This window comes from Miscanthus floridulus, chromosome 4 (assembly GCF_019320115.1).
Source record: "Miscanthus floridulus cultivar M001 chromosome 4, ASM1932011v1, whole genome shotgun sequence".
In the NCBI taxonomy this organism is placed as follows: Eukaryota; Viridiplantae; Streptophyta; class Magnoliopsida; order Poales; family Poaceae; genus Miscanthus; species Miscanthus floridulus.
This window is the reverse complement of record NC_089583.1, coordinates 83178806-83250293: the sequence shown is the minus strand read 5'-3', so window position 1 is coordinate 83250293 and position 71488 is coordinate 83178806. Positions and strand designations below refer to the sequence as shown.

Below are 71488 nucleotides of genomic sequence, written 5' to 3'. Positions count from 1 at the left end.
ATGATAAAGAACACGATTGAGCCTATAATTGTGGGCTCAATCCCAGAGTGTGACACTATCACCGAGTACCTCGAAAGAATAAAGAGTTAGTTCACTGGCTCTTCAAAGACATATGCTACCCAGCTGATAAAGCAGCTGGTGACAGAGAGGTACTCTAGAACTAGTGGTATAAGAGAGCACATACTAAGGATGAGCAATTTGGCATCCAAGCTAAAACCAATAGATCTAGCTCTCAAGGAAGAGTTCCTTATCCATATGATTTTTGCTTCTTTGCCAAAGGAGTTTGACACTTTTGTTGTCAACTACAACATATAGCCCGAGAAATGGGACATGGATAGGCTCATGGCTATGTGTGTGCAAGAGGAGGAGAGAATGAAAGCTGCCAATGATGGCACTATCAATTATCTGAAAGACAATAAGAAAAAGAATAATAATAATAATACTAACTTCTCCTCAAAGTCAAAGGGAAAGGCTCCCATGTTGCATCAGCCTTAGCAGAACAAGTTCACAGTAGAGAAAGACCAGTGTCTCTATTGTAAGAAGACGGGACATTATAAGAAAGATTGTCCCGATTACTTAAAGATGATCATGGCAAAGAAAGGTGAGAACATTATTGCATTCATAAATGAATCCCTATATGTACAGTATTCAAAATCTACTTGGTGGATTAACTCAGGTGCAACTGTTCATGTTGCCAATTCTTTACATGGATTCCGTTCGATGAGGACTACGCAAAGAAGCGAAAGACATGTTAAAGTTGCAAATGGAGTCTGAGCAGATGTTGAAGCCATTGGCGATCTTTCTCTAGAGCTTGCTGATTGCTTCACACTTAAACTTAGAGATGTTCTTTATGTTCCCTCATTACAAAGAAACTTGATTAGTGTTTCATGCTTGGACAATGATGGATATGATTGCCATTTTGGAAATGGCAAATTTAAGATAACATTTAATAATGCATGTGTTGGTCTTGCTATCTTACAAAATAAGCTTTATTTGTTATCACTACGTGATGATGTAAATATTGTATGCGATGATGGAAACATTGCATGCTCCATCATCGCATACAACAATGTGAATGAATCCTCGTCTACGGATGTAAACAGAAAACGAAAGAGAGCTCACGATGCGATGTCAAAATTATGGCACTGTCGTTTAGGCCATATTTTGAGGGGGAGAATAGAAAGACTAGTTAAGAATGGTATTCTTCCTCCATTAGAGCTCTTAGATTTAGAACAATGCAGAGAATCCATAAAAGGAAATTATGTAAAGAAAATTAAGAAAGATGGCAAACAAAGCGTAAGAATTTTATAGATTATTCACACAGACATCTGTGGTTAGTTTCCTGTAAAGAGTGTGGATGGTTATGATTCATTCATAACATTCACAGATGATTACTCCCATTATGGCTACATTTATCCAATCAAAGAAAGAATAGAAGCATTGGATAAATTTAAGATATTTAAGGCAGAAGTTGAAAACCAACACAATTTAAAGATTAAGATAGTCAGGTCCAACCATGGGGGGGAGTAATATGGTCGGCATACCCCATATGGCCAAGTTCCTAAACCTTTTGCAAGGTTCTTATAGGAGAATGGTATAGTAGTCCAGTATTCTACACCAGGTGAACCTCAGCAGAATGGAGTAGCTGAAAGGCGCAATCGTACCCTGATAGATATGGTGCACAGTATGATAAGTTACTCCACCTTACCGATGAGCCTATGGATGGAGGCGTTAAAACCCGTCATTCATATTCTCAATAGAGTACCAAGTAAGTCGGTGCACAAAACACCGTATGAGTTGTGGACAGGAAGAGTACCCTCACTAAATCACTTACGTGTGTGGGGGAGTCCTGCTGAGGCTAAAGTATTTAACCCAAACATTGCGAAGCTAGATCCCAAAATAGTGAGTTGCCATTTCATTGGTTACCCAGAAAAGTCAAAAGGTTTTTGTTTCTACTGTCTAGACAGACATACAAAGTTTGTGGAAACGAGATACGCTGTCTTCCTAGAGGATAAAATGATGAGGGGGAGCATGGTAGCTCGAGAAATTTACCTTGAAGATAAGCGGGTGTATGCGCCCACTCCAATGATTCATGAGCCATTTTTCTCAATACCTACTATCGCTGCACCAATAGTACAAGATACTGTGGTGCCAGCACCTGTTGTTATTTTGCCTGTGGCAACAATGAATGATGATGAGGAACCTATTCTTCAGGCTCCTATAGAACCTATTACCACACATGAGGGGGAGCAACAACATCCTCAAACAGAAGATGTGCCAAATGTGGAGGCCCCTATAAGATCTCAAAGAGTTAGAAAATCAGCTATTCCTGCTGATTATGAAGTATACAACACTGAGAAATTTCAAATGGAGGATGATCCCACCTCATTTGAAGAAGCCATGAGAAGTGATCATTCATCAAAGTGGCTTGAGGCCATGGAAGATGAAATGAAATCAATGAATGCCAATAAAGTTTGGGACTTGGAAATAATTCCTAAAGGAGCCAAAACAGTAGGTTGTAAATGGGTCTACAAAACAAAACTTGACTCTCAAGGGAATATAGAGAGATATAAAGCTCGACTTGTGGCAAAAGGCTTTATGCAAAAAGAAGGGATTGATTACAATGAGACCTTTTCTCCAGTCTCATGTAAGGATTCCTTCAGAATCATAATGGCATTAGTGGCACATTAGAATTACATCAGATGGATGTAAAGACGACATTTCTCAATGGAGACTTGGAGGAAAATGTTTACATGGCACAACCAAAAGGTTTTGTCATGGAAGGAAAAGAACGAATGGTATGCCGCCTAAAGAAATCCATTTATGGATTAAAACAAGCTTCAAGACAGTGGTGCTTGAAGTTTAATCAGACAATAAGGAATTTTGGGTTTAAAGAGAATGTTGAGGACAATTGTGTCTATGCAAAGTTTAAGAATGGGAAGTTTATCTTTCTTGTCCTGTATGTGGACGACATCTTACTTGCTAGTTGTGATGTCAGTCTACTACTGGAGACAAAAAAGTTTTTGTCCTCAAAATTTGATATGAAAGATCTTGGTGAAGCTTCATTCGTTCTATGGATCGAGATTCACCGAGATAGAAGTAAAGGGGTATTAGGACTGTCACAAAAGACATACATAGAAAAAATCTTAAAGAAATTCAGTATGCACAAATGTAGTCCCTCACCTGCTTCTATAGTCAAGGGCGACAGATATGGGGATTTTTAATGCCCCAGGAACCAATATGAGATCGATCAAATGAAAGCGATTCCATATGCTTTAGCTGTCGGAAGCTTGCAATATGCTCAAGTATGTACGCGCCCTGACTTGGCATTTGTCACCGGGTTACTTGACAGATTCCAGAGCAATCCTATAACAGAACACTGGAAATTAGTAAAGAAAGTCTTGCGTTATTTACAAGGAACGAAAGGCCTCATGATGACGTATAGAAGATCTTATTCACTCCATATAGTGGGATATTCAGATTCTGATTATGCAGGAGATGATAGAAAATCCACGTCAGGATATGTATTCACTCTCGTAGGGAGAGCTATTTCATGGAAAAGCTCAAAGCAAACCGTCACTACATCGTCCACAATGTATGCCGAGTTTGTAGCGTGTTATGAGGCAACGGGGCAGGTAAACTGGCTAAAGAAGTTCATACCCGGTTTGAAGGTGATTGACGACATCTATAGACCACTTAAGTTATACTGCGATAATAATCCGGCAGTACAGTATGCTCACAACAATAAGTCAAGTGGTGCTGCCAAACACATTGACATAAAGTATTATGTTGTGAAAGATAAAGTCCGGGATCATGTCATAAGTCTTGAGCATATAAGTACCAAAAAGATGCTTGCGGATCCGCTTACAAAAGGCTTACCACCCAACGAGTTCAGAGAACATGTAGCCGGCATGGGTTTAAGGAAAAACTTATAATTTCTGGACAAAAGAATGCCCAAAGATAAGTATCTATTTCAGAACAGAGTGGTGTGTTGTAGCTGTTAAATCTATCGGCAATTGACCGTGACGATGAAACATGCTCTATGCGTTAATCTGTAATGGAATGAACAAAAGTAAATGATAAGAAATTGAAAGACGGTAGGAGATCAAGGGGGAGATTGTTAGATTGATCTCAATCCCAAACTGGGCCCAACGGCCTAGTTGGGCCTTTGATCCGCGACCTGATCGGGGACGCCCAGCCCACTATGGCTAGAGGGCCCCTGTCACAATGCGCAATAAATAGAGGTCAGGGCCGACAGCTCAAGTTACGAGGTTTGCCTGAGCCGAGCTCCTCACTGACACCTAAACCCTAACCCGACCTAGAGAGGGGCGCAGCCAGTGACGGGAAGCCACCAGCCGCGCCGCCCGCTCCATCGACGTCGACGTCGACATCTTCACCGCCCTCTTCACTGGCCGTCGCTGTCCGTGTGCAGACTACACCGACGAATGTGATGGCATCCTCTGAACCCTCCCCCTCTGTAGTGTCAGGTTCAACACCTTCTCCCTTCTCTCTCTGTCTCTCTAGTTATACATGTATTAGGATGTACTGCGTCTTTTATCCCGAATAGAATCACTCTACCGGCCTATGATCCTAGTGATCCTATAAGTCTAACATCAGCCAGCCGAACAGGGCCGATCACTGGGACGTGGGATGAGGAGTTGATCAAGGACCTGTTCTGGACAGTGGATGCAAACAGGATTCTACAGATCCCACTTGTGCAAGGAAGAGAGGATGTAGTAGCCTGGAACCATAACCGAATCGGGTATTTCTCAGTCGGATCAGCGTACCATATCCAGTGGTTACATAAGTTTGGTGCAAATAGGGTGAATCAGCAAGCGAGTGGCGTGGGTGATGAGAAAGTGTGATCAAAACTATGGAAATTAGATGTCCCTGCGAAGATCAAAATTTTCGTCTGGAGGGTGTTGCATGGCCTCCTACCTTGTCGTGGCATTCTGGCAAATCGCCATATTGGAAATTTGGGCAGTTGTCCGGCCTGCCAAGAGGGATGTGAAGATATAAAACATGTTCTTTTCACCTGTAACCGAGCAAAGGAAATTTGGCGATTGCTTGGAGTGACAAAGGATATTCAAAATTTGTTGCAGGTTGATCGGTCAGGATCAGTAGTGGTGGCGGAGATGATCAAAGCATCAAAACACCTAGATGCGTTGAATCATGTAGGATTGGCAGAACTAATCCTAACTGGTGGCTGGTATTTGTGGTGGGAACGCAGGAAGCTTGTCCATGGTGATACTGTTCAAAATCCGACAAGATCGGCAATGGCAATTGCAACGCTGACGACCAACTATCAAAGAGCAGTAAAGAAGACGGCTAAAAAAAGGAGTGCTGGAAGAAACCACGGGAAGGCAACTTATTGCTAAATGTGGATGCAAGCTACAATCAGGACCGGGGCACCGGTAGTACAGGCGCTGTGATCAGGGATGCCAGTGGTTCTTTCATAGCTGCTGCTGCACGATTCATTGAACATGTGCTAGATGCACCGATGGCAGAGGCAATGGCACTCAAGGAGGGGCTGTTACTAGCACAACAGATAGGATGCAACCGGCTCATGATTGAGTCAGATTGCTTGGAGGTGGTCGAAACGATGAAGCAGGATGGCATCTCTGCAACAGCTAGTGCTCCGGTATATGATGAATGCGCCCAACTGTGGCAAGATTTTGTATCTAGTTCTATTGAACATTGTAATCGGGAAGCCAACAAAGCAGCCCACGAAGTAGCTAGAGTAGCAATGGTATCGAAGTTATCTTGTAATTGGGTCGATGAACCCCTAGTTTTATCCTAGAAGCCTCGGTGAATGATATAACTCTGTTCGGAGATTAATAAAGTGCGCCAAATGGCTTCCCTCAACAACAAAAAAAGTTTTTTTTAGAACAGGTAAAAGAAAGGGTTGCGCTTGTCTTCCCCCACCTCCCCCAAACGTAACACAACAATTGTACCGTGTCGTTGAGAGAGACATGTGTGCATAATTCCTACTTTGCACACTCGCGGAAAACAAAGGCGTAACTTTCCGCGGAGAAAGGAACCCGACCCGGCCTGGGGTATGCTACCCTCCGCGTACAAACAGGGATGATTGCATCCTGATGTGCGCCTCTAGTGTTGTGCTCCCGGCTCCAAGCATCCATTCAATCCATCACGCATCACCCAACCGCAGGCCATCCTCAGCGCCATCATGGCAATGGCAAGGACGGAAGAGCAAGCGGACGACAGGCAGTCAGGGTCAGGCAGCATGCACCCCATGGTTCCCTGGCTCGGCCCGGCCTCGTCGCCCTCGGCCACACGCTGGCTGCCCCGGCCGGCCGTATGCCGCCATCATGCGGCATGATTGCGGCGAGCGAACGGCCCATCGCCTTGTCCCCATTCTATACACATCAACAGGATTGCTTCATATCACGCAGGTAGGCAAGGCAGCCTCACCATAAATGATGAGGATGGATGGATGGATGGCGGTGGATGAGGAATTGATGGCCGTAATCATGCCTGCATGCACAGAGAGAATTCTTCTCGCGCCTGTCCTAGCCCCGCACTAAACGCATGGGCATGCAGTAGTACTCTCCCTTCGGTCCTCTCAAGACTTGCTCATACCATGCACTTATACTAGGGCCTCGTTTAGATGCTGAAAAAATTTCAACTCGATGAATAGTATCATTTTCGTCTTATTTGATAAATATTGTCCAATCGTGGACCAACTAGGCTCAAAAGATTCATCTCGTGATTTCCAACTAAACTGTGTAATTAGTTATTTTTTTTACCTACATTTAATACTCCATGCAAGCGGCTAAAAATTGATGTGATGGAGAGAGAGTGAAAAAACTTGGAATTTTGGTGGCATCTAAACAGGCGTAGGATCTGGCAACCATCATGAGCTTCCAATTCCATGCAGGCCTGTCCGAGAGAGAGATGTTGTTGCTGCTGCTACCTGCTGCATGCTACTAGGAGTTTGATGACAAATGCAGCACACAGCAATTCTATTCTATACAGTACGTACTGGTACATCACATTCGATCATTATTCCACATTTCCACTTGTTCAGAAGGCTTTAATTTTCTGCCCAGCAAACCGTAGTAGTACTATACATGAAATGCATCATTAATATTTACCTATATGTATTTTAAAAATAGATGCACGCAGCTACCAGCTACTACCTACGTCATGAAAAGAATGCAACTATATGTTACATGCCACGAAAAGTGGTTCACGTTTGACCAAATTTTTAGTAAATAATATTCACAGTTATGTCTTTAAATTAATTTATTATGAAAATACATTTCATAATTAATCTGATGGTATTTATTTGGTATCATAAACATGGATACTTTTTTCTTATCTATAATCGGTCAAACTTAAGATAATAAAATGTGATACTGTGCTAGAATTGCATTCTTTTTGGGACGGATGTAGTACCTACTGCTCTTTGAACCCCAAAAACAATACAGTTCTAGCTTAGCCATAAGTCAAACTATTTTAAATTTATTAAATTTACAAAAAAAATTGATATTTATATTTGTGGTAAAAGTAAGTACCCATGAAATTTGTTATGAAATATATTTTAAAACATATCTATTTGGAGTCATAAGTGCTATTTTCTTCACTCACAAAATAATCTATCCTGTTTGGTTCTCAGGAATTTAGAGGAATTGGGAAGCAATTTAGCAATGAGACGAGAAGTATTCTCTAAATATTGATTTTAATTGATGGGATCGAAACATGCTCTACTAGTATCAGAATTCTATACTACTCCCTCCATTTCAATTTATGGCCCCGTTCGGCTTGCTGAAATTTGGTTGAATTGGCTGAAAAACACTGTTATGGCTGAATTGTTGTGAGAGAAAAATATTGTTCCGGCTAAAAAAACAAGCTGAATAGTGCGGCTTATAAGGTAAGCCGAACGTGGCCTATAAGGCTCTGTTCGGCAGAATTTATTGCTGTTGCGGCTGATTTGTAGGACTGATTTGTTGTGAGAGAAAAAACTGTTCCATGGCTGGAAAAATAGAGCTGATTCTGACTTATAAACTCAAGCTAACAAAGCATAAGTTATTCCAAGAAATTTGAAAATGACTTATACTCCGTATCAATTTCAATTTATAAATCATTTCAAAAAATTTGAAAATAACTTATATTCCGTAATTTGAAACGAAGGGAGTACTACACATCTTACACACAAACACCAGCAATTCCACCACGCACGACCCACAAATGCCAAAAAAGAAAAAGAAAAAAGAAGCAGCAGGCAGCAGCAACAGCAGCTGCTGCATGGGCAGCTTTCTTTGTAAAGATTGCGGGTGCCATAATGATTAAGCTCATTATTATCTCCTGCCATTGCCACTAGAGAAGCGAATGAGAGCCAACAGAACCTCTATTGATCTATGTGAACCAATATATATTGGAAAAAGTCTACTTAACTCCCCACCTATCATAGTTGGTCTACTTCACCCCCTCAACTATGAAACCGTCTGTTTTACCCCCTGAACTATCTAAAACCGTCTGTTTTACCCCCTGGGGTGGTTTTCAGCGGCGGTTTGCTACAGCAACAGCGGGTGTGCTACAGTGATGGTCGGTTTGCTACAGTACCCATGGTTTTGAATTTCCTTTTTTATTTATTTTCGGTGAATTTTTGAAAAATCATAGTAAATCATAGAAAAATCATAAAATGAAAAATCTAATTTTATTGGACTCCACGTGAGTAGATCTACATAGTGAATATATAATACGGTATACTTTAGTACAAAATTTTTACTGTAGCCTTAGATTAATTGGAATAATTCGTAGCTGCAGCTTCTACCGTTCCTAGAGTACACACCACGCGTGCTGTGGAGAACGTGGTGACCACGCACGCTGGCGCCTGTCCGCGCTCCTGCAGTTACCGAGTCAGTCGTCTTGGCATGTATCCTCAACACCCCCCACAGTCTGATGGATGATCGGCAGCACACAAAGACTGGAATGGAAGCTTTCGAACAACGCTGTCAGTAGACCTTTCGTCATGACGTCGACGAACTGTTCACCTGTCGGAACGTGGAGGACGCGCAGTTCGCCCAGTTGAACTCGTTCTCGGACAAAATGAATGTCGAGCTCAATGTGCTTGGTGTGCTTGTGGTGAACTGGATTCGATGACATGTATACCGCAGAGACATTATCGCAGAACACCATCGTCGCCTTCTTGATGCCACAATGGAGTTCACCGAGCAACTAGCGTAACCAGATGCATTCGGCGCCTGCATTTGCCACCGCCCGATACTCGGCCTCCGCGCTTGATCTTGACACGGCGGGCTGCCGCTTGGATGACCAGGAGACGAGGGAGTCACCGAGGTAGACGCAGAATCCCGACGTCGATCGCCGAGTCTCTGGGCAGCGCGCCCAGTCCATGTCTGAGTACGCGGTGACGCTGAGGTCGGAGGAGGCGCGAAGCTGGAGTCCATGTGACGTCGTGCCGCGGACATACCACAGAATACGCTTGAGAAGCACCATGTGCAGTGCGCGGGGATCATGCATGTAGAGGCAGGCTTGCTGGATAGCAAAGGCGATGTCAGGCCGCGTCATCGTTAAGAACTGGAGCGCGCCTGCTAGACTGCGGTATGACGTCGCGTCGTCCATGGGTGGGTCGTCGGTAGTGAGCTTGTTCTTGGCATCGATTGGTGTAGAGGCAGGTTTGCAGTTCATCATCCCGGCGTGATCGAGGATGTCTTCAACGTACCGCTCTTGAGAGAGGTAGAACTCATCCTTGGTGCGCTTGACGTCGATCCCGAGAAAGAAGCGTAGCGCCCCACGTCCTTGACGGCGAATTCGGCATGGAGGCAGTCGACAATGTGCTGGAGCAAGGCCGAGATGGACCCAGTGAGCACAATGTCATCGACGTAGAGGAGGAGATATGCAATGTCCGTGCCACGACGAAGGACGAAAAGAGATGAGTCAGATCGGGTTGCCTTGAAGTCGATCTTGGTGACAAACCCGACGAACCGAGTGAACCACGCCCTCGGTGCCTGACGGAGTCCATATAAGGACTTGTCGAGTAGACAGACAGCGTCAGGGCGATCAGCATCGACGAAGCCCATGGGCTGCTGACAGAGAACATGCTCATTGAGATGACCATGAAGGAACACATTAGAGACATCGAGTTGCTTCGTTGGCCACTGGTTAGATGCCACGATGGCGAGGACAGTACGAATAGTGGCTGGTTTGACGACAGGCGAGAAGGTTTCACTAAAATCAATCCCTGCTTGTTGGGTGAATCCGCGAACCACCCACCTCGCTTTGTAACGCTCTAGTAAGCCATCAGGATTGAGCTTATGACAGAACACCCATTTGCCACTGACAACGTTGGCACCCGGTGGACGATCAACAAGGCGCCAAGTTCTGTTGTGTTGTAGCGCATCAAACTCAAGTGCCATGGCTGCCCTCCAGTTAGGATCTTTGAGAGCTATCCGAGCTATAGAAGGAAGTGGAGAGATCGCAGGCATGGAGGATGAGGCCCCAGCGTGCAGAGCGTACCATGGGTTTGGTTTGAAGATGCATGCCTTGGAACGAGTCTGCATTTGGTGATAGTGGGCTGACGCTGTGTGTACGACGTGGGGAGCAGGACTGTTGGATAGTGATGGTGCGAGAGCTGAAGCACCAGAGGATGGTGTGGAAGGTGTGGCACCAGAAGCAGCAAGCGATAGAGAAGTAGGAGGAGGCGGTGGTGGGTGACGTGCGCTTTACTGAAGAATGACAGGCTTGTCAGGTACTGTAGCCAGTCTAGCTATTGTTGGCTGATGAAGATGAGATTCAGAACAAAAAGGGAACTGGGTTTCATCAAAAACTATGTGGCAAGATGTGATGACGTGACGTGTTTGTAGGTCAAGACATCGGTATCCACGGTGATCAACCGGGTAGCCAAGAAGAACACACGGTGTGGATCAAGCGTGGAGCTTATGCAGTGCTGTTGAATCTTGATTGGGATAGCATAGGCACCTGAAAACCCTAAGATGATTGTAGGATGGTGGGGCGCCAAGGAGAAGCTGAAATGGAGTTGTCTGACCACTGGCCCGACAGGGACGACGATTCAGAAGATGGGTTGCCTTGGACATCACCTCCACCCAATATGCATCAGGCAAGCCAGCATGAATGAGAAGACTATGAACGCAGTCATTCAGTGTTCTAATGATGCTCTCGGCTCTTCCATTTTGAGATGAAGTGTAAGGACAAGATAGGCGCAAGATGGCACCATGGTGTTCAAGGTGACGTCGAAAGGCTAAATTATTGAACTCTTTCCCATTGTCAGTTTGGAATGCAATGACAGGTAACCGAAACTGAGTATGAACATAAGCATGAAATGCAATGAGGCACTGAAAAATATCAGACTTGTTGCGTAATGGAAAAGTCCAGACATAGTGTGTAAGATCATCAATCAACACAAGGTAATACTTGAAGCCAGAGAAACTAGACACTAGAGAGGTCCAAACATCAGCTTGAACAATCTAAAATGGGACATAGCTAACTGAACTAGAGTCTGAAAAAGGTAAACGCACATGCTTACCAAGCTGACAAGCTTCACAATTGGTTGGCTTGGTGGAGATGAACTCAAGGCGAGGAAGAGTCTGCTACAGTGTGTGCCTTCCGGGGTGGCCTAAACACTGATGCAAGAGCTCAACAGTGGGCATGGAGGTGGTGGTCAGGGCCTCTGGAGGTGATGAGGCCAGAGGGTATAGCTCACCGTCGCTATTACAGCGAAGGATCACCGAACGAGTGGGAAGATCCTTGATAGAGAAACCAAAAGCGTCAAACTCCACAGAGACATTATTGTCACGAGTTAAGGAATGAACTGAAATCAGATTCTTAACAAGTGATGGAGAGACAAGAACATTAGGGAGGGAAAGTGGGGATCGAGCAGTGGGGATATGTGTGGAAGCACGATGAGTCACCGGCAGCGTGGCGCCGTTGCCGACGACAATAGGAGTGGAATTGTAAACTGGGGTGGAAGAGTTGAGTTTACCTACGTTGGAGGACATGTGGGAAGAAGTGTCAGTGTCCATGAACCATTCTGCCGCTTGAGGAGCAGCTGCTGTGGAATTTGCCGCGTTCAGTGCGACGAGCAAGGCCTGATGGTTCCACGGATCCATGGAGGGTGGTGGCTGAGTGACACTAGGAGGAAGCGAAGACGACCCGGCGAAGTAAGCCTAGTATGGTGTTGTGTTGGGGCGCGGGCCGAGCACGCCAACTCCTAGGGCATGGAATGGCATGGGCCATGCCTGCATCCATGCCAGTCCACGAATTGAATCCGGGTGTCCAGGCCGTTGGCGGTCTTAGGGAGGAGAAACCACCGCGGCCACGACCACACCTGTTGTCGTTGCGGGTAGGCGTGCCATGAGCAGCAGCTGGTGGCTTGGCGACAGTTGTCGGCGCAGTGGAGCCGGAGTTGCCAGCCATAATAGAGCTTGAATCGCCTTCGGTGGCGGTGGGTACGGCAGGACGAGGTCCACCAATGGTGAGCAGAGCGTGCTGTGCAACCGTCTTGGCATGCTCCTTGTCATAGCACTCTTCCAAAAGAAGGTATGAGCGCGCGCGAGAGGAAGGTGTGCGGCGGCTGCTTGGCGGTGATGGCGGGGATGGCGTGGTGATACTTGGAGCTGAGGCCGCGCAGCATGTTCAGTACTTGGCTCGTCTCCCGCACTGGCTGGCCGACGTCGCGGAGCGCATCGGCGAGCTGCTTGAGTCGTCCGGTGTACTGGGTGATGTCCATATCGCCCTAGACCATGTTCTAGAACTCTGACTCCAGGTAGACAGCACGATGGAGCTCGTTGTCGCTGAATTGACCGTGGATAGCGCCCTAGACGCGGTATGCGGTCGCCTTCGGATGGCACACGATGTCGCGCATGTCCTTGGCGATGGAGTTGTATAGCCAACTCAAGATGCACTGATCAACCACACGCCAGTCGGGATCATGGCGCTGCTCGGCGATTGGCGGAGATGAGACGTGGGACGTGAGGCCGAACTTGCCGAGGAAGGCGTCGAAGAAGCATCGCCATTCATCGTAGTTCGTCGTGGCGAGCTCGAGAACAATGGGAATGTGGGATTTGATGTTGACGGTTTGAAGTATTGCGGTGGGAGGCGTGGTGGCAGGGGCATCGTCGCCGATAGAGGAGGTGAAGGAGACTTCGGAGGTGTCGTCGGAGTCGGAAGAACCGAGATAGAAGAGGGGATTGTCGTCCATGGTTGGCATGGCGACAGCCGGGGAGGAAGAAGATGGCGATGCAACAAGGGAAGAAGACGGCGATGCAGCAAGGGATCAACCCGAGCTTACTGATACCATGTAGAGAAGTGAATGAGAGCCAATAGAACCTCTGTTGATCTCTGTGAACGAATATGTATTGCATGAGGTTGCTATCTTCAGCAACCGTTCCTAGAGTACACACGACGCGTGCTGGTGGAGAACATGGTGACCACGCACGCTGGCGCCTGTCCGCGCTCCTGCAGTTACCGAGTCAGTCGTCTTGGCATGTATCCTCAACAAAGCTCTTTGCCTTTTTATGGCAAACCCCCTGAAGAGCCTCCGAATTTCATCCAACTCCCCCCACCCAGCTCTCCTTTTCCGGGTCACGTGCGGCCCCGTCAACTGGTCAAACCCGCCATTATCACTCAGGCGGAAACGCACCGAGAAGCAGGGAGGGAGCGAGGAGAGGCGTGGGCGTGGGCCGGGCCGGGCGACTCCTCCGGCTGCTGCTATGCTATAAAGCCCCGCAGGCCTGGCGCGTCCCGACGGTTCCATTGCTGGTCCCTGGCACTGGCAGGAAGGATGGAGTTGGGGCTCAGCTTGGGGGAGACAATGGCGGATGCCGGGAGGGACCTCGTGCTTGGGCTTGGGATGGGGGTCGTGGTGCGGAGGGATGAGGAGGAAGCGGAGTGGGGGAGGAGGGATAGGGACGCGAGGAGGGAGCTGGAGTTCGGGACGGGGAGGTGCGGCGGCCGGTCGTCGCCGGAGCCGCCGGCGGTGCGACTCACGCTCCTGCCCGGCCTGGTGCCCCACCTCGGCCTCCCGTGGCCGTCGCCGTCGTCCGAGACCAACCGTGAGTGATACGATACGCATGCACCGTCGTCGTCTTATTTTTGGCCTTCCTGGATTCTTTTGTTTCCCTTCCTTTTCGGCGTGCGGTGCGGCGAGATCGCTGAAATGGCGATTCGCGTTCGGCAGGGCATTTGGAGGCGTCGACGACGCGTGGCTTCGACGTGAACCGGGCGCCGTCGCTGTCCGTGGTCGGTGCCGCCGCCGCCGCGGAGGAGGACGAGGAGGAGCAGGACGAGGCGGCCGCGGCAGCGGCAGCGTCGTCGTCGCCCAACAACAGCGCGGGCTCGTTCCCGACGGATTTCTCCTCCGCGCAGGGCCAGGTGGCGCCCGGTGGGGGCGCCGACCGCGCGTGCTCCCGCGCCAGCGACGACGACGACGGCGGGTCGGCGCGCAAGAAGCTGCGCCTCTCCAAGGAGCAGTCCGCGTTCCTGGAGGAGAGCTTCAAGGAGCACGCCACGCTTAACCCGGTAAGCAACCCATCACGCAGAAATCATCAAGTCTTGTTTCCTCGGCCGATCTCGCTCGATCCTGACGTTCGTTGGTGCGTTCCGTCCGTGGTGCACAGAAGCAGAAGCTGGCGCTGGCGAAGCAGCTCAACCTCCGGCCGCGCCAGGTGGAGGTGTGGTTCCAGAACCGCAGAGCCAGGTGCGTGCGCGCATGGTTGCATCCGAGATCTTTGTTCTTTGATTAATTACCCCGGCAATCATCGATCGACTAAAATATATAATAAAACCCGGTGCCTCTGCCGGCCGTGCTGCGTGCAGGACGAAGCTGAAGCAGACGGAGGTGGACTGCGAGTACCTGAAGCGCTGCTGCGAGACGCTGACGGAGGAGAACCGGCGGTTGCAGAAGGAGCTGGCCGAGCTCCGCGCGCTCAAGACGGTGCACCCCTTCTACATGCACCTCCCGGCCACCACCCTCTCCATGTGCCCGTCCTGCGAGCGCGTCGCCTCCAACTCCGCCGCTCCCGCCGCCGCACCGGCGGCGCCCGCGTCGTCGCCCTCTCCTGCTACGACTGGCATTGCGGCGGCGGCGGCCCCGCCGGAGCAGCAGAGGCCGTCGTCGTTCGCGGCTCTGTTCTCGTCCCCGCTCAAACGCCCGCTGGCCGCCCACGCGCAACCGCAGGCGCCGACCAGCTAGTGAGGCCGGTCCTCTGCTTCGCCTCCGGCGACGCGAATGGATGGATGGAGGAGGATGAGGCACGGAGCCAGCGGTGGGGCTAGCCCCCCTCCCCCCCCCCTACCGTCCACGAGCGAGCGAAGCCCATAGAGCCGCCGTATGAAATTTCAGCTGTAGAAGAAATTTGCTGAACCTCTTTTTTTTTTATTAATTACCGTTGTTTAGTTCCCTAATTTTTTCTTAGCTTCGTCAGCTGTAAATACGCTCACCTTTTTTTTTTCTTCCTTGTTTTCACTTCATGCGGTTCTTGGGAATTTTTTGTGGATTGCCGATGATGCGGTTCTTGGGCTGCGGACGGCCGGGGGTGCAGAAACAAAGTGCTGCAATAGAGTGCATTAACCTCAGTAGCGTCGATCATGTTTGATTTCCTTGCTCCCTCTTGGCGTCAGTACAGGCCTTGAAATCCAAAGTCGCCACGTCGTTCTTCTGATGGTGAAATGGGTGGTCTCCCTTTTGACTGTTGACGAAGTAACGCTGTTGGTTCCGAGTTGGCAAACCAACGCTGTTTGGCTGATAAGCATGCTAAAAGTACCGTTGTCCAATTTAATGTCAGAGAAAAATATTATTGGTTACCTTTTATAAGCCATGCAACCTCAAACGAATAGGGCGCAAACCGGTTTGGTCTCGGGAGTTTGCACACGCAGATTTGCGAAATCATGACGCCCATCGAGTGCTGCTACTCCTATTCTCGCTGATTTCTCTTCGGCATACGACCAGCGGCTGGCTGTGAAGTGTGGTGGAAATAGCCTATCTATTCCACCAAAAAAAGGGTCTCCGTTACGGAAATAGCCTATCTGCTAGCGGTGCTGGAGCTGGACAAAGCACGTACGGAGTATGAATGATATAATGATTACACTGTCGGTTCGTTGGATGGTTTACGAGCTGATAAGCTCAGTTAATGCTGATTTATTATGAAAAAAAATATTATACCATAACTGATATAGCTCTGGTTGAAACCTGAGTGCTCGACGCTTCCCGGTTCACACTCGAGTGTGATCCGGCACTCTCGGTAGCTTTATTTCCTCCATCCTGTTTTCCGGTTGTGAAACAAATTACAACTACTGCCATCAAAACACCTTTTAACTACTTGCAAAAAATAGGTGGATGGATCTAGGTCTAGCGGTACATGGCTCCAGTGACACAGAGAGAACCGATATCTTCCGAAACGGCGTCAGGATGAAACGGGGATTTTGACCGACCTTGCAGTAGCAGTATAGTCAGTTTTCCAAACCGCGCAAGACTAGTCGTTAGTCGTGGGGAGGAGGTCATGACTCACGAATGCTGGCGCTGGGGCACCCAATTTCCCAGCGTCCATGTCGGGTCTACGAGGGCACGGACACCGCAGGCTGGGAGGGAGCGACGGAGGATCGTCGCACAACAAATCAGTCGGAACAACGTTTCAGCCGATGTGAACGGGACTTACTCCTTCCAGAGTCCGCCCTGGGTGCCCGCGCGATGGATCCGTCCGAGCTCTGACCCGGCAAATCTTTTCTCCCGGATGGCCGGATGCGCTCTCCAGTCGTCTCCACCCTGATCTGAATCTTTCTTTCCGTGTGCTCGTGACGGATCCCCTTTTGCTTTGGAGATTATTAAGGATACAGCAATGATGCGGCAGAGGTCTCCGTCCCACAGTGCCTGCTCTGTGCGCTCTGATGGTGACGGCGGCGTGGCCTTTTTGACAAATGGCAAGTAACCGTAATCCGTAAGAGTGTTACAGTCGTGTGTGTGCTGAGTGTTTACACTCGTAAGTACAGTCAGGGCAGGTAGAGGTAGATAACAGGTGAGGGCCGGGGTTCATGCTATCGGCCGGTTCCTTTTCTCTAAAATGTTCGCAAACATCACGCACCTCGCATGCTGTTGACCTCTGCAGACAACCTGCCACCACCCAAATTAGTTACCTGTTGGTGTCGTCTAAACTCGTGAGTCAAACTTCAGAACCACTTCGTTTGAAATCTATTTCCTCCGTTCTGTAATAAAGTTTATTCTAGCATTCGAAATTTTGTCCCAGAAATATAATGCATTCTAGATGACAAAACCAATTTTACATTAAATATTTTCCATTTATCAATCAATCACCATTAATCACGTTGATGAAAACGTATGATTAGGAAATAAAATGAGGGTACATGCGTCTTTTATATTTTATCTTAATTTATCTTAAAAATCTTAAAATACGCTCCGTTACTGTTAAGGAGAGAGGGAGTAGTCGGTAGTTTTCTGACGGACCATCAATATAATGTCGAAAGAAAAAGGTCAGAGCATTTACGATTAGTAGGCTAGCGTTAGGCTCGGTGCTCATATTTCTACAACTTTTTTACGGTGGTAGGCAATATGCTAGTACGCAAGACTGTCTCTAAGAAACTTATACAATCATTCAAATCTAAAATGGATAATAAGAGATTTAAAATCAGCCTTCAACGGAGTGAAAGATCTATTTTGGGTTGCCTGAGAGGCACAACCCAAATATGGACATCCTCTCTTCTGAAAACACATCTGTAGAAAGTATTCTCTTTTGGGTCTTGTTGTTGGAGAAGATACCGAATATGTATTGAACCTTTTATCTGTAGCGATACCCAAAGGACGAATGAGTCTTGTATTTTATGTGTTGTTATCGGAGATAGCCTAATAGAAAATAATATAAGACACGTAAGCCGATCTTGTCAATCTCAGTACTATTTAGTCTCCTGCATCATGTAGCCATTCAAGGTATGAGTGTATGTGTACAAGTGGTGGTATGGATACGTGCGAGCGTTTAGTAGTCGTCCAGGGACCAGAGTCAACTGAGAGATAATTTAGCAAGGACTCGTGGCGTCGCACCATGTCTCGTTTCGTACCAACGGCCAAACATATATATCATGCCAACTTCTTCACACGGACGGAGCGAAAAGGAAGAAACGTGCAGTTGTGCACCAATAATCTCGGTGCCCCAGGAAACGGGACGAGGACACGACGACATCGAGTGGCCACCGTCGATCCATCGGGAAACCATCACATAGCTAGCAAACATGTGGCCGGTTCGTTTCACTCACGAGGCCGAGCTGTGTGGGGCTGGCTGGGGCCCGGCGCCCTGGCGGCACGCACCCGTCCCCGTCCTCCCCCGGGAGGCAGGCAGGCTGATGGGGGAAGTTGCGTCGTGTCCCCTTGCATTGCCCGCCGAGGACGAGACCGGAGACCCTCCCGGTCCCGGCCCCGCTCGCCACCTCCTCCTGCCTGCTGCTGTGCTGCCCCGCCCCACTTGCCGCTGCCTGCCCCTGCCTCCCAATCTGCTGCTGGAGTGCTGGTGCTCGCCTGCCTGCCTGCCTCTTCCGGCCACCGTGAGTGGCTCATGCCCGCCCGACGTGACGTCCCTTTCGCACGTCCGTCCATGCATGCGGTGGTCGATCAAGCGGGCGATTTATCGCATCGGGCCACGATTTCTCCCTCTTTCTGCATGCGTCATAGACGATTACTGTGCATGTAGTATGTACGTATCAGCAGCCACGGCATTCGGCGCACGCACACGGGGAACAGGAGACGGCGGCCCAACCTGATAATAGATATTCAGCTGCCAAGTTAGGTTGCTTGAGATGCACCAAACTTTGCAAAGTAGCTTACTCCCTCCATCCCAAGACGAGTGTCGTTTTTTACTTTCAGACGTCTTATTTGACCATCCGTTTTATTTAAATTTTTTTATAAATATTATCTATTTTGTTATGACTTATTTTATTATTAGAGATATTTTAATAATGATTTATTTATTTTATAATTTACGCAAAAAAAATTGAATAAGACGAACGGTCAATAACGATGTCTGAAAGTAAAAAAAAAACATCGTTCTTTTTAAGACGGGTGGGGGGGGGGGGGGGGGGAGTAAAATTCACCAGCTACACACTACATAGGTGTCGCCTAGCTTAGAGTATAATTCTGGTGTCGCCTGAACTTTTCTTTCGTCTCACCACGCTCAAGTCCCATGAACTTACGAAGAAATATGCATGCATGGGGAGTCTAGAACAACAGCCGGCCAGTACCCTACCTACCTCGTTCTTAAGTCTTAACTTATTTCAACGCTTACGTACCTCTCGGTGTATATGTATATGAAAAGAGATCATTTTTTAAAGGACAAAACAGAGACCGATTAGTTTAATGATCGGCCGTGCAAATCCCGATCATTGCTTTGATCTGCCCGTGACTAATAAACAAATTAGGGAGGCGAGGACTAGTTTAAGACAAGAGAGCGTGCAGCCGTGCAATCAAGCCTCCACGCATAAACAACATGAGCTACCTGATGAGTACCTCTGTCTCACCATGTGCTATATTATTATTCCTTTTTTTTTTTTGCCCTACCTCCTCTGGACCGTACCCTTTTGCATTTTTTTTGGGTTTATTAGCCGGACTTTCACCTGTGTTGAAATAAGGGGAAATCTAGAAGGATGCTTAAACAAATTAAGTCCACACGAGGAATGTTAATCTATATCTATATCTGTTTATATCTATAATTATATATTAAATAAAGAACCAAAATGTTATCCTGTTTTTTTTTTTTTGTCTATCCCTCTCTAACTACTAGTACGGACTGTGGCAGTCGGATGCTCTTTATCTGCTAATCAACAGTAATTTCTGATTCTTTTTTACAGTCCTCTAATCCTAATCCACGGTGACTTCTTTTTCGTAATTTGTTTCCAACGGAAAGGTTTCCCGCGACTCCACGTTGGTTTCATTTTTTTCCTAATTTTTTTTCCAACGCCATAGTTTTCCACGATTTTATATTTGTTTTTTATGTTGTGAATTTTTCCACCAGCAAGTTTTCTTTTCCGATTGTATTTTTTATATTTTTTCTGTTTCTATATTTAGCTAGCACAATACAAATGTAACACGAAACCACTTTTCAAGCAGCGTGCGTCTAGGCCATGATATGGAGTTTGATTCTTGGACATATTAAAATATATGAAGTAATCGTTGCATCTACATCTATACATATAATATTTAAAGAGACAAAATTTCACTTCATCCTTTTTTTGTCCATCTCCCTCTCATAACTATCATGATAGTGGAAAGTTTCTTCAGTCACCCTTTTTTTACTTCCAAACTGCTCTCATGCCCTCTGTGTCTCGTATGTGATATGGACTAACGACCAATACTCATACGAGTTAGAATAACTCGCGTCTAGCGATGATAAATACGCAGTCTAATTCCAATATGTATTGGATCACGCCTTATGTATCTCGTATATGATCCGGACTCATCACCCATGCTGATACGAGTTAGAACAACTTGCATCTAGCGACGGCACGGAGTTCGATTCCCAGGGTCTGAGCCTGCCCTGTTCGTTGTTGTCACGTGACAACAATGATTTTCTCTGATTTCCTTTGCAAATTGTTGCTCACATGTGAAGTTAATCTGTGGTGTAGTAGAGGTGACATCAATGGAATGTTACGCTGAATCCGCTCCTGCCAATTTTGATTCCTATACGGAGTATGCATTAGGTTCCGTTGCAACGTAGGGACACGTTGGCTAGTAATTCTATACCTAATAATAATAAAAAGGCAAAATTTTCGCCCATTTTTTTGTCTATCGTCCCTTAACTAGCAGGTAATGAAGAGTTTTTTTTGTGTCCGGACTTATATGACTGGTGCTCATAAAATTGAATAGATGGCGTTTAGAGATGATATGCAGAGTCCGATTCTAATACGTATTAGATCACGTCCTACGTATCTATACCTTCCAATTTTTGAATCTGATTCCAATACATATTAGATCACGTCCTACATATCTATGCCTCCCAGAACTTTCATTTTATTACCCAAACCAAAATTTCTTTTCTACTTTTTTTGGTCCAGCCCAACAGTGACTCAGTCATCTATTCCATGTCTGATATTTTCCTGTCTCTATACCTTCCAATTTTTGAATCCGATTCCAATACGTATTAGATCACGTCCTACGTATCTATGCCTCTCAAAACTTTCATTTTATTACCTAAACCAAAATTTATTTTCTACTTTTTTTGGGTCCAGCCCAACAGTGACTCGGTCATCTCTTCCATGTCCGATTTTTTCCTGTCTCTATACCTTCCAATTTTTGAATCCGATTCCAATACGTATTAGATCACATCTTACGTATTTATGCCTCTCAAAACTTTCATTTTATTACCTAAATCAAAATTTCTTTTCTACCTTTTTTGGGTCCAGCCCAACAGTGACTCGGTCATCTATTCCATGTCCGATTTTTTCCTATCTCCTTTTTCTCCCCAGCATTTGTTTTTCCCGTGTCCTCTTTCCCTTTCCTTTTTCTTTCAGTCTTCCGTCCATTTCCCGTCGATTTTTGTTGCCTGCGTCCGTTCGTGATTGTCTCCTATTTCTCCCTGGTCTTCTTTTTTCCATTGGGTCTGTCCGTGGCTATTTTTTTTTGTTTTTTTTCCTTTTATGATGGATGATGAGTGTCTTTAACCCCATTTTTCTTATATAAAGAAAGATAAACATAAAAAACAAAAAAATACAGTTATTATGAATCTTTGAACCCTTAACCCTTCCTTATTCTTAATAAATAAATATTTTCACCATTAAATTATTGATATGATTTTGATTAGGAATAATTACTATTAGAACCTAAATCAACTGAGCAGCTTAATTATCATTCAATCTACTCAAAAATATATCTCCAAAATGTATTTGTAATCCTCGACGAGGGCTGCCATGTCAAAATCAAGAGAGGTCTAAAACCATCAACAGACAAATCAATTCTTGACACAATGACAACTACCTCCTTGCTAACTTTAGTCAAATATTACAAATACATTTATTATGGATCTTTAAAAAAAGTCACGGAACTCGATATCTAACTCTACGAGCACTCGGATAGTATGAAATTAAAGTTAATATCATTACGAGTACATTTTTTGTGCCTTACAACCAAAGAAAAAAAACTATTAAGATTGTATTTTTCATTAACATTAGATAGTTTTTTTTCTGTTGCAACGCATGGACATATTTGCTAGTGATAACTAATAAAAGAAAAATTCCCACGAGCACGAGGGCAAGGCAGTCAACCTCGGCGTTTCTAGACATCCGAAAATTGAACGTCAAGCACTCGCCGAGGGAGAGAACGGAATCACATGCGCCGTCGCTTGGACAAAACTTCGTCGCCGTTCAAATGGAACGTTCTGTTGGAAAATGTGCTCCGTCCGGCATGATGACGCCAAGTCCCCAAACGCATTTACTCCTACGTGACAGAGCAGTGGTTGATCGAGGAGCAGTGCAGCGAGATAGATGGGTCACAGAAAATGATGACGGTGATGATGCCAGTGCAAAGCATGCGAGCGTCCACTCATTGCCATGCACAGAAAAATGGCGACCTGGTTGGCCCATGCATCCACCAGTCCCCAGTACGTGCAGTGCAGCATCAGGTGCCTGTTTAGTTCCCTTCTATTTTACAAAAAATTTTAAGATTTTTTTGTCACATCGAATCTTTGAACGCATGCATGAAGTATGAAATATAAATAAAAAATAAAACTAATTACACAGTTTAGACGAAATTCACGAGACGAATCTTTTAAGCCTAATTAGACTATGATTGGACACTAATTATCAAATAACAATGAAAGTACTATAGTACCATTTCATCAAAAATTTCGTCAACTAAACGAGGTCCAGGTATTCAGGTTACTAGATTTCTAGCACAGCTTTATGGTAGGTCCAACGCATTAGCGCGACGGAAAGGCGGGCGGTGCTCAGAGATTCACGTCGCGTCAAGCAATGATCGATGCCGGCCCGCGCATGAGATCTGAAACTGTTGAAACATTTTGCTGTTGTTATGCTGTAGCCATTGGTGATTGCCTGATGGCGCAGCAGTTCTTGTTTATTTATATATCGACGCAGCTGCTCCAGCAGGTACTCACGGTCTTCTGATGAGTACTCTAGAGATGCATGCTTACTCATTGGCCCACTGCGGTGTGTGCAGGTAAGCAAGACCATAAAACTGTTTTTAAACAGTTTCAGAGTGTTTATTTTGAACTAGTACTGCCTGCAGGAGTATTTGAGATGCACGACGTATGAATCAGTTTAGCGCAGTGGGAAAGGTGCGAGGAGATTGGATCAGTCAAGTAACTGATGTCCTCTCTATCTCCTCTTGATATCTGAATACTACTACTACTACCGTTGGTGACTGCCTGATATGACGCTGCACTAAATCCATCTACTCCCTCGGTTTCAAATTGAGTCATTATGTCTTTTTTAGATACATATAATGATTATCTAGGTGCGTAGCAAAAGTTACGAACCAAGAAAGGCCAAAGCAATTTACAATTTGAAACGAAGGGAGTAACAAATAGTCCTAGCTAGACTAGACTGATGATTACTGGACGTGCACGTCAAGTGTTATGCCTTATAATGGTTCAGTGTGTTCAGTAACCATCTGAGGCAGTGATGGAATCCGGGGAAAGAGAGAGAAAAAAAAATTCCTTTGCCTAAAGCAAGCAAATATAGGAGTAGTAAACAAATGAAATAGGCACCCATATTCAAGTTGAAAATGATTCAAACCTGATGGTAAGGGTGTACACTCGCACTTGCTTAGCTATGCTCGGTTCGTTGCAGTATCAAAATTCAGAAGAGAGAATTTGATGTTTATTGGTATTCTTTGCACACAAATTGGACTAGTGGAGGTTCATGACTTTTGTTGGGAGCTCTGAGAACGAGGAATCTGGGTGTCGTACGCATGCCGACGGGGATATGACTGGAATAGGTGTTCCCCCATGATCAGGTAAGATTAAAAGCGTGCCATATATTTCTACGAATCAGTAATCATGCGTGTCCATTCAGTGTACCTAGACTGGATGATCTGATGAAAGCTGGTTTACTAGGTTGAATTATTGACGGGACCCTTTTGTAGCAGTCGCATGGAAACTGTTGAAGCTGCAATTTAGGCTCAAGATTTTCGGCAAGTTGCAGAATTGTCTACTCATTGCCTACTGTACTGGTAGTATTACCTTTCATCATAAATGGAACAGTACTGCCTGTCGGTGGCATTGTCTGACGGATTCAACTTCCAGGAAAAGCTAGTACCCCTTTTTTTTCCCCCAGTGGACTGCCCAATAATTTCGTTGCATAGCTGCTGGACTAGTCAGTCAGGTGATTCCCGCACCGCACACGCCGACCTGTCGTGGAGGGAAAAGCGTCTCCCGGCATTCCTAATTCCATGTAGGATTGACAGCAACTGAGACGTGAGACCTCCTTCCAGGAAACAGGGCAAGCAGCAGCCATGTGATGTGAGGTCAGGTCAATTCGCTCGGGCCCCGGGGGAAGGGAAAGGCGCTGCCGGTGCCCTCGCGGCGAGGGCTTGACTCTCTTGCCGGACTCCAGCCGCTCCCGTGGTTCGTTCGTCCGTGCCGCGTCGGCGACTCGCTCGATGACCTGTCGCGTCGGAGTAGTACAGTGCCTACAAGGGCTTGGTCGTTGCGGAGGGTGCTTTTCCGTGCTGGACTATCCATTTCCCCGCGGCGTCGTTGCTGCCCGTGACCAGCGTTACTGGCTGCAGAATTGCAGGTGCATATCTGATGGAGGGTTTTTCTATAAAAATACATGTGAATTTGAATTGTAAATATGATGTGCATATTTTTTTGAGCAAAAAAATATGATATGACAGAAATATAAATGCCTGGATTTTTCTGTGGAATAGATTTCTGTCTACAAATTTGAACGCAGAGGCCCAAACTAACGAGATGGACCAAGAGGCCTGCCATGAATACAAGGTCCACGCCGGCGATATAGACTTACTCAAGTAGAAATGCTGGGCCGTGCTACGAACTCGATCTGGCTGGCTACTTTATTTGTTTATGGGCCGCACTGCAGGCAGAGTCCTGTACTCCTATGTTCTTGGCCCATCTGTTCTAAAAAAAATGTTCTTGGCCCATCGAATGCCGATTTGGTCGAATAGGCAGCAGTCTCAGCGCCGAGTCACTGGCTTTATCATTAATCAAGCGGTTCAAAGACAGTTCTTGGAAAAATACAACTACCAATATAAGACTGGAATAATTAACTCAACGCAGGATTTGAGGCACGAGAGTCTAAACAGCAGGGTTCCACGACATTTACAGTCTCCGGGCCACAAAACCCCATTCGCTTGGCTTATAAATCGTACTTTTTTAGCCAATAAATAGTATTTTTCTCTCACAACAAATCAGTCAATAGTACTTTCAGCCATAGCTTATCGCCAAGCGAATAGGGCAAAGAAGCAGCGCTGCACTTGCAGGAAGCCAGGAACGGCTATTATTATCACTATCACTATTACTATTATTCAACACCAGGACTGCCCCGAACAACTACACAATGACGCTCCAACGAATGTGCAACAAATCTGGTATACGAACGGCACCATCAGAACTTGAATTCAGTTCATGACAGGCCCATGACCTTCCCGGTGGCAGTGTCGACGTCGATCTCGTAGAAGCAGGGCCTTGTGGGAAGGCCAGGCATCGTGCTCATGGTGCCGACGAGCGGGTAGATGAACCCAGCTCCGATGCTGGCCCTCACATCTCTTATTGGCAGAACAAAGCCGGTCGGGGCGCCCTTCATGGATGGGACGTGTGAGAATGAGTATTGGGTCTTCGCCATGCAGATGGGGAGGTTGGAGAACCCTTGCTTGGTGTACATCTCAATCTGCTTCTCAGCCTGTTGGGAGGTCAAGAAAAGTCAGCAGAGTGAAGCCACGTTCAATTCTTTGTGCACTGTGCATATAATCTTTCTACTAGACGCAGAAAGTATTGGGGAAAATTTTGTACAAGAGTTCTAGTTTTGTTTCAGATTATGCTTTCCTGGAATGTAACTCAGCCACTCAGGTGATCATTGACATGATTCAAATCATAAACTAGGTGTCTGCTAAGCATAGCTCGTGATTGTTTTATGTTATAGGTGATGATGATGCAATGAGGACCAAAAAGATTAAACACACACCATGGTTACAAGAAAATACCTGTTCAGAGTATTCAACACCACTTGCACCATAGAACTTGGCAATTGACTCAATCTTCTCCTTTATGCTAGATTCCAAAGGATACAAAAATTTCAGAGGTTCTGCCTGGCTTTCACATGCTCGTTGAACAGCAAGTCCAAGCTCGACCTGAAAATAAGTTAAATGGTATTAATAGGATCAGGTTAAATTATTACAATCATGTTATTCACACTATTCTTGTTCTAGCACTGAAGAAATAAATAAAGAGTTCATGTGAGAAAAAAAAAATCAAATAACATTCTAGGCAACAGTGAACTAGATGGGATAATTAAAACAAATACAGTAACATAATGATTCTCTCCGTTTCAAATTATATAAGATGTTTTGGCTTTTCTTGTCTAGAGACATTGATTTTACTATGCACCTAGACATAGTGTATATCTAAGTGCACAGCAAAAGCTATGCATATAAAAAAGCCAAAATGTCTTATAATTTGGATCGGAGGGTATCAACCCCATAACAGATTATGAGCTTAAGTTTTCCTACTAACCTATAATTGACCAAATTAAAAAACTTGATAGGAAAGAGAACTAACCGCTCCTTTACCACCATGGGCATGGTGTGTGCAGATGACAGCGTCAAAAGCACCAGCAGCCATAGCTGCACTACGCACTGCATTCATTTCTGCTTCAGTATCTGATGCAAATTTGTTGATTGCAACTACAACATTAACTCCATAACTCCCTGTGTTTGATATATGTTTAGCAAGATTTACACATCCAGCTTCAACAAGGGCCACATTTTCGCTCACATATGCATGATCCAGAGGCTTTCCAGCCACCACCTCAGGCCCCCCTCCATGCATTTTAAGAGCTCTAATTGTGGCCACAATAATAGCACACTGCGGCACCAATCCACTATACCTACATTTGATGTCCATGAACTTCTCAGTTCCAATATCAGCACCAAAACCTGCCTCAGTAACAACAAAGCCACCCTTCCCAACCAACTTCAAAGCAATCTTATCAGCAACAATTGAAGAGTTTCCATGAGCAATGTTAGCAAACGGCCCAGCATGTACTAAAACTGGTGTGCCTTCAAGAGTTTGCATGAGGGTGGGATGAATAGCATCTTTCATTAGGACAGTTAAAGCACCTCCAACACCAAGATCGTCAGCAGTTATCGGCTCACCTGACTTGCTGTTCCCTATCACCATTCTTCCAAGCCTTTCTCTCATATCAGCGAGGGAAGTTGTAAGAGCTAATACAGCCATTATCTCACTAGCTACTGATATGTCAAAGCCTGTTTCTCTCACCATACCTTTTTCTTCGGGGCCCTGTCCAATAGTGATTTTTCTCAGGAAACGATCATTGACATCCATCACCCGTCTCCATGTAATGGACTCAGGGTCGATATCAAGCCTTGCAAAACGCCTGATTTCATCTGGTGTAAGCTCATTGGGGTCTGTCTTTGAAATGCCCAGCTTTGTCAGACGTCTGAGCATTACGTCAGCAAAGTGCCTCTTGCCTTCCTTGTTTGCAGGACACAATCTGTTGAACAGTCCTTTATCTGACTGAGAATTTTCATGGAAGATCCTTGTATCAATAGCAGCAGCAAGAAGATTGTTTGCGGCCGTAATTGCATGGATATCACCTGTCAGATGAAGATTGAACTCATCCATGGGTATAACTTGGCTGTAGCCACCTCCAGCTGCACCTCCCTTGATTCCAAAGGTAGGCCCTTGTGATGGTTGACGGAGGCAAGTGACAACCTATAATAAAAACAATACATTAATACATGAAACAACTTTCGCATGGTCTGAAGCAGATACTTACAAGACAGTCTGAAGTTATTTTATCACACATATGATTGTCTTTTAATACTAGAAGTATAATGGAAACACAAAAGAAAGTTGCAGCTTATCAGTTGCATGAAATGTAAATAAAGGACTCAAAGGTTTACACAAGACAGATAATCAACCAAACAGTATTTATTATATACTTATTGCTTACTCCCTCTGTCACAAAAAGAGTGCACTCCTCGTTTTCAAAAAAGACAAACAATTTCAAGTTTGGCTAAATCTATACAAAAAAATACTAACATTTATGATACCGAATAAGTGCCATTAGATTAATCATGGAATATATTTTCATAGTAAACCTATTTGGAGACATAAGTGTTTATACTATTTTCTTTAAACTTAGTCAAACTTAAGAAAATTTGATTTAGCCCCAAACTAGAAGTGCATTCTTTTTGGGAAGGAGGGAGTACAAATGATAGATAATACAAAGAAAATGATTTTTTGAAGATACAGATTTTCTTGAAGGATTCAACACTTCGAATAGGTTCGGAGAAAGTCAGTGAATATGACTCATGCAAGCAAATACATATACATAAAGATGTAGTTATACTATATAAGCTCTGGAAATTTTTACAGCCCCATGAAGTACAGAGAACTTAGAAGAGCATTTTTAATTAATATTTTCTCCGAAAGTGCCTGTACTGATCTTGATGCAACTTGATGCCATATTCCATTGATAAATTTCAAAGAGTAACTAAATCCTATCCGGATCAAGACCAATAGATTGTTCCAATTGTTTCTACGAAGCATGCCCAATGAAATCATACGATTTGCATAACATCAATCTTACTGAATGCTACTCCATCCTGATTGCAACAGAGAAATAGGTAACCTAGTACTAGCATAACCAATGTAAAGGCAAAAATCACTACACAAGTGGCAGCAAACAAGATTGTATTCTACAATCAGTCCAGAATTGCATCAAACAGTTTCAGTTTCTTACAAGACCCACAGATCAAAACAGGTCATCAGACCTCAAGGCCGAATTTATTGACTGAGGGCGCAGGGCGGCACTGGGACAGCAATTCCAGTACTGGTTGCAAATTCGCTCCGATAATAAAATGCTAATCCTCTCATCGGTGAACGGACTGTGTCAAGCAAAATTAGCAGTAAGCATCTCACCTTTTTATCAAGGAAAGCGCCGAGAGCCTGACACAGCCCGACGGTGGTGGTTGACTTGCCCTCCCCGAGGGGCGTCGGCGTGATACCGCCCACCACGACGTAATACCCATCCTGCTGCGCCTTGAGCTCATCAAGAACCGCCAGCAAGACCTGCGAACATGAGAGGAAGGTCGCTCAAGATCAGACCGAACCGCACCTGGCCGCTAGGGACCAATCAGGACGTACCTTGGCCTTGTACTTGCCGTAGAGGTCGTAGTGCTCGGGCCGGACCCCGAGCTCCGCGGCGATATCGGCGATCGGGAGCGGCTCGACGGAGTTGGCGATGTCGATGTCCGCCGGCACCGGCGAGGCCACGTCCAGCCTCCGGATCGTCGGGCTCGGCATCTCCGGCAGCAGCGTCGGCGGCGGCAGCGTGGGCGTTGGCGGCGCGACGACGGCGCTGCTGGATCTCGCGACGACGGAGTCGCGGCCGAGTGCGGTGGGCCGCTGCAGCGAGTGGTGGTGGTGATGGTGATGGTCGTGGACTGATGAGGCTCGTGCAGGCGATGCGATTGGACGGGAGAGCCTCCGGCTGGCGCGATTGTTTATTGATGATGACTCCGGCCTCCTCGCCGCCCCCGCGTCAGGACGACGACGCCATAGGATAATGGAAGATAAAGTTTTGGGATAATTGGTTGGTGGGGCACGCAGATCCATGTCACTGCTTCCCAACCCCAATAGTGGATCAAGATTCCGCTATCTTTCTCCGCAAAATATAACTAGTTTAAGGGGGGAAAAAAGAACGCGAAAGCTTAATACCGCGCTTAATCCGAAAAAATCGGGGTTTTTTTTTTCTTCAGAAATCTCAACCCCAGAACAATCCGGTGCTGCGAGCCTGCGATGCGTAACAATGTGCAGCATCCGAAAACGTCGGGGTTTTTCAGATTTTGGTAGTAAGTGACTGTTTAGTTTATAAAAATTTTCTAAAAAATGCTACAGTAACTATCACATCGAATCTTACGATACGTGTACAGAGCATTAAATGTAGACGAAAAAAAAACTAATTACACAGTTTGGTTGGAAATTACGAGACGAACATTTTAAACCTAATTAGTCCATAATTAAACAATAATTATCAAATAAAAACGAAAGTGCTACATTAGCCAAATACTCAAAATTCGCGAACTAAACGTAGCCTAAAAGAGAGTGTTTTTGCCTTGGGCTGGTGCTCCTCTTATCGCGGGACGGGATGGATGGAAGAAGGATCGCAAATTCGCAATGTAGATAAGGTTTTCTTGCGGAGCTGTGGAAGTGATGAACTCACGATATCGTTGCATCGTGAGGGGTTTGGAACGAGCCAAGTCGGTAAGGATTCATAGGTGGCTTTTGCTTGTTCTCATTGCATCAGTTCACGAGCATTCCGCGTGAAATTCAGTAGGCGCGTCCGGCAGATTAACAAACTTGTGTTTCTCCGTGCAGAGGAATCTTTTTCTTCGAAGCAAAAAAACCTTTTTTAATCTGGCCTTTTGCTGGCGATGCAAACTGAAAAATATTAGGTAAACCCTTCCAAAAACCATACTGAGAGGTTTTCAAAAATTATGAAACGATGTACATCTATAGTTTATCCATACATGTATGTTGTAGCAAAAGTTGAGAGGCAAACTTATTACGTAAAAATCCATACAAAATAACAAATTTTAGGTGAAGTACACTGAAAGACAATACACGTGAAATTTACTATTTCCATGAGTTTTTTTTCTAGATTGATTTTGTTTCTCAACTTTTGCTATAGCACAAATGTATGGATGAACTAGGGATATACATCGTTTCATAATTTTTAGAAACCTCTAAGCATGATTTTTTGAAGAGTTTTCACTGTTGCAGCGAGAGCGTGGTTTGCACATTTTCCCGTGCAAACATACGGCGGCTTGGCTCCATCTGCATAGCACAGGGCATCGGCTGTTTGCTGCTGGAGGCCTGTGTTGGCAAGCGGTTAAACAATGGGCGCTGCTGTTAGATTTTGTGTGGATTAATAATTAGCTCCGTCATTAGCTAGTTTAGCCCAATCGATGAAATGGTTATTAGTTAGATATTCAACTAACAATTAACTAAACGCGTTTGAATCAAAGTAGCTAATTATTAACAACTAACTATTAACTTTATAGATCCAAACAAGATCTTAGGCCGTAACTTTTGCTAGATCCTGTTTGGATCCATTAGCTGTTGATGGTTAATTACCTCATTGTTCACAGCTAATATTAGCTGCTATTAGCTAGTTTGGTTCAACTAGTGAATAGTTATTAGTTGGGGTATCCAACATACACCTAGCTCAACTATTAGCGACCTATTTGAATATATCCAAGGAACTAATTATTAGTAGCTAACTATTAGCTCTATGGATCAAACATGGCCTAAATACTTCTTCCGTTCCAAACTATAAGGCGTTTTGTTTTTTTCTAGATTCATTGATTTTACTATATATTTAGACATAGTGTATATCAAGTGCATAGCAAAATTTAGATATCTAGAAAAACCAAACCGCTTTATAATTTAGAATGGTGGGAATAGTATTTTATAAAAAAAACATTCTATGTTGATTCTGTAAAAATATTCTTTTAAATAAACTATGAAGTTGGAAAAAAACTAACCTTTTCAATTTATTTCTCGCACAATATCACGTGTATTTTATCTTAAAAATCAAAATAATCATTTTTAGTCACAAAATCAATTCTCTTGGCCCCGTTTAGACCCTTGGAATTGAATTCATTTTAATAATCATAATTTAGACACATATTAATTAAGCTAATATGGTTGCATATGAATTATATTCGTATATTATTGTTGGTTATACTAGAGAGATATTTATGTGTTGTATTTCTACCGAAAAAGAGTGAGTTGAAGAAAGTGCTTAGAGAATCTGAAACGGAAGAAACCATATCGATTAGACTCTTATTATTCATGTCGTGATGAACCTTAAAACGGCACGTCAACTATCACCCCTAGTGGTGTCCAGGAGGACGACGATTATCTAAAGGGTCATGATTATCCTATTAGTTGGGAAATGTCAATGAAATCAAGGAATAATAGGATCCCTCAACACGGAATGATTTCCACGTTCCTGAGGCCATCTGCCATTATTTGGACACGATTTTAGACACTGTTCTTCCACGACACTGTTTACTCACTTTTTTGTGGTAGCCATTTTTCTGCCGCTCCCCATCTCTACTGACGCGGCAACAGCGTGCCCACCCATGCAATACTAAAAGTGGAAATTTTCCTAGGTTTATTAGGAGAGCAGCAAATTTGCAGAAACAATTTTTTGAAGTGTCAATAATTCAATCTTCTTGGTTTAGGGGGAGCAGGGAGTGCTCTAGTTTAATTGTTCTTTTTTTTAAAAAAAACAAGCTCAAATATTGCTTAAGGCATCTGGCTAGTCGTTAACTATTGTTTCTCGTTCCTAGTAAATAATGATATTAGTTAAATGTATGTGAAGCATTTGCTACTCTTATAAGTGAAACCTCTTATATGGCTAGGCATCGTCTGGTGAGCACCTGTGCTTGTGGTGAACTGAAGAAAGTTTGTGAAGGCCCGGATATTGTCTTCGCAAGGAAAGAGAACAAGATAATGGATCAAGGAAAGAGGTTGAAGGAGACTAGCTTATGCTAGACCCTTGGCTCTTGGAGCTTCCTCAACGGAGACTTAGTGAAAGCGACAGTTTGGTTTTGGTAATTGAGTGACAACTAGTGGACTAACCTTTTTGTCTTAAGTGTTGATTAAGCTAAGTGATGTCCACACCAAGAGGTTGAGCAAGATGACATCCATGGTGAAGACAGTGTAGGCCACAAGTTGATCATCAACTGCCCAACATTGGAAGAAGAAGATAGGAGCAAGCCCGAAGGTAAAGGTATACATGATAGGGGTTTGTTTTTGCCAGCCAATATGCAATAGAGTGTGTGGCCAGGTTTAGGATAGACAACCATACTATTAAGAAGGAAATCTAATGCAAAACAATTATCTAAGTGCCACTAGGTGTGAACTAACTTTGCATATGCATTGGACCTAGTGACGTGGAGAGATGCAAGTGAAAAATATTTTTGAAAAGCTAACTCAGTGCCTAAGGTGAAGATGCTCATGTTGGAACATATTGCAGTTAGTGAATTTGAGACGCTTGTGAAGAATAGGACTTAGTGTAGGGTTTCTGCACTCGCCGAATTTATCTAGTGGCCCCGAGGGGGAGTCACCGGAGAATGCGCTACAGAGGTGGGTGCATAGTACACTTAGCAAAGGCTAGGGTTTGTTACCGGATTTATCCGATGGTACCCACTAACAGGGCACTAGAGTAAGCGTTGGCACTATTCACTTACCGGAGTACGAGCTGAATAGAAATAGAATTTCGGTGCTCCTCACCGGAGTGTAGATATCTCCACATCAATCAACTCCACAGTACTTGACTCTAATTCCTGCAACACAAGAAAAAAAGGTGAAATGAAGCTAAGACATGTATTGTAATACACTCAAATTAGCTAGCTAGGTCATTAATTGACCAAATTTAATAGCCTGTGTGCCAAGTAGCCATCTCAGATGAGGGTGCGATGTAATGTATGACAGAACCCACAATGATCATTGCCAAAAGGCTGCATTGCAATCGAATTGGCCTCATTTACAATGATCATGAAATTCCAAGAAGGTTGATATTTCTTGTTCCTTTTCTTGTACTTCTCGAAGACTATATGTGACAAATAATAGAGTGAATATAATTGGATCAAAGTTAATAGGAATCCTATATTTTGTGTAGTGATTAGTTTGTCTTACTTGTTCAACATGTCTATGAAGGGTTGGTATGTTTTCATTCTCTCCTTCTCGAGTAAAAAATGGTGAGAACACATTTCTCTAGGTTGATGTCAAGGACAAAATTCCTACTGCATTTACAACGCACGATGCAAATTAGGTCGAACCTTGACATATGTAATGAAAATAGTGACAAATTAGGGACACACATACATGTAGTTGTAGGTCAGAAGTATGGATGATTTGTCTTGTTAGGCAAGCAAGCCCTTTGTCAATTGATCTATGGTGCTAATGTCCTATATTGTCTTCTCATTATACATATCTGGGTTCAAAAAGCCTATGTAACGAAACTGCATGAGCACGCCTCCATCCTACAAAATAGTGTAGTTTGACATTCAGCTCAGTGGTATAAGATTCATATAGTAACGAAACTTATATGGTCCATAAGCTCTTGATATGCATGCCGAGGGAGAATTTTTGGTAAAATTGATACAATGCCACAAACTTGACTCATGATACACCTTCCGCCGTGTGAAAATGTTTATCCTTATATCAGCCCCGATCATGACACTCCTTTGTTGTGTTGTACCAATCATGCAACTATCGTATTTTCGGTTGTAATCTTGGGACTTGTTTGGGAGCCACAACATCAGACCCCTGTTTAAACTGCCATACACGCGGTGCCACCTCTCTATCCTGCCCACACTGAAAAATTGCAAGGTCTTCCTCTGTCATGTTGTTTTCTTACAAAAATTGGGACCAAGCACTCATTTCTTTATTCATAGACTCACCAGAATGCATGACTTTTAGCCCATTTTGGTTGCATCCTTCTTAGATGATTGAGTTCTACAGCAAGTAGATATCTTGGGTGCTGCCGGTGTTTGGGGACTTAGCTTCTTGTGAGGTGATAGAGGAGTTGCTTCCCTTACAGGTGGGGCCCTATTGCCGCCATTTTGTTTCCTTCGCTGTTTCATTCTTGGTTTCTTGGATGCTATCCCACACGAGTCCACGAACTGTATCCCATGAAGCTTTCTTAGGAAAGTTCTCCCCATGCTCCCCATGCTTATTTCAAACCTTATAGTTTTTCATGAAACCCCTATGCAGTAGATGAAAACATATCTGTCGATGTTCACCGCCAGCTCAGAAGGCCACTAACCACGTCTATCTTCAAACCGGTGGTGGAAAGAACTTCAAACCGGTGGTGAAACTTCTTTCCGTTAGTTTGTAAGTGTGTGATGTAGTGTCCGAAAACAGGTGGTGGAAATAGTTTTCACCGTCGGGTCGATGTATGGTCTGGCGGTGATAATCACAATGATTTTCAATGATTTTTACCGCCAGACCATATACCACCAACCCAATGGCAAAAACAATTTTCACTGCCGGCTTTTTGGCTCACTGTGCCCAGCCAGCCTTTGAACTAGCGGTAAAAATTACCACCTCCGATTCTCACAAAACCGGCGGTGAAATTGCCAGCACTAAAAATGTATTCTGTAGTTATGTTGTCTAAATTTCTGTTAAACATCTATGTACCTCGCTATGTGATGGCTGCACAGACATGGTTACTTGTTGAGTGACGTTGCTTGTTGATCCATTTTATTTTGTTGGTTCCTATAACACCTGGTTTTAAGGACAAAACCAGATACACATCAAATGTGAGCCTAGAAAGTCAAATCACATATATGGCTACAAATAAGGGTAATATCAAAAGACAATGCTTATATAATATATCGCATTAGTACAAAGAATAAAACCTTAGACACAAACAGTGGGAAGACAACTCTGTTCTTCAGACGAAGACTTCAAATCCACAGGGACAACTGACTAGTTGATCACAAGCCTAACTTCTTTAAACTCGAGCAATCTGGTACCCATCCAGGATTTTTATCCAAACAAAATGTAAAGGCAAGTGTAAGTATATGTCGTACTCAGCAATATAACATGGGGTCGTGAAGCTTAAAAGGTTGACACTGGTTTTTTAACGTCTAAAAAAAATGCAACTGCCATAATTAATAAACCATAATAAGCCCATGCCAATTACTTAAGCTGACGTCAAGTGTATACTCAATTTGGACCTTTATAAATGCATCGGAGTATAATATCCACCTTCATTTAAACTAAATAATCATTTCTTTGGATGCATGCATACGTGATTTTGACAAGTGCTAGATAATAGCTCTGTAGCCTAGGTAGTAGGTACGTAATGATCAGCTGGTGTAAAGTATAGTGCATGCATGTATATCCGTGGTTCCTTGTAAATTGCCGTACGTGCACTGGACATTGGACAAGGGAGAGCTGGTACCTGGTACTGTAGTCAGCGCTAAATATCAGACCAAGGCGGGAAGAAAAAAAAAGAAAAACTAGTAAAATAAATCAGTTTTTAAATCATATCGTAGGATTCTACACTATTCTCGTGCACATTTGGAAAAATATTTACGAATAGACCCCTAGTGGTTACGTTTATGGATCCTGAACTCGGCGTCATGGCTTTTGGCGCTGAGGAAACTACGTCTCGGCGCCATGGCTAATGGCACCGAGGTCTTGGCGAGGCGTTGGATGTGGCGGTGACCTGACGCCAAGTTCGACGCTGTAGATCTTGACGTCGAGCTGTTACCTTATAAGCTCTTGATGTTTGAAATAAAACAAGTATAATTGTTTCGAGGAAACATGCAACAATGTTATTGCAGTTCAGTTGGTTAGGACATGTGTGACTTAGCTCAAAGGCTTGGATTCAAACCCTAACGTTGAATTTTTTTTGCTACATTTTATAATAAATAGAAAAATTATTGCGTCGCCCTCTATCCCGACCGCTGGCCACTACCAATCCATCCAAGGAGGAGACGCACGGGTGCAGCAGGCTTTACGACAAGCAGTCTCACCTCTGGGTTTTTTTGCCTGTCTTCTTTCCACCACCCGTCTCTTTCGAGCACAACAGCGACACCGGCCCATCCAAATACAGTCTTGCACACTTCCATCATTGGCTATTATACTTAGCGGTGTTTGGATGGACTGACTAAAATTTAGGAGATATTATAGTGAGGGTGTTGCATGAAGTGTTCGGAATACTCATAAAAAAATAAATTATAGAATCTATCAGTACTCCACGAGAAGAATTTATTAAGTCTAATTAATCTATCATTAGCACATATTTACTGTAGCACCACAATGTCAAATCATGGTTTAATTAGGCTTAAAAGATTCGTCTCGCAAATTAGTCAGCAAACTGTACAATTAGTTTCGTAGTTAGTTTATATTCAATACTCCATACATATATCAAACATCCGATAAGAGAGCGGCTAAAAGTTGAAGAGAGGAAACCAAACACCCTCTTTAAACTTGCAAACGGCGTGGCGGCGGGCAGCCCGTCCCGCGTCCGCAAGCGCCGCATCGTCGTTCGCGGGCCTCTGCGGCGGCCCGTTTTCAGCCACGTACGCATGCGGCGTTTGTCGCGGCGGCCGCAATTCCGTTTGTCGCTGCTGCCTTGCATGGAAACGAGAATAGTGACTGGTTGTGTACGTGTGTATTCATTTTCTTATTTACTTCACAAATACAGGCGTCAACTAATACAGTAGTTGACAACTAAAATTTGTTCGGATGCGTATAGTTACTTGATTTGGTTAAGCAGACGCATGTGATCACCTGATTTGGTTGCACCTTTATGGCAACAAGGGATATCTCTGATGGGGAAATCAAGGGCCAACATTGCGTCGAGATGGATCAACAACACGAAGTGGAACGACACATGCGGCTTGAGCAAGAGCGTCGCGTTAGGCTGGATCAAATCCGTAAGGACAATAATGAGGTTCGGCTACAAAGGAGGCGAGAGCAGTTAGGGAGTAAATGAGGCAGCCATCAAGCGTAAGGAGGAAGAGCGGGCCTCTTTGATACGGCTCCGAGGGCTCCCTGCACTGTTCATAGTACTGTAGCGTGTTAGAACCGGAGCCGGTGAAGCCAGAAATTCGAGCTTCACCGGTTCCATGAACAGTCGCGCACGCCACAGTGAGGAGCGAAAAGGTGGAAAAGAGAAAACCGGCTCTAATGTACAGCATTGCTACAGTAGTCCGTGCGCAGTGTCTGTCAGGCGGAGCTGGAGCCGCGGGAGCGGTACCAAAGAGGCCCTAAGGTGCTGTGACCATTACACTCGGTAAAGGGGTCCTTTGCCGAGCGCAACACTCGGTAAAATGACCCAAAACTGCAATTTTTATTTTTTTTACATTCTATTATGACAAATAAATTCATACAAACATATATCACATATATATCTCATCAATCACATATATATCTCATTCATTACATATATATCTCATCCATCACATATATATCTCATCCATCCACACATCCATCCGCACATATCACATCCATCACAATATATATCACATATATAATAATAAATGCTCAAGTCCATCCAAATAAATACACAAGTCCATCAAAGTCCACAAGTGCATCACAAGTATATCACAAAGTGAACAACAAATGAAAAAAATACAACGTGCACTCATCTCGGCCAAGGCGACTGTGGTGAAATGAAACAAGTTGCACCTCGACAAGGTTGGTCAACACATATAGCATGATACCACGCCACTCTTCATTTTTCAATTGCTTAGTGGTCGATGCACTTGTGCTTCTGAGTTGTCCTTGGAAAAGGCTGAGGTTCGATTCATTTTCGCTAACATTATAACGAGGGGGTGGATTATAAATGCTAGGAAGTTTCTCAGTGTAGTATTTCTCTGTGAAGTTCGACACCTCCTCTAGAATATATGCCTCTGCAATGAAAGCCTCAATTTTGACTTTATTTCTATATTTTTTGCGAAGAGTCTTCAAACATCTCTCGATTAGATAGCACCAACGGTTCTGCACGGGACCCCCATCCGTGCCTCATACAGGAGGTGCACAATCAAATGCTGCATCGACAAGAAGAAGCCGGGTGAAAAGATCTCCTTCAACTTATAAAGCAACATGGGTACCGCTTTTTTCCAAGTCATCAATGACGGTTTGAGATAGCTCCTTGGCACAAAGCTGGCGGAATAAGTAGCTCAACTCTGCCAACACTTGCCAGACATGCTCCAGGACATAGCCTCGAACCATCGTCGGAAGAAGCCGCTCAATTCATATGTGGTAGTCATGACTCTTCATCCCAGTTTACTCGCAGAGTACCTAAGTTCACTCCCCTCTTTAGATTCGCTGCATACCCATCAGGGAACATTAGCGTCTTGATTCATTCAAGTACTTCCCTCCTTTGGTCCTTTTTCAAGACTGAAATCGGCCTTAGGACCTTCTCCAGGTCTTACCACAACTAGGAGGCTGCATCTCTTGATTTGGTCTATCGCATAATGTTGCCTAGGTCCACTCTAGCCTTAGGGTTGTCCTTAGACTTTTCAGTGTTCATGAGTGTTGCCCAAAGTGCCTCGGACGACTATTCTTTTCAGTGTGCATTACATCAATATTATGTGGTAGAAGAAGGTCATCGAAATAGGGGAGCCTCGTCATGTCCGAGATATGAGTCCACATTTGTTGCTCACCATATTCCACAAAACCACCTTCATTAGGCACGAGAGCATCTATCTGAGCATGAACCTTGGCACCAGTCATCATCCGCTGTGCAGGGTTTGTCACTTTAACACCTTTCGTAAAGTTCTTGATGTCTTGTCTGAATGGATGGTCAAGAGGTAGGAATTAACGATGTCTGTCGAACGACTGAATACTTGCCACCCTTCTACAATCAAATGAACATCACACCTTCCTTGCATATTGGGCATGGAAACTTCCATGGAACACATCCAGACGTATAATATCCCATACGCTAGGAAGTCATGCAGGGAGTAGTGGTACCAAACGTGCATTTTGAAGGTTGTCTTTGTAGCTCGATCGTATGTCCATATCCCTTCGTCCCAAGCCACGGACTAATTCATCAAACATGGGCTCCATGAACACACCCATATTATTCCCTAGGTGTCCAGAAATTATCAACGATAAGAATACGTTATGTCATTGAAAGGAGACATCGGGGGGAGACTAAGGGGGATAACGAAGACTGGGCCAACATGTGTATGGGGAAACCATCATTCCATAAGGATTGAAGCCATCTATTGCCAGCGCGACATGTACATTACGAGCCTTATCTGCTTTGTCACGATGTTTATCGTTAAAGCAGATCCAAGCTTCACCTATCGGATGGATGTACCATCTTGTCAGGATTGTACTGTTTGCCATTTTTGTGCCATGTCATTTGTTTCATGGATTCCTCGGTCATGTATAGCCGTTGGATCCTCGGTAGGAATGGAAGGTACCGTAGGATTTTCACGGGGATCGTAAGTTGCCTCTTCTGGCCATTCATCAGAGTCTACCTCTAGGTACCTAGAGGATTTACACTTTGGACAGAACTTTGCATGCTCAGTGTTCTTTCCTAAACAGGACGTACCCCTTCGGACAAGCATGTATCTGCTCATACGACATCTTAAGTGCTCGAAGGAGTTTCTATGACTCGTACATGCTCTTTGGCAGAATGTGGCCCTCTAGAAGCAGGGTAACAATCATGACCAACATCTTATCGAAGCTAGGTCGACTCAAGTTTAACTCGAACTTCAACCCCATTAAGCGTCTAATGGCATCCAGTTGAGACACTATTGACCGATCGTGAAGGGGTTTCTACGCCGAGTCCATCATGTCGTAGAACGCCTATGCAGCTGCCTCCATCTCCTCCTTCTCACGTCCCTCATCGAACTATCCTTAGGTAAAAGTTATCTAACATGTCTAGGTACCCCAGGCATCAGCATCAAAAGCCTCCACCCGTGGTCTCACGACCTCCTCTCTCATATGATGGGCTTCACCATGGTGGACCCACCGAGTGTAGTCCGGCGTAAATCCATTTTTTCACAAGATATTTACCCATTTCCACCTTGTTTACCCTCCTCTTGTTTTCACATTTGTTGCAGGGACACTAAAACTAGGACAATGTCCTTTAGCAGCCTTGTCAAATGTACTGTTCAAGAAAGCATCGGTCTTGTTCATTCATTCCGTGGTGTAATCACTCTGACTTCTCTAGCCCGTGTACATCCACCGACTGGTCATTCCATCCTCTAACATATGTATCATCGAGTAATATAACCATCAATTGCATATACATGGTGTTCCTACTATCTAATAGGTGAGGATAGGTCCTAATCCCACATGCAGATGCGTAGATAAGGTTAGTTTCCATGCTCTACTCCTACCCGAGATAGAATTTTCGGCAGTACCTCCCCGCTGTTCTCCAGATACACGTCCTGCCAAAGAAGAGTGCGTATCTGGAGAACCACAGGGAGGTGATGCCAAAACTTTGTCTCGGACCAGGAGCAGACCATAGGAAACTAACCCATCTACGCATCCACGAGCTGTTCCAAAAAACATGGATAATCCGAAACAGATACGGTCATAGATATGCAAAGATCTGCATACCTCTAACCGTATCTCTTTTGAACGGGAGACGTCTAACTAGGCTACGCGATCTACGACTATGATACTGGAAAGAGAGGGTTATACCTAGGGTGGCGGCGGAGTCAGGCTAGCGGGGCCAGTGGCGGGTCGGTGTAGTGGCGAGGCGGCGCGGTGTAGGCAGACTAGCACGACGACAGGAACTCCAACTCGGCTCCGACGGGCTCTTCTCTACAAAAATAAAATAAAATACTGTCATTTAAAAAAAATTCAGCAGAACCTCCCCTGCACGGTGAGGTTTCCAAAACCTGCAAAAACAGCGCCACGATGGCTGACAAGCGCATATGTAAACCTGCAAAAACAGCGCCACGATGGCTGACAAGCACATATGTCTCAAGAGAAGCCATGTAATTTGGATATCAACCCATGAAGAAGAATATATTCAAGTAGTACCACTACTTCTACTACTACTTTCACTATTGCTACTACTACTACCACTACTTCTACTACTACTACCATTAATTCTACTACTACTACCACTACTTCTAATACTACTACTACCACTAGCACTACTAGTACAACTAATACTACTACAACTATCACTACCACGACAACAAGAGAGAAGGCATACCTGACGGGTGCCGGCGGTAGGGGCGGGCGACGTCGGGGTCAGGCGGCGTCGGGGTCGTCGGAGTCGGGAACGGGGCCGAGGGCAGGGCCGGCCAGGGCAGGGCGCGGCCAGGGATAGGGCATGGGCAGTGCGAGCGGTGCGGGCGCACGGGCGGCGTGGGGGCGGGGGCGGCATGGGTGTGGGCTGGTTGGCTGTCGGTTTGACTGCCCGGCTGGCCAAATTTGGTTAAGTCCTAAAAACGCCCTTTGTCGAGTGCCGGATCAGGGAGGCACTCGACAAAGATTTTATTTTTTTTTAAAAAAAATCTTTGCCGAGTGTCCCAAATCTGACACTCGGCAAAGATTTAGATTTTTTTAAATAATTTCTTTGTCGAGTGTCCCAGATCTGGCACTCGGCAATTTTTTTTTGAAAAATACTTTGCCGAGTGCCCCTGGCACAACACTCGACAAAGATTTTTTTTAAATTTTTTTTTTGAAAAATACTTTGCCGAGTGCCCCTGGCACGACACTCGACAAAGATTTTTTATTATTTTTTTAAAAATACTTTGCCGAGTGCCCCTGGCATAGCACTCGACAAAGATTTAAATTTTTTTTGTCTTTGCCGAGTGCCGTGTGAATACACTCGGCAAAGAGGAATTTTTTTAAAAAAATCAGAGCTCTCTTTGCCGAGTGCCTTATTCGTGGCACTCGGCAAAGACCCCCTTTACCGAGTGTCATGTCCCGGCACTCGGCAAAGTTTTTTTTTGCCTTCAAATTTTTGTGCAGTCCTTTTAAAGCACCAGGAACTCCTAGTTAGGATTTGGGATTTTTTATGGCTTTTTGATATATTTAGTTACTTTATTTCATTTACTTAAATTTTTTTCGAAAAATATAATTTTGAACTGCACGTGGTACGAATAATGGAATTTAATGATTTAAAAAATGATAGTCATGTTACTGAGTGTAGTGTGAGGCCGTATCCAGGAACGGACCTAAAATTTCGGACATCTTATTCACGAAACATGACCGCGAACTTGCGTGCGAAGTGTTTTTAAATTCTATAAAAAGCAAACGAAGTCCGAAATCATGAAACTTGTTGAGATGTCGTGATATCATATGTGGAGGCTATGATAAAAATTTCAAGCATCGTACATGACAACGTGCACGAAAATCTTATGAAATTTTTATCATAGCCTCCACATATGATATCACGATATCTCGACAAGTTTTATGATTTTCGGACTTCGTTTGTTTTTTTATAGAATTTAAAAACACTTCGCACGTAAGTTTGCGGTCATGTTTCGTGAACAAGATGTCCGAAATTTCGGGTCCGTTTCTGGATACGGCCTCACACTACACTCAGTAACATGACTATCATTTTTTGAATCATTAAATTCTATTATTCGTACCACGTGCAGTTCAAAATTATATTTTTCGAAAAAATTCAAGTCAATGAAATAAAGTAACTAAATATATCAAAAAGCCATAAAAATTTCTCAAATTTTAACTAGGAGTTCCTGGTGCTTTAAAAGGACTGCACAAAAAATTTAGAGGCCAAAAACAAAAAAAAACTTTGCCGAGTGCCGGGGCATGGCACTCGGCAAAGAGGGTCTTTGTCGAGTGCCATGAATAAGGCACTCGGCAAAGAGGGTTTTGATTTTTTTAAAAAAAATTCCTCTTTGCCGAGTGCATTCACAGGGCACTCGGCAAAGACATTTAAAAAAATTTAAATCTTTGCCGAGTGTCGTGCCAGGGGCACTCGGCAAAGTATTTTTTTAAAAAAAAATTAAAAAAAAATATTTGCCGAGTGCCGTGTCAGGGGCACTCGGCAAAGTATTTTTCAAAAAAAAAATAATTTTGCCGAGTGCCAGATCTGAGACACTCGGCAAAAAAATTTTAAAAAAAATAAATCTTTGCCGAGTGCCAGATATGGGACACTCGGCAAAGATTTTTTTTTAAAAAAATAAAATCTTTGCCGAGTGCCTAACAGCAGGCACTCGGCAAAGAAGGACGTGGCGGAACACCGTTACGCGGGTCATCCTATGCCGAGTGCTGCGCTTTTGCCGAGAGTCTGGCATTCGGCAAAGAAGTGCTTTGTCGAGTGTATTTTTTGCCGAGTGCCCGGCACTCGACAAAGAACTCTTTGCCGAGTGCAATTCTTTGCCGAGTGCAGCACTCGGCAAAGACACTCGGCAAAGAAGGTCTTTGCTGAGTGTCCGATTTTTAATACTCGGCAAAAAAAATTTTGCACTAGCAAAAGTCTATGTTTCCGGTAGTGGCTAATTGAAAAAAATGGTGGTCTTCTGATCGCGGGCATACACATACGCGCCGAGGAGCTCCTGGCCGGCCTGGCGTCATGAACACTGGCCCACCACTGGATTTCGACTCCTCTGACGAACCCACACATGACAATTGACACACCATAGGCCACAGCTCAGCCGATCACTCCATCGATCAGGAATTCAGGTTTCAGGGGTCTTTGCCTATAAATTGCCTCCTTGCCCACACACAAGATACGACACACTCTCCTCGCTCCTCTCTCTCCACTCCATTCTCAAGAACAACCTAAGACAAGACAGAGGACGCGCACACCAAGACCAGCAAGCCATGGGCTACCGCGCCGTGGCCCTGCTTCTCCTGACCCTCGCTGTCGCCGTGGCACTGCCATCGTCGGCGGCGAGGGGCAGAGGAGCCGCCAGGACCGGGAGCAGCACGGAGGCGATCTCCATCCAGGACATTGACGCCGTGTTCTTCCCGTCCCCGGCCCAAGACCAACTGGTAGACCCCACCGGCACCAAGTCCATCACCTCGACGCTCATGTCCGCTGGAGCTGCTTCACGCGAGAGCTCCTTCACGCCGGAGGCATATATGTGAAGTGGAACCACAAGAGAGACCACAACCCACCACATGATGGTGTTGCTGCACACTGGAACTCCTTCACGCCGGAGGCATATCCGGCATGGAGCCTCAAGGGGGAGACCCCAGCCCATCGCTTGGTGGCGTTGCTACACAGCAGAGCTCCTTCACGCCGGAGGCATATCCGGTGAAGTGCAAGTACCCATTCCCACCAAGTACTGAAGGCGGTTGTCCTCCACCGCATGGTGTGTAATGAACTGATGATATCTCATTCTGCACGTAGAATTTTTACCATAGTGAATTCAAGTTTCTTATAGATTATCTTGTGGTGACTCACGGTACGTGCCATCATCTTTGCTGCAGCATATGTTGCTGAGACGACGTTGGCACGCCGCCATGACGACCTGCATGTCGAGACTGGGATGCTCTTCACGAGGAGTAGCATGTTTCCGGGTGCAATCCTACCGGAAGGCACCAAGTTCGCCGGCAATGGCTTCCCAGATCCCCGGAGATTCGTCTTTCGGGAGGACGCGGACGCCATCCCCTTCAGCTACAAGCAGATTGACACCATTCTGAGGACATTTGGGGTTCCTCGTGGATCCAAGAAGGCAGATCAAGTCGCCGCCACCCTCCGGACTTGCGAGGCCAAGTCCCCGGAGCCTCACACTTGCGCCACCTCCAAGCAAGCGGAGGTCGAATTCGCTGCCTCCTCGCTGGCGACCAGGATCAGCGAGCTGCGCGCCGTCGTCACCGTCGTCCACGGGAAGAAGGACGCTGCCAGGTACACGGTGGCACCGAACGGGGTGGCGCGCATCGGCAAGGCAGGCAGAGGCGCCATGGTGCCGTGCCACCTGATGGCCTATCCGTACATGGTCCACTACTGCCACCTGTTGGCGGACGTGGAAGCTCTCCGCGTTGAGCTGATGGGGTTCGGAGACGATGGCCACGCGGCGGCGGCGGCCAGCGGCGCAACCGCGATCGCGATGTGCCACGCCAACACGACGAGCTGGGATGCCCGCTACTTCCAGATGCTGAACGCGACGCGCGGGGAGGAGATCTGCCACTTCATGCCGCGCAACTACGTGCTGTGGCTGCCTGCTGCCGCTCTGTAGAGCCACAGGCACAAGGACGAAGTGCATGCTGAATAAACGAGAAGACTGATGAGTACTACTAGTAGTAGCTTGCTTTGCTTATGAGGTGACTGTATCAAGAACTAGTTTGTCCATGCATGTCTTACATCTCTGATGATCATCGAGCGGACAATCAAATAATAATAAATAAATAAATTGTTCAGCCTTGCATATGCCTTACTCTCAAATCCTGTATGCCAACTTCGCGTATATGCCAATAAAATGTTCAGGTCCGCTTGCGCCTGCCAGAACGGACAATTCCTCGTTAAAAAAGATAAAGTAAACTGATTGTTCACTGAGAAACCGTATCTAAACTGCACCACCACAATTCAGCTTTCGATTTTTGGAGCGAGTCATGAGTAGTGCTCTGCATATAAAAACTTATAACTATAGTCTATCATGGAAACATATCCCCAAACCCCAACACACAGTAAATTATGACGAAACATCTTTAGAGTATTGATTTAGCTGCTTTCTTGCATTTGCTACTTATAATCGGATCCCATGGTATACTCAGATACAAGTTTGGAAAATAAGGATGAACTGTCCTCTAGCAGTTTTGCTGGGGCGTCATGCTCTGCGATTTCACCTGTTTCACAGCATGAACATTGTTCAAGCGTGAGGAGTAATAAATGTGAGCATAGTTTTGGCTCGTTAGTCAGGGGCATGCTAACCGTTATTCAGAAGCAAGACTTTGTCGCTATCAAGAACTGATGTGATACGATGAGCTATTGCAATCATTGTGCATTCGAGAAATTGTTGTTTTAAGGTTTTTTGAATTAAGCTGTCTGTGATTGGATCCACAGATGAAGTTGCCTCATCCAAAACCAAGATCTTTCTCCGTTTCAGAATCACCCTTCCCAAACACACAAGTTGTCGCTGACCTGTGCTCCAGTTTTTGCCCTTTTCTGTCACTGCATTTGAAAAATCAAAGAACAATAAGTTAGGGCTTTGGCATCACAGAGCAGTGTCCCGAGACCTTCTGGCAGGTATCAAACCTGGTGAGTCAAGCTTAAGCTCATTCTTTCTAACTTCATCCCCAAGATGACAAGAATCCAATGCCTAGAGAGCACATGTATTAGGCGCAGAATGGAACCCTTGATGAGAGAAACGAAATAGATTTAGTGATTGGAATGTACCTCCCAGATTTTCTCATCACTATACTCCCCAAGGGGGTCAATATTGGTTCTCAGGGTCCCCTCAAACATAACAGGATCTTGCGGAATGATGCTCAATCTTGTCCGAAGGTCATGTAGTCCAATGGTGCAGATGTCAGTGCCATCTATCAACATTTGGCCAATACATGGGTCCACAATGCGAAATAGTGCCTGAATCAAGGTTGATTTGCCACCGACCTGTTCTACCAACAATACCTGTCTTCTTTCCTCCGAGTAAGGTGCACGTCAGGCCTTTCAAAACAAAAGGCAGCTGCGGTGCATATCGAACCTGCATCACATAACACGCTCTTAAGGGCCATTAATACTAAATCAGTTACCAGTTATACTTGTTTTCCACCTTAAGACGAGTTTTAGTTTTCTGGAATATTCTAGAAATATATTAAGAATTAAAGGTTGCAGTTCTGTTAACAACAGGAACATAATAAAAATCAAAAGGACATGTTAATATTGGAATAATGCCTTATAATGAAATTGATTGTTTTACAACAGTTAGCATTTACTATACCTAAAACTGTCTAGTTTCATAAATACTGAGCACAATAACAATTATACAAATTGAATATGCATAGTGCATAAAGTTGAAGAGACAAACATGCAGGTTACGAAACTCAATTTCGCCCTTTGTTGGCCACTGTCCATTTGGTTGGCGTTCTGGTATTGTAAATGGTGGTTCAGAAGGAATAATCGTATACTGCAACATTCTTTCCACTGATATCATTCTATTTTCCAAACTGCAGAGGACAGCAATAGCCCATCCTTGTAGCATATTGAGACTTAGTCCATAAGTGACCGCAAGACTAGCAGTCTCTGTACAAAATATTATCAGCATGTTAGTACACTAACGAGTAAGAACGATATTGATATTGCTAGAGAAATGATATGCTTACTTGGGTCAATTAAAGAAGCTGGTGAAGAGACCAGAAGTATCAATGTGAAGGAAAAAACAAAGGATGAAAGCATATCCAAGCGAAAGCACAACCATTCCATTGCGGCTGCATTATACAAACTTGGTCGAGATAAATTATCCACCAAATATCCAATATAACTGATAAATTGCCTTTCCTTTTGAAAGCATCTAATTATATTTGAGCCAGCCATTGATTCAGAAAAATGTTGCAGCACGGGGGCTCTGCAAACTCCAACCAACCTTTGCAACTCTCTAGCAGCATCTATGTAGTATTGCTAAAAGTTGGGAGTGTATGGTCAGGAATCAAATAATAACAAACACAAAACTGTAATTCACAGATACAACTAATGAACATCAATGAGAAAATTGACACCATCAGTTTTAAAAATAGAAAACCAATACAATTGTAATTTATATATAATCTACCTGATACCACAGCGATGCAATAATAATGGGGACAAAAACTATGAAGACTTGCCATGCAACATGTGACATCAGAATAACTGTTCCTAGAATCTCAATGGCAGGAAATAGAAGATAACCCATCAAGTCAAAAATTCTTGTATCCACTGTGCTTTGATCTGTGGAAGCCTACAATTTGTTTCAACTTTCAGCATTAACATAATAAAAAAGCAAATAGCATTCAAAGGACACACTAATTCCATATGTCCTTAAAAATAACATTCTGAATGTACTTACTCTGTTCAAGATTCGCCCACTAGGAGTGGAGTCAAAGAAAGACATTGGTGCTCGGAAAATGCAGTTGTGCATTTTCTCAAATAGAATAGTAGCAGTCTTACATCCGGTCATGACAAGAAGATGTGATCGTATGAAGATGAACAATGAGCTAACAATTGCTAATGCAAAATATACATTTACCATCTGCAAACTACTGATTCGAGGATTCACATTTGAAGAACTTGCATCCAATTTGAAGAACTTGGAAAATTATCTGAGCTAGCAAAATAAGTGGCACAAGTGCTCCATTATATGCCATCATAATATATTTCCAGTAGACAATAAATCCAACCCGGCCTTTCTCCCTCTCTTCTTCTTGTACTAGCTGACCATTTTGAATAATTCCTTCCTCGTTATCATCTTTTTTATCCCCGTTGCCACCAGGATGATATGCATTCTCAAATTTTCCACTAGGGCGCTCCAGCATGTCTAGAGTTGATAAGGCATCTTTATGGGATGCAACTAATTCCATGAGCTCTTCTCCAGATTTCAGAATTTCAGTGTAATCCCCTGACTGTGTTATTTTTCCATCTCTCATGACCTGAAAGATGAGCAGAAAATTGGAAAGATGAAAAACTTTGTTGCATGTATCATAAAAAAAACACTAGACAATTGTTACTAGCTTACCAGGACAAGATCAGCTGAAGGTAAAAATTCCACATGATGGGTAACATATATAACAGTTTTTGAAGCTAAAAATTCTAGCAAGCACTCCTGCAATATACAAGTTATAGCCGTATAAGTTTCACATAATAGAAACAAATAATCTTTTGAACCCTAAAATAATGCTCAAGGACATTATATGCAAGTTAAAAGGGGTAGTTGCACCGATGCCCCTACTTTGTAGGCTAACTGTTGTTTTGCCCTCCCTTTTTCTGACTTTGAGCGTCTACCTCAGAGTGTACCTTGTGTTCTAGGCCTTCTAACACCAGAATTTTCACTTACACCTGAGTTACAGTTAGTTATAATATAGGTCAATTAGCTTATGTAGTCATTATGTGGTCCATTTCTCAAGTATCGTTGGTGCAAGCAAAAAATAGGTGCTGGTGTCCCTAACAACACTCGATATTTTGCTAGTAGAAAGGTAGATCAAATATGAGCCATGTAGGCAGCCCCTTAAAAGAACTATGAAACCATATGCTATAGCTAGAAACAAGAAATAATTAACAACTCTCATTCAAGATGAATTAAAAATAAATTTACTACCCTAGAACTAAAATAGATGTTCATAAATAAGTAAGAATAATACAAATACTGAATTGGAAAAATAAAATAGGGAAATAAGTGGAAAATGAATGTTGCAGTTGCAGCATTATGATGTAAAAATATCACTTTATATAATAGGATTATGAAGTACTGCCTCAGTTCCAAATTATATTTCGTTTGACTTTTTTGACTGAAAGTTTGACCACTCGTCTTATTCAAAAAATATGTGCAAATATACACAAATTTAAGTCATTCTTGAAGAACTTTTATTAATAAAGCAAGTCACAATAAAATAAATGATATTTTACCCAAAATTTTGAATAAGACGAGTGGTCAAATATTTGGTCAAAAAAGTCAAACGAATTATAATTTGAAACGGAGGGAGTACCAAATGTCATAACTAAGACTAGTTTCGATACAATGCATTAAATGTCAAAACATACCTTGAACAAGTGCTGTCCAGTGTAAGCATCAACCACACTAAATGGATCATCAAATAGAAAGATATCAGCATCTTGATACAAAGCACGGGCAATCTGTATACTCTGTTTTTGTCCACCACTTAAGTTGATTCCTCTCTCTCCTATAATTGTTTGGTCACCCAAAGGTAATATATCCAAATCGTTATTTAAAGAACATGCCTCAAGGACATTTTTGTACCTTTCCATGTTCATTTGTGTACCAAAACGTATGTTTTCTTCGATTGTCCCACTTTGTAGCCATGGTGATTGGCTAACACAAGCAATTGTGCCACAAGTTTGAACCTCTCCAGATAACTTTGGTATTTCACCAAGTATGCAAGACAATAAGCTTGATTTACCCGATCCAACAGTTCCACAGATAGCAACTCTAGTTCCTTGTTGCACACAAAAGTCCAGGTCTTGGAGAGTAGGCACCTGAGAGGATTTCTCCCAGGAGAAGTTACCATTTCTTACCTTAATGGATATATCGGTGCTACCACTCGGAAGCTTAGTTACCACATCACTTGCTAATTCCTCAAGGCAGAGAAATGAACATATCCTATCAAGTGATACTTTTGTCTGAATGATTGATGACATCGCGTCCGGCAGACTGTGGATAGGACCTTGCAACTGCCTAAATGTTGCTAGAGCAGATAATACTTTCCCTGTTTCTAATGGGGTGCCAAAAATTATGCAAGTTCCAAAAGTGATCATAGCAACAAATGCAGGGGCACAAAAAAAGACAGATATAAGCATTGATGAGGTGCAGACATATTTCTTTACCCAGTTCATCTCAACGTTCCTTAACTCTTTAATCTTGGACAAGAAAACCAATTCCCAACCTTGAAGCTTGAGAATATGCATGTTCTGTAATATCTCAGACATAGCACTCATTCTAGCATCCTTGGCATTCATAGTTTTCTCTTGGTAATTTTGCTCAATCCTCCCCAAAGGTATGTTAGCCAACATTGTCAAAGCACACGCAGCAAGGGCAGCGAATGCTGCCAAGCCAAGAGTAGAGTACAAGATAATCATTGCGAGACTAATTTGTACTGGGAGCAGCCAAAGTTCATGCAAAGACCAATTGAAATCTCCTACTCGCTCAGCATCAATGTTCACAACATTGATCAGCTCCCCGCTTGAACTACCTTGCTTGGACTGGCTAGAGAGGGCAAGACCCTTTTGATAAATAATTGCAATAAGAGCAGAATGCACACGCAAGCCTAATTGTTGAGATCTGAAGAGCAAATGCCTTGATGAGAGACCTTCCATCAGCTGTGCAACAACAAATGCCAACACCAAAAGGTATCCTCTTTTAGTAGATCGTGTGCTTTCATTTAAGTAGTCAACAAAGTGCTGAATGAGATAGGGACCAACATATGAAGTAACGGTACGGAGCAGGGCATAAACTGCAGTGATAATAATTAGCTTCCATGTTGTGAGCACAAGAGATTTGACCAACTTAACTGTTGTAACATCAGTGCATTGCCCTGTAGCAGAAATCGAGGCAATCTTTGATTTAAGCTTAGGGGTGATTCCGTGGACACTGTCACTGTCATCCAAGAATGGCACATCATTAAGGTCTAGTGTCTTCCTCTTGCCAAGATCAAGTAAAGGACCCATCCAAGAAAAGGTGATATTACTAAACAATCCAGCATTTGAGAAAAGTGATCTATGGCCTGTTGCCTCAAATAAGGACGGAGATTCATGGTCCAAAAGCGGTTCCTCCATGGTACTGTAATAGCTTCTGAATAGAAAACAATAATAAAATAAAAAAAGTTATAGAAGTTTTATTAACTTTGACATGCACAAACATGCATAAGGGTAGGTGCTCTAAGAAAACAAAATAAGAGACATCATTAGAAATTGAAGTCTGCATCTGCATTGCTAGACAATTATAAGAAGGATAAATAGACTTGAAACAAAATAAGAGACATCATTAGAAATTGAAGTCTGCATCTGCATTGCTGGACAATTATAAGAAGGATAAATAGACTTGAATCACGGGTACTTGCTCACACTTATATTAGAAATTTTACAGTGCTTGGAAAAAAATAAGAGGCATCCACTCAGGTAGATGCAATGGTTGAATCTAAAATTAGTGCACCAAGAACCAGCTTCAAATTAAATTTGAAGGGTATAACAATATGTTCACATGCGAGATTTTCTAGCGTAGCCCAGCCCACTTAAATTTCTGGTGGGGGGAGCCTTGATCGGGGGCCGAGCTCAGTGGAGGCAAAACTGGGCTCCTGTCCTGGCTTGCGTGCCACAAATTATGAAGGGCCAACTAAGCCTATCCGTAGATAAAGCCTGTAACAACAGGGCTCATTTTACACATACCAGATTACCAGCTGTTCATAGGTGGCCGCATAATGCTACATGGAGTAGCAAGCTGACATCTCATCAGTTAGTTCAGTTGTCAGATGGCACCGAGATATATACTAATGCCAGGAGATCCTTGTTCTAAATCACTTAATATTCATGAACACAAATGATGCAGTGCTTACTATAGATATCAGGACAATAATGTATATTAGCGGATCCCCCCCCACCCCCCCCCCCCCCCACCCCACCCCCGCGATATTCTGTCACACTCCGTTCCAAATTATAAGTTATTTTAATTTTTTTGAGAGTCAAAGCATTTCAAGTTTGACTAAAATTATATAAAGAATTACAAAAATTTATGACATCAAATAGGTATACTATAAAAATATAATTAGTGAAAATCTAATAATACTTATTTAGTATCATAAAGTTATTATTTTATTATATAAATTTGGTCAAATTTGAAATGCTTTGACTCTCTAAGAAAATTAGAATGACTTATAATTTAGGACGAAGAGAGTGGCAAATAGCCGGCAGTGAGTGACGGACAGTGGACGGCTGCTGTGCGCCCCGTAATTATTATTCTTAACATCGGACGGTTGAAAAAAATTAGAGAGAGAGGAACCTGTGGTTCCTTTTAAGCACAGTACTGGGATGCACTGTACTATTATTAAGGAAAACAGATGACGATCTACAGTAGAAACATTGGACAAAGAAAAGTATGGGATGCACGATGCAGAAATGCAGAACTACATCCTATAGCAGCCCGCCTGAACCTAGCAGCAGTACCATATCCCAAGACGTGTGCATTGTTTTCTAGTTCTACATGCGTCGCAGCTCGCAACGGGAAACCCACGATTTGCATTCTACGTCGACCACGGGGTGGATCCACCCGATAAATTTAGAGAGAAAAAAAAATTGAAAGTTAGTAGGCAGCGTAATACATGCAAACACTGTGGGTGCAATGCAAGAGGTTACGCACGCCAGGGAAGGGAATAGAAAGGGGGACGTACCTAGTGGATGCGAAGGGCTCGACGAAGAGCTGGAGGAGGGCGGCGCCGCTCGCCCAGTCGTCGCCGTTTTCGATTTCCACTGGAGAGGGAATCGATGGACTCGCTCAGTAGTCGCCGCCGCCAGGAAATAACGGCCACGAGAGAGAGAGAGGCGCGCGACTATACGGGCTCAAAACCAGGGATGGGAAAGGAAAAAGTCTACTTCACTCCAACCTATTGAAAACCATTTATTTTTCTATAAAAAAAGGAAAACCATATATTCTACCCTCTAAAAACTTGCCCTTGGGGCAACGTTAAGTCCGGATAGTATTCCAGCTTGTATCAATGTTCTGGTGGCCAATGATTTGGCATCAGGTTATGAGTAATGGAGATTTTTCCATATTAAAAAAAAACTTGTTGAATATTATAATATAATATTTATATTGATAGGTCTATAAAATATTTTAATCATGTCCATCTTATTTATGTTTGATTTGTTTTGTACTCCCTATATCCTAAATTATAAGTTATTCTAAATTTCTTGAAGAGTCAAAGCATTTCAAGTTTAACCAAATTTATAAAATAAAATAATAATATTTATGATACTAAATAAGTATCATTAGTTTCTTCATTAATTATATTTTCACAGTATATATATATATATATATATATATATATATATATATATATATATATATATATATATATATATATATATATATATATATATATATATATATATATAGAACTACTATCCTGTAGCTGGCTACAGAATAACTTATTCTGTAGCCACTTTGAGTTACGATAATTACTATGTTAATTTACGAGATTATAGTAACTCCTTACTAAGTGGTTTAATATAATGTTATGGTAAATATCCCTATGTGTTATAGTAACCCAACTATCGTAAATATGTATTGATATTATGGTAAATTAGTATATAAAATTATAGTAAATGGAGGTGGCTACAAAATAACTTATTTTGTAGCCGGCTACTGAATAGCCTCTCCCTATATATATATATATATAGGGAGAGGCTATTCAGTAGCCGGCTACAAAATAAGTTATTTTGTAGCCACCTCCATTTACTATAATTTTATATACTAATTTACCATAATGTCAATACATATTTACGATAGTTGGGTTACTATAACACATGGAGATATTTACCATAACGTTATATTAAACCACTTAGTAAAGAGTTACTATAATCTCGTAAATTAACATAGTAATTATCATAATTCAAAGTGGCTACAGAATAAGTTATTCTGTAGCCAGCTACAGGATAGTAGTTCTATATATATATATATATATATATATATATATATATATATATATGATGTTATAAATCAAATAATAAGATTTATGATATGATACCAAATAAGTATCATTATAATCTTCATTAATTATATTTTTATAGTATATATATTTGATGTTATACATCTGTGTAATTTTCTCTATAAATTTTGCCAAACTAGAGATGCTTTGACTCTCAAGAAAGTTAGAATGACTTATAATTTGGGACGGAAGGAGTATCAAATAGCAACACAATGGTAATTAAAATGAAGTTCATGATTAATTATGACCACATGCAAGTATTAACCAACTTATAGACAGACATACAGATAGTCTACTGTAGGATATATCTATTTACTTGTCTCTGTGTTAGATATGGCTCCGTTCGGCTTACCTCATATTCGGCTTGTTCGGCTTCTTTTTTCAGCCGGAACAGTGTTTTTCTCTCACAACAATTCAGCCGAAATAGTATTTTCAGCCAAAATTCAGCGAGCCGAACGGGGCCGTACATTGCCCTAAAGGTTCTAAAAATCTGGTCTTCTAATTGAGGTGGATAAATCGCATTCACACAATAGTTCAGGAGTCAGATGACTTTTTTCTTTAAACGAACCATTTGAGTGAGATAAGCTCGCCTTAGCCCGATTAACGAGAGTCAACGTCCCACTGGTGATCACAGAGAAATGCCCCTTGGAGCCTCGAGGCATGTCGGCATTCATTAAGAGAAATGAACTGTAAGCGTGCATGCAGAATGGCCACAACATACGCTGATACGCACCAATCCGATCAAAACTTGATGAAATTTGGACATCCAAGCCGCTTACAAAAACAGAACGAACAAAGAATCAAGAAACAGTGACAATTTAAACTGGCCGTGAAACCAACAGAATCGAGCTACGGAGCTAGCAGCCCTCCCGGTCTCGCTGAAGCCCGCGCCACAGACCGGCCCAGTGTCAGTCCTCCTCCTTCCGGTCGGAGGTGAGCCTGGGCGACGAGGCGGAGCGCGTCCGGGCGAAGGCGGCGACGGGCGAGGGCTCCCCGGCGATCGGCAGGTCGGAGAGCAGCGCGAGCATGCGGCGCGCGCTGAGACTGAGAGACCGCGCGGGGCGGAGGCCGAGGCTCTTGGTGCGCGAGAACACGGTGGAGGACTGCGACAGGATGAGGTACACCAGCGCCTGCACCAGCACGAACACTCCAGCCTTGATCAGCGCCGCCTGCATCTCCGTCTCCATCTCTATGGCTACTCTTGCCTTGAGGAGCTTCCGGCCAAATTCTGAACAGACTCTTGCCTTAGCGTTAGCTTGGATCAGTCTCCCGAGGTCGAGCGAGAAATGGGTCGCTTGTGACTCTTGAGGCGAAGAGGCGGGAGCAAGCGCGCGTTTTTATAGGGCAAGGAGAGCGAGTGAGCGACCGGGCCGCCGGCTTGACCGTGGCCGACTGGCCGGAGGGCTCGGGGCCTCGGGCGTGCAGAGATGCTTCGTCGCCGACTCGCCGTGGTCTACTGGTCAGGTTCAGTTGATGTCAAATTGTTTAAGCTTAAACCACTCCCACGGGTTGAAACTGAAGGTTCAGAGAGCTGGGTGTGTCACAACTTGCTTGCATCGACGCTTGCGCAAAAATATGCTCCAGTCGCCGTCACTGCTGAGTGCTGCCTGAATGTTTCCTGTGCCGACTGCCGAGCCGTGACGTAGCTTCTTCAAGGCACAGTTAGAGCTCTGGGCATTTCAAACGATACATGTCGGCCATTTTATTGTCATGGACTCATTCTCAGATCTCAGAGGGAGATATATTTTGAGGTGAAAGAAATATAGATACAAATACAATGAACAGACGCAGTCTCGCGGATGAACCATAGTCCATAGACCATAGGTGGCGCCCCGCGTCTGTGAGGACATCCATCTCCGGTCGTCCTCACAAATTTGGGCTGTCAAATACATATACTGAAGTACTCCCTCTGTTTCTAAGTAGATCAATTCTTAGAGTTTGTCTTAAATTAAAATATTTTATGTTAACCCAATTTACAAAAAAAAATATATGAACAGTTATGCCCAAATGAACACATTATAAAATTTTAGTTTATCGTGTATTCAATAATACTAATTTGATATCATAAATGTTGACGCTCTTTTCTATAAATTCAGTCAGATTTAAAAAGTTCGACTTAAACAACTTTAAAAATAAATTTATTCAGAGATAGGTGTGCGTATACTTATATACTTTTGCAAAAAAAAAGCTAGAGTCCATACAATTGAGCTATTAATGTCTGTGTGCGCACGCTATAAATCTATAATATTGCAACCAAAATATAGTAAGTAAAATGATACGTATTGGTTCTGAAGCTCCTAGCTTTGCACGTTCAGATATTAGCATCGTAGGGTGAACCAAATAATATTTTAAATACTTAATTACTCACTACAAACAAATAGTCAAGATTATATGTATTAAGTGTATAGCAGTCAATCAATATATTCATGTTTGAAATAGTTTTAAGATGTTGAATTTGTAGTTCATAATATATTTCAAGAGAAATTAAATAGAAAAGGAACAGTTTAAAAGGCTTTTCTCCTGTCAACATAGATACGCCTTAAATGTCTGTATAGGGCTAACTTTCAGCCAATATTAGCTATAGTCCGCTAAAACACGAGGATTATAGGTTCGACTTATTTTTCTAGCACTCGGACGTCTGGACGGGGCTAGCGTCCGGACGCTCACGTCTGCTACGCCTGCTTCACATGGGACCCGGGCCGCTCCCTGTCCCGCATCCGCACCATGTCCCATGCCCGCACACCATGGCCCGCGCGTGCTTCGTGTCCCGTGCCTGCACCATAACACCCCCTCTACACCTACGTGCATGCAGGCGGGCTCAGCAGCTGCAGCAGGTGGCTGCTGCAGATAGATCCCACTGCAACATGTGTAGTATCAATATATAGTTTTATAACATCTAGATGAAACACTTGCAAAATACGTCCGAAATCATTAAAATACTTGCAACGTACGTCTAAAACACTAGAAAAAACATGTTTGTAGCCATTGCAAAACATATGCAACATACAGATAAAACACTTCAAACATACGTATGAAACACTTGAAATGTACGCTTACAACATGCAAGTATATGCAACATCCAAATCTACTTTTGCAACATCCAGGTGAAACAATTACAATATACATCTGAAACAGATAAAACATTTAGAACATACACTTGAAAACACCATTGCAACATGTGCAACATCCCGCTCTACTTTTGCAACATCGATATAAAACACTTACAACATACATCTGGAACATTCGAAACACTTGAAATAGACCCTTGCAACATTCAGTTTCAGCACAACATCTCCTTGTTGCTTGGGAGAATGGATCTTCGTCGGCGTGTGGAGTTCTATCCTGGCCGTCGCGGGTTGCACACGGGCGAGTTCCACCCCAGCCACGGCGAACTGGGTAGGCGGGCACGAGATGTGTGTGGGCGGGCTCCACCTGGCCCGCCATGAGCTACATGTGGGTGAGCTCCACACCAGGCCACAGTGAGCTGGGTAGGCGGAGGCGGAGATCTTTCTGGCCACCGACCAGGTGTCCAGTCCCTATGGTGGAGGCGACAATGGTCACCCTTGTAACACCCCAGGTGTTTGCCACCAGTTAAGTAATGGGTTGAGCTCAAATATGGCATGTTAAGTAGTGATGGAGATGTTAGGTTAAACATATGAAAATGAGTCACCACTTAAACTTGGACCATGCACCATTGCTTACATGCTGCCCTTTCTAAAAAGTATGCTTGGGAAATGTTGGATGTACTTGTTTCATGTGTCTTGCATCAACATCCATCTATATTGATCACTGGAAAAGTTTTATGAAGTTTGGAATCAAGAAGTCACATGAAATGACAAGTTATGTCCTTGCCGGAATTATCTTCTTAAGTGAATGGATTATAGGTCATCAACCAAACCTTCCAACCTTGCCCAAATGACACTAATTAAACTCTACAACAAAAGTCATAAAGGGTTCGTGTTGAGCGGAGGACAAGAAAATACCTCCATCGGTCTAAAACTTGGATTTAAGCTTTACCGTGATGCTACTTTGACCTATGTTGACCAATCACTTATAGTGCTTGCATGGAGTTGCACCTTAAATCAAAGTTGAAGTTTGAGTAGAGTAGAACAAACTTTGTTTAATGGTCAAGAGCTAGATCAGCTTGAAGCAAGTCAAACCGAGCCCTCAAGTTGGAATCCATGGCTGTTTGGGAGCTCAAAAATTTGGCTAAGTCCCTAATGGACTGAAACTGAGATTTCAGTTTTCGTTTACCCTTCTTTGGAGCCTTGTATCTCTCCAACCAGGCCGAATCAAACTTTGATGCTTTAAAAAAAGTTGGAGATGTCGCGTAGATCTACAACTTTTATTAATATAGTTTTTGCTAACTCGTCGTGGTTTAGAAGTTACGGAGGCACGAAATATGGGTTTCAGTGGTATGTTTGAGGTAGAATTGGAAATTTGAAATTGTTGAATAGTGCCAACACCGTGCACTGAGCTGCTGGCCGTGTGTTAGCACTGCTCGCGCCGTGTGGCTCCGCTGTGCTACGCCCGTTCGCCACCTCGCCTCCATCTGCTTGAAAAGCCGAGCACTCGCCCTCCTCCCTCCTGCGCTCTCATTTCTCCCTTGCTCTCTGCTGTCTATGCGCGGCCGCGTCCACCACGAACGGCCGGTAGAGCTCGCTGCCACCGCCGCTCGCTTCTTCGTCCTCACAGCCAATCACCGCACAGCCAAGTACGGCAGAGCCTCCACCGCAGCGCGGCTACGGCCCTCCTTCGCAGCCAGCCGGCAAGCCCCAGAGCTCCGCCGCCGTCATGCAGTCACCGCTGCGGCCGCCTGTGCACGTGGCCGGTTCGCCTCGGGCCGCATCTCGGCCATCCGAGACCACCAGCGGGTGCGTGTGGGGCCCCATGTTCTCAGCCGCCCCTTCTCTGCCACCGACGAGCCTCCTCCGGCCGGCGTCGGTGATTCCGCGTCCGCCTCCTCTGTTTTGCCCGGTGAAGGACTGCGCGCAACAATTAGAGCAAGTCAGGGGGTCTAAGTGCGAAGCTGTGACTCATTTGAATAGTGCTCTTGAGGACCTCTTCGCTGACGTTTGATTTATATTTTCCGCAGGGTCCTCGATGCAAGATTTAAATTTCCTTTCTCTGATTTTTTGCAGATTTGAATGCTCCACTTTGAAAATTCATAGTAATTCATACAAAAATCGTAAAATCAAAAATGAGGACTTTTTGGAATCCTTGTGAAATTGTCTATGCATTAGATCTATAATGTGGCATGTTTTAGTTTAAATATTTTGCTGTAAAAATAGATCTATGCAGCTAGGTTCTTGATACTTGCCATGTCTTGTCTTTTTCATAACTGCAGTTTTTATGCTCAAATAAATGTGAAATTTTTGTGGAGTGCTACTAAGGTGATTGTTGTTGTCTGGTAAAAATTTCAGGAGTTTAGGATTTATAGTTTAAGAGTTATAAAAATAACAAATGCCCTGTATTGCTTTGCTTCTACTCTGAACAGTTCTGCATGTTTGAATTAATTGGCTCAGTTAAGTTATGAATCATGACTTGGTGAAAATACATGAGTTGTGGTACTTTTCTTAAGCTTTCCAAAAAGTTAAATATCATGATTTTTGGCTAAGTAGATCTTGAGTTATACTTGCTTAAATCTCTGTGGCTGTTTCTGCCCAAAACCAGAGAGGGTTTCCTTGTTCTTATTGTGGGGCCTTCTTAGTAGTAGAATTAGCTTTAGGTGTTTACAACAAAGTTGTTTATAATTTGCTAAGCTTTCTAAAAAGTCTAGAACCACATTTATTGGACATGTATAACTCCATTTATAGCTGTTTAAAGTGGCATGTCAGTTTCTGTCTATGTTTTGGACAGAGATGCAATTATTGCATTAGTTGACCCTTCTAACTGTAAAATCATCTTAATATGAGAATAACAAAGTTGTAGATAATTCATGTATCTAGCTTCTGTTAAAATTTGGTGGTATTTGGCCTTGTGGTTTGTGAGTTATGCCTGTTTAAAGTTGGGTTTCAGAAATGGCTGCTTTCTGTCAATTGTGGACCAGTTTCTGTAAATGGGTATAATTGACTTAGTTAACTTGAGAATCATGCTAAGAGGATTAAAGATGAATTGTAGAAAATTCCATAAGCTTTCCAGATTGTCTTGTTGCATGTCTTTTGGATTAGTACAACTCCTGTTATGAGTAAAATTAGCTGCTTGCTGTTTGCAGCCTTGACTCTATGATTGCCGTGAATAACTGGTTTGTCTTGAATGCTTATGTGATGCATCTTGTGTTACCATTCATCACATTCATACACATGCATCTTGCATCTCATCTAGGTGCGCTAGATGAACCACGTGAAGAACATGATGTTGGAGCCGAACCCGAAGACGATGTATGGAGGATCTATCCCGAAGATGGAAGGACTAAGCAAGTGCTAGGACCGAAGATGTCACCATGATGGTGCAAGCTAACGTAACTGACTTGTGTCGGATCCCAGGCAAGCCCCAGAGCATTCTAAGTCTCCTACTCTATAAAAGCAATTCTTTCTATATATGAGTTATATATTGTTGCATTAAGTTGTAGGAGTTGATTGAAACCGTTGATGCATTTATTACTATCCTTGCCTACCTTATTACCTTATTACCCTGTTAGGTTAGGGATCGAATAACTGCTTAGCCTTGCTTAGACCGGTAGCGATCGGTGATATCCGGTCACCTACATTATAGGTGGTTACTAGAAGAGTTTAGCTATGGAAAGAATGATATCCTAGAATTAACCATGTGTGATGGATAATTGGAGACCGGACGGAAAAAAGTTGGAGGCAACCAGACAGGGTTCTGGGGTGCTGTTAGTTTCCATCTGTGTCGATTAAGGACTGACCGTTGCTCGTCCCTCTTGTCATGTTGAACGCATGCCTTACATTTAGCTGGCCGAATAAAGTACCATTCGACCGTGAAGCTGGGAGATTATTCGGGCCGAGTAGATTGCCCGCAGCGCACTGTACCGGAGCAGGTGTGGTAGGACACGGGGGCGCGATGATAAGACCAAAGGGCAGTCGGTCGGCCCCCGGTACATGTGGTTCCTAGCAAACTCGAGATTCCTGGATAGTTGACTCGGTGACCGATACCTCACTTTAGCGGGTGAGTGAGGTTTGTGTAAGGAATAAATCACCAGCTGGTTAGGAATCGATTCGAATCGCCATCGCTCCTGGATAGTGAGCACTTGACTCGAGTTACGGCATCGTAGTAATTATTATGGAACAAGGATGGTTATCTGGATGATATGGGATATGCTAAATCTAAGTTGGTAACTGGATGTTATTGGTTAATCAAGTGATTGCTATAGTACAGGTGCTTACCTAGATGGATAGGTCATAATAAAGATGATGCAAAGTACTTAAAATGGTTTCTTCATGATAGCTTATGCTTTTCGCAAACGAGTCAGCTAGCCCACTAAAGAAAGCCTTGCATAATCCTTGGTGTCGCTTTATTTTGGTTTAAGACGGGTAAGTCTGGCTGAGTACATTCGAGTACTCAGGGTTTATCCCACCTTGTTGCAGGTGATGTTCTCGACCTATTGATGATGGTGGCTAACCGCCGGTGGGCTCGGTGATTCTATACTTACTTCTCATCTATATGCTTTTGTCGGATGATGTCACTTATGCTAGCAATATATTTGGAACTTATATTAATGTAATCATTTGAAAGCTATGTTGTTTTCACTAAGCGGTTTTGAAACCCAAACTTGTACTATTATTTGTGAACCCATTTGTAATATTATTTCCGCTGCAACCCTGTGTATGTGATGTGTATTTGCTTAATCACGCGATCTTGGTTGTGATGTTGATTTACCGAGGTCTTTCGGGACACTCGGCGGACTACCGGGTTTATATGAGTGAAAGTATGGGTGTGTCAACGTGTTAGCGGGGACAACCGTACTTGATCTTGTATAAATTGGGCGGTTCTGTCACAGCTGGTATCAGAGCGAGATTAAGCATAATACTGTCAGGTACATAGTTTAAAAGCCAAGTTTTGGTTTTAAAAAGTCTATTTTAACTAAAACTTTAGCTACAGGCAAATTTGTCAAAACTTATTTGCAAAACTATGCTAGCGACATCCTCCTTTATGCCCAGTTAAGGACTATTAGGTGGCTATCTAAGTACTAACTTTGAGAGATGTACTGTATTGCAATTTTTCTTTCATCGTCCATACGGCGTGCTATTGTATGGATGCCATTCGCTTGAATGGTACTGTATGGATCAATTGCCTCTACGCCCAGGTAAGTGTGAGTTGTGAGAGTATGACCGTCCAACTATCGGTCTAGGGGAGAGTTAGCTGTGGTTACTGGAATATTTACATGTTACACCCATGTATATATGAAGGTACTTAATTGCGGGTATATTTATCGGGTAGCTATGGATATCGAAGTATATACATCTGGGGATGTATATATGGAGAGTATCTTAGTTTACTGCTTTCATTGTGTGCTTATTTATCTCTTTGTGGGGATGGGCTGCAATGAATTTGCCTGCAGGTATGCTAACCACGAATGCGTAGATGGAATATAGCTGACGACTAGCTATATATCGAGAGAGTACGTGTTATGCCACCGACATAGAACGTGATTGCCGCCTTAGGCTGGCAATTTCAGTGAGGACGAATAGGACGAGCATGCATCATGATTGTGCTTGTGCATAAATATGCTTCCCTTCCTTTGTTCTAAGTACTAAGTAACTTGTGGTCGATGTATTGCACTATCTTCCTTGTGTGGAGTTAAACAAGAATGCCTTGTTCCATGTTGTTTGAATAGGAAGTGCTTGAGAAAAGTGTGTGCTTAGCCTTGCTAGAAATAATTGTGGTCTACATGCTTAACCTATAATGTCCTCTAGTTTAGCCAAGTGGTGGGTATGTATGCTTGTTATCTAATTAGTGCCATAGTTATCACCCCTTTTGTCCTCGGTAAGCATACTGAGTGTTGAAGAGCGCTATCCTAGAACCACGTCCAAGTTTTGGTAATCTCATGGTTGTCATTTTCAATTAAGTTCTCTCTTAGGAGCCTGAGCCTGTACATGTGGTCGCTAGCCCTTGAACGTTGCGCTACGAAGATCCTTTATCCCTGCCTTTGCTTGACCTTCGACCCAAGCTTAGCCCCCTTCTTTGCTCGCATGTTTTGTGGTTGTCCCACTCCTATGTGGGAGGACCTTGCTCAAAAATCCTTGTTAGATCTCATTGCTCCTTCTTCTACTGATGAGCTGGTGCAACGCTAATCGCTATCTACCCTGCTTTGGAACCTTTTCCTCACAGATCATGTCAGTTGCCTTATCAACTGAATCCTTAGTCAGTGCCTTGGCTCTGTCCCTTGAATCTTGTTTATTTTGTCTCCAACCTTCCCACATCTCGGGATGTCTATCAGTCTTGGTCTCATGTTGTTGCTCAACATGACCGGATCTTATGATAATCTTTCATCTGGTAATCACCTTGGTAGACGCGAGGCGTGCGTGGAATTTAAACAAGAATCTCATACTTAGTTGTCTTTGGCAATTAAGCTATGTTCTCTTGCGCTGTGTTTTGATCTTCAGATCGCCTCCTTGTTGATTCCTAACCTTGTGACTATCCTTGTTTGCTATCCCTCTTTTGCACAATGCTTGTTCTTACAATCTAATTGGTGCCACTAGAAATTTCACTTTGGTTGTCAGTTCAGTAATGGTGTTACGATTAACATTCTATGGTGCCGCAACGAAACCGAGAGCCTCCTATGGGCGCGCACACAAGGTTGTGCTGCTCGGCACGCACTGGTATCAAGGTTCCTAGTCATGATCCATTGCCGAACTACGCCGATGTGTTATTTTCACGTGAGCTCTTCCTTGGTTATCTCTCCTTATCATGTCAAGCGATCTATATGTCGAACTAGATGCAATAGGATTCCCTTGTGAAGTCATCTAACGATTAACCTTTGAAGAACATGTCACTAACAGGAACATAAACAGACTGCAAGAGGGTAGACAAGTGACTCTACTCGACGTGACTGTCCCTGTAATGACGTCGGTCATCTAGTGAGCAACTTATGTCATTTTTCGTTGGATCAGAAAGGTGCACCACACTTATGGTTAAACAAGTTACCAGTCGAATGATAAATGGACTAGGATATTATGTGCTGTAATAGGTCACCTGGTATATATGAGTTCCTGTCCAAGTTCTCAATCTTTAGGTGCATAAGGATCACGTAGATGAACCAACCTTCTTTGGTGCGACCCCTTTTTGCTGACTTCAGTGGCGACCATCTGTAGGCTTCGACCATAATTTTTATTATCAAGAGTGAAGAATTAGAACCTTTTTAGTGTTGAGGGACAACTGATTTGTTACCAGTAGGAAAGTTAGTCTTTAGTTAGGTAACGACTATTTGGTAACTATGAAGGCCAGATCTCACAGAACAATGTTGATCAAGGAAACAGCAAACCTGGCCCTACAATGCAAGTGCTACTTCTCCAAATGTGCTATCAAGTCAATTCCATCATGGACAATCACGTATATAGTACAAGACGTTGTATCGGCTAGGTAGGAGCTAGCGAAAGCACGTCCCTAGTTTTAGTCAGCATCTTTGTGCCCCAAGGTGCCACTAACACATGTATCCGGACTCTATTGGATGAAGTGCCGAAGGATATATAGGAATGGTTCCTTGTCAATGTAGAAATGCCCTACATGTGGAATAATGTTTTGTGCCTTGCGAAAATAGCCCACAAGTCCAATGTTTGTGCATCGTCGAGTTGGTGTCTAAATCAACGGTTGAGGTTGTTTCCTAAGAGGCATGTAAGGAAAACCCTAGCCTCCATCCTCAGCGAGAAAGCTACCGCGGTTATAAAGGAAGAACAAGAAATCTATCTAGATTTTGTGGCACTAAACCGGTTATCTTTAAGCCGGCGATTAGTGACTCAAACGAAGTTGGATTGACCCTAAACTTGGTGATCTCATTCTTTGCTTAGGACCCTTCAATGTCCTAAGTTGGTTTGAGTATTGGTTGAGTAAAACATTGGATTTGAGAGATACCTTTTCGGCTCGATTGCTGCCATTTTAGAACAGAGCAATTTTGGTAGATGAATTGTTTGGATAGTCAAACGGTGTTCGGTTGAGTTGAATTTTGGTGAGTAGTTAGAAGACCCATGCATCTACATGCCCACCAAAAATTTATGCATATTAGAGCAGTAGTTTGTGAGATATGAATAGAAAACAAAAGGGTACAAAATCTACAATTTCGCTGTGACTGCGATCATCATTTGCATTAGACGGTTGTGTTTGCCATTCATGCCAAGAAATTACAACTTGTAGGTGTATTGCTGTTAGACAACCCTCCTTACCCTTGAGAAGACTAATTGCACCCCTATGTGCCTTGATTTTGCCCTCTTAGGTCAGCAATGTGTGAGCAGTCAAGGTGTTCTAGAAGCCAAATTGTGCCCTTGCAATTCGAAAGTAATTGGAAAGGTGTCAAACCATAGATTTTTGGATTATGGTTTTTGAGATATTGATTGGCCTAAGAATGGAAGCCTCGACGTCAAATATAGTTTAAGAAGGCTAGTTTTGCTACGATACAAGTCAACCCAACTTGTTGTGCGACTGCTCCACGAAGGCAAATTGTACTCAACCTGCTTGGTAGTGAACTAGTCCCTAGTTTTGTGATTACTTGCAACTTGTGTTGTCCTCCAGGCCTCTCTAACATCCTTCTACGTCAATGGTTCTCCAATGCAGACATGCCTTTGGTACCTTATATGTGTTTTTACCCAAGAGGTTACATCAGATTCAACCCAGATCACTGTTGCAACTTGGATCCAAAGGCTCCCTAAGGAATGATCATCGAGAACGTTGAGCCGATAGAGTCAGCTACTACATTTACCACTCACTCAGCAGACTCAGACTATATAATATTGTTATCAAAGAAAGAGCACTGCGCACATGGAACATTATGTAGCTTTCCATCAGTTGACATTTGAGTGATTGCACCACTACAACCAGTTTGGATATTGGTTAACTAGCTTCTCATACCCTCAAAGGACGTTTACCCATTTATGATCACATCCTTTATGAGAAGTTGTGCTCAAGCCACTTTAATAGAGAACAACTTTTCAAACATTGGGAGCAAATATAGCACCGTTGCAAGGAATATCCGTCAACCGACTGTGGTCTAGTGCAAAGTCCATAAGGTCTGTGCTATATCCACTAGGGAAGTAGATGTTACAAGTAGTTAGTCTATGCTTGAATCACTCTTCGTACATCAAGGACGAAGTACGCAGGACAAAGCTATCTTAGATTTCTTCCAATGTAACAATGCTTTATTGACGCCAATGAAGGAGATTCTTCAGACAACAGCTTATGACGAAGAGCAAGTATCAGAAAGTGTCATGACCAAATTAGCCTCTCTGATACTCCGAAGTTAGGTAGCCTAATGCTATCACTGATGTTGGAAACTGGTTGACATGTTTCTCTTCCCTTAAAAGTCTTTTGCACTGAATCTTGGGACACGATTCCTTTAAGGGGGAGGGCTGTAACACCCCAGGTGTTTGCCACCAGTTAAGCAATGGGTTGAGCTCAAATATGGCATGTTAAGTAGTGATGGAGATGTTAGGTTAAACATATGAAAATGAGTCACCACTTAAACTTAGACCATGCACCATTGCTTACATGCTGCTCTTTCTAAAAAGTATTCTTGGGAAATGTTGGATGTACTTGTTTCATGTGTCTTGCATCAACATCCATCTATATTGATCGCTGGAAAAGTTTTATGAAGTTTGGAATCAAGAAGTCACATGAAATGACAAGTTATGTCCTTGCCGGAATTGTCTTCTTAAGTGAATGGAATTATAGGTCATCAACCAAACCTTCCAACCTTGCCCAAATGACACTAATTAAACTCTACAACAAAAGTTATAAAGGGTTCATGTTGAGCGGAGGACAAGAAAATACCTCCATCGGTCTAAAACTTGGATTTAAGCTTTACCGTGATGCTATTTTGACCTATGTTGACCAATCACTTATAGTACTTGCATGGAGTTGCACCTTAAATCAAAGTTGAAGTTTGAGTAGAGTAGAACGAACTTTGTTTAATGGTCAAGAGCTAGATCAGCTTTGAAGCAAGTCAAACCGAGCCTTCAAGTTGGAATCCATGGCTGTTTTGGAGCTCAAAAATTTAGCCAAGTCCCTAATGGACTGAAACTGACATTTTAGTTTTTGTTTACCCTTCTTTGGAGCCTTGTATCTCTCCAACCAGGCCGAATCAGACTTTGATGCTTTAAGAAAAGTTGGAGATGTCGCGTAGATCTACAACTTTTATTAATAGAGTTTTTGCTAACTCGTCGTGGTTTAGGAGTTATGGAGGCACGAAATATGGGTTTCAGTGGTATGTTTGAGGTAGAATTGGAAATTTGAAATTGTTGAATAGTGCCGACACCATGCACTGAGCTGCCTGCTGCGTGTTGCACTGCTCGCGCCGCGTGGCTCCACTATGCTGTGCCTGTTCACCACCTCGCCTCCATCTGCTTGAAAAGCCGAGCACTCGCCCTCCTCCCTCCTGCGCTCTCATTTCTCCCTTGCTCTCTGCAGTCTGTGCGCGGCCACGTCCGCCACGGATGGCCGGTAGAGCTCGCTGCCACCGCCGCTTGCTTCTTCGTCCTCACAGCCAATCACCGCACAGCCAAGTACGGCAGAGCCTCCACCGTAGTGCGGCCACGACCCTCCTTCGCAGCCAGCCAGCAAGCCCCAGAGCTCCGCCGCCGTCGTGCAGTCGCCGCTGTAGCCGCCTGTGCACATGGCCAGTCCGCCTCAGGCCACGTCCTAGCCATTCGAGACCACCAGCGGGTGCGTGTGGGGCCCCATGTTCTCAGCCACCCCTTCTCCGCCACCGGCGAGCCTCCTCCGGCCGGCGTCGGTGATTCCGCGTCCGCCTCCTCTGTTTTGCCCGGTGAAGGACTGTGCGCAACAATTAGAGCAAGTCAGGGGGTCTAAGTGCGAAGCTGTGACTCATTTGAATAGTGCTCTTGAGGACCTCTTCACTGACGTTTGATTTATATTTTCCGCAGGGTCCTCGATGCAAGATTTAAATTTCCTTTCTCTGATTTTTTGCAGATTTGAATGCTCCACTTTGAAAATTCATAGTAATTCATACAAAAATCGTAAAATAAAAAATGAGGACTTTTTGGAATCCTTTTGAAATTGTCTATGCATTAGATCTATAATGTGGCATGTTTTAGTTTAAATATTTTGCTGTAAAAATAGATCTATGCAGCTAGGTTCTTGATACTTGCCATGTCTTGTCTTTTTCATAACTGCAGTTTTTATGCTCAAATAAATGTGAAATTTTTGTGGAGTGCTAATAAGGTGATTGTTGTTGTCTGGTAAAAATTTCAAGAGTTTAGGATTTATAGTTTAAGAGTTATAAAAATAACAATTACCCTGTATTGCTTTGCTTCTACTCTGAACAGTTCTGCATGTTTGAATTAATTGGCTCAGTTAAGTTATGAATCATGACTTTGTGAAAATACATGAGTTGTGGTAATTTTCTTAAGCTTTCCAAAAAGTTAAATATCATGATTTTTGGCTGAGTAGATCTTGAGTTATACTTGCTTAAATCTCTGTGGTTGTTTCTGCCCAAAACTAGAGAGGGTTTTCCTTGTTCTTATTGTGGGGCCTTCTTAGTAGTAGAATTAGCTTTAGGTGTTTACAACAAAGTTGTTTATAATTTGCTAAGCTTTCTAAAAAGTCTATAACCACATTTATTGGACATGTATAACTCCATTTATAGCTGTTTAAAGTGGCATGCCAGTTTTTGTCTAACTGTAAAATCATCTTAATATGAGAATAACAAAGTTGTAGATAATTTATGTATCTAGCTTCTGTTAAAATTTGGTGGTATTTGGCCTTATGGTTTGTGAGTTATGCCTGTTTAAAGTTAGATTTCAGAAATGGCTGCTTTCTGTCAATTGTGGACCAGTTTCTGTAAATAGGTATAATTGACTTAGTTAACTTGAGAATCATGCTAAGAGGATTAAAGATGAATTGTAGAAAATTCCATAAGCTTTCCAGATTGTCTTGTTGCATGTCTTTTGGATTAGTACAACTCCTGTTATGAGTAAAATTAGCTGCTACTATTTGTAGCCTTGACTCTATGATTGCCGTGAATAACTGGTTTGTCTTGAATGCTTATGTGATGCATCTTGTGTTACCATTCATCACATTCATACATATGCATCTTGCATCTCATCTAGGTGCGCTAGATGAACCACGTGAAGAACATAATGTTGGAGCCGAACCCGAAGACGATGTATGGAGGATCTATCCCGAAGATAGAAGGACTAAGCAAGTGCTAGGACCGGAGATGTCACCATAACGGTGCAAGCTAATGGAACTGACTTGTGTCGGATCCTAGGCAAGCCCCGGAGCATTCTAAGTCTCCTACTTTATAAAAGCAATTCTTTCTATATATGAGTTTATATATTGTTGCATTAAGTTGTAGGAGTTGATTGAAACCGTTGATGCATTTATTACTATCTTTGCCTACCTTATTACCTTTTACCCTGTTAGGTCAGGATCGAATAACTGCTTAGCCTTGCTTAGACTGGTAGCGATCGGTGATATCCGGTCACCTACATTATAGGTTGTTACTGGAAGAGTTTAGCTATAGAAAGAATTATATCCTGGAATTAACCATGTGTGATGGATAATTGGAGACCGGACGAAAAAAGTTGGAGGCAACCAGACAGGGTTCTGGGGTGCTGTTAGTTTCCATCTGTGTCGATTAAGGACCAACTATTGTTGGCTCTCGAGTCATGTTGAACGCATGCCTTACATTTAGCTGGCCGAATAAAGCACCTTTCGACCGCGAAGCTAGGAGATTATTCGGGCCGAGTAGATTGCCCGCAGCGCACTATACCGGAGCAGGTGTGGTAGGACATGGGGGCGCGATGATAAGACCAAAGGGCAGTCGGTCGGCCCCCGGGTACATGTAGTTCCTGGCAAACTCGAGATTCCTGGATAGTTGACTCGGTGACCGATACCTCACTTTAGCAGATGAGTAAGGTTTGTGTAAGGAATAAATCACCAGCTGGTTAGGAATCAATTCGAATCGCCATTGCTCCTGGATAGTGAGCACTTGACTCGAGCTACGGCATCGTAGTAATTATTATGGAACAAGGATGGTTATCTGGATGATATGGGATATGCTAAATCTAAGTTGGTAACTGGATGTTATTGGTTAATCAAGTGATTGCTATAGTACAGGTGCTTACCTAGATGGATAGGTCATAATAAAGATGATGCAAAGTACTTAAAATAGTTTCTTCATAATAGCTTATGCTTTTCGCAAACGAGTCAGCTAGCCCACTAAAGAAAGCCTTGCATAATCCTTGGTGTCGCTTTATTTTGGTTTAAGACGGGTAAGTCTAGCTGAGTACATTCGAGTACTCAGGGTTTAC

General features: G+C 43.6%; 5 protein-coding genes and 1 pseudogene across 6 annotated transcripts; 2 read left to right on the top strand and 4 right to left on the bottom strand.

Moving 5' to 3' along the window:
• Positions 1-9201: 9201 nt before the first annotated feature.
• LOC136548725 (uncharacterized mitochondrial protein AtMg00810-like) lies at positions 9202-9675 on the bottom strand. Its single transcript, XM_066540149.1, has one exon. It carries the CDS (start codon positions 9673-9675, stop codon positions 9202-9204), a length of 474 nt encoding a protein of 157 aa, XP_066396246.1.
• A 2842-nt stretch (positions 9676-12517) lies between these two features.
• On the bottom strand, positions 12518-13201 carry LOC136548724 (uncharacterized). Its single transcript, XM_066540148.1, has 2 exons — positions 12854-13201; positions 12518-12736 (listed from the first exon to the last, which is right to left on the bottom strand). Exons 1-2 carry the CDS (start codon positions 13199-13201, stop codon positions 12518-12520), a joined length of 567 nt encoding a protein of 188 aa, XP_066396245.1.
• Positions 13202-13617: 416 nt separating this feature from the next.
• On the top strand, positions 13618-15670 carry LOC136551886 (homeobox-leucine zipper protein HOX11-like). 2 transcript variants are annotated; one of them, XR_010782687.1, is made up of 5 exons: positions 13618-14054; positions 14180-14520; positions 14619-14698; positions 14818-15329; positions 15543-15670. XR_010782687.1 is itself a non-coding variant. In XM_066543420.1 (4 exons), exons 1-4 carry the CDS (start codon positions 13784-13786, stop codon positions 15191-15193), a joined length of 1068 nt encoding a protein of 355 aa, XP_066399517.1. In that variant the 5' UTR covers positions 13618-13783; the 3' UTR covers positions 15194-15670. The 2 variants fall into 2 exon arrangements, 1 of the variants encoding a protein (XP_066399517.1); XM_066543420.1 differs by having other exon boundaries at positions 14818-15670.
• Positions 15671-25193: 9523 nt separating this feature from the next.
• On the bottom strand, positions 25194-29843 carry LOC136551885 (formate--tetrahydrofolate ligase). The gene is made up of 5 exons (XM_066543419.1): positions 29358-29843; positions 29133-29282; positions 26745-27920; positions 26171-26317; positions 25194-25869 (listed from the first exon to the last, which is right to left on the bottom strand). Exons 1-5 carry the CDS (start codon positions 29826-29828, stop codon positions 25594-25596), a joined length of 2220 nt encoding a protein of 739 aa, XP_066399516.1. The 5' UTR covers positions 29829-29843; the 3' UTR covers positions 25194-25593.
• A 14394-nt stretch (positions 29844-44237) lies between these two features.
• LOC136551884 (BURP domain-containing protein 4-like) lies at positions 44238-46074 on the top strand. Its single transcript, XM_066543418.1, has 2 exons — positions 44238-45016; positions 45135-46074. The coding sequence occupies exons 1-2, from the start codon at positions 44875-44877 to the stop codon at positions 45881-45883; spliced, it is 891 nt and encodes a 296-aa protein (XP_066399515.1). The 5' UTR covers positions 44238-44874; the 3' UTR covers positions 45884-46074.
• Positions 46075-46314: 240 nt separating this feature from the next.
• Positions 46315-53843, bottom strand: LOC136551883 (ABC transporter C family member 3-like; annotated as a pseudogene).
• Positions 53844-71488: the final 17645 nt, after the last annotated feature.

Bases quoted from the DNA above. Each gene is read 5' to 3' on its own strand.
- LOC136548725 (XM_066540149.1), bottom strand. From the start codon at position 9,675: ATGATGAACTGCAAACCTGCCTCTACACCAATCGATGCCAAGAACAAG.
- LOC136548724 (XM_066540148.1), bottom strand. From the start codon at position 13,201: ATGGACGACAATCCCCTCTTCTATCTCGGTTCTTCCGACTCCGACGAC. The intron at 12,737-12,853 runs GTGTGCCATCCG...AACATGGTCTAG, and splicing joins CCAAGGACATGCGCGACATC to GGCGATATGGACATCACCCA.
- LOC136551886 (XM_066543420.1), top strand. From the start codon at position 13,784: ATGGAGTTGGGGCTCAGCTTGGGGGAGACAATGGCGGATGCCGGGAGG. The intron at 14,055-14,179 runs GTGAGTGATACG...CGCGTTCGGCAG, and splicing joins GCCGTCGTCCGAGACCAACC to GGCATTTGGAGGCGTCGACG. The intron at 14,521-14,618 runs GTAAGCAACCCA...CGTGGTGCACAG, and splicing joins AGCACGCCACGCTTAACCCG to AAGCAGAAGCTGGCGCTGGC.
- LOC136551885 (XM_066543419.1), bottom strand. From the start codon at position 29,828: ATGGATCTGCGTGCCCCACCAACCAATTATCCCAAAACTTTATCTTCC. The intron at 29,283-29,357 runs GTACGTCCTGAT...TCATGTTCGCAG, and splicing joins ACGGCAAGTACAAGGCCAAG to GTCTTGCTGGCGGTTCTTGA. The intron at 26,318-26,744 runs GTTAGTTCTCTT...ACTTATTTTCAG, and splicing joins CCCATGGTGGTAAAGGAGCG to GTCGAGCTTGGACTTGCTGT.
- LOC136551884 (XM_066543418.1), top strand. From the start codon at position 44,875: ATGGAGCCTCAAGGGGGAGACCCCAGCCCATCGCTTGGTGGCGTTGCT. The intron at 45,017-45,134 runs GTGTGTAATGAA...TCTTTGCTGCAG, and splicing joins CGGTTGTCCTCCACCGCATG to CATATGTTGCTGAGACGACG.